Raw genomic sequence first — 72,089 nt, forward strand, 5'->3', positions numbered from 1 at the left:
GACCTCTTTTTCCATATTTCAAAATCACTGTGTAACATATAATTCAGCCCACAATTCAGAAGAAAATATCCCAGTTATCTGAGCTTTTATCATTAATTTAAGGAGTAAAAAAATCTAATAATAGAATGGCTTCCATTTCTTGAGAAAAGATGAAAGTTTCTGTTACTCAAATACTGAGAAAAAAAAAATCAAAGCTAAATTTAATTAGTAAAGAAATCTGTATGGCACTAGAGAAGTCCACAAAGTTTCAATGTTCAGAGGACTCAGTGAGAAGTGAGACAAGTTTTTCCTTGGTCTATCTGATGCTGAAGGAAATTTTGAATTTCTCTCTGCCACATCTCATCTGAGTCTCCCAACTACTAAAAAAAATGATGCCTCTGTAGGCACAGGGGCTTATGTCTCAGTTTGACTAAAGAGCTTGGATATGAATAGAAAATTTTGGTGTCAGAATTATACATTTTTTGAAAAATGGTCTCTTCAAAGCTTCTGAGAACTCTAGCTTCTAGCACAGCACTTTGTTTATTTTGTTTTATTTTGAAATGTCATACTGAAGTAGTGGACCTATTTAATAATGGCAATCACACAATTCAGTGTTGAATTAGAAATATGTTCCCATTTTGATGTGACTGTTCTTTTTCATGTTTTAATTCCCCTCTGCAAGGGAGGGTATTGTTGGTCATTTAGATGATATGGTTTTTGTCCTCTCTTGGATCAGTGACTTAGCCATAGGATTTCATTTTAAAAAGGACTCACAGGTCTACTACTGCCAACAATAAGATGACCTGGTAATATTCAGAGTTCAAAGTTTAATTGCAATAGATCAATCATTACAAAGTTCAAAGAGCATTATTAAGCAAGCTGCATATTTTAGGTCTTGAGGCAATATAGAATTAATTGTCAGGAAAACAGTGGAAAAGGAAAGCACTTTAATCTTCTTGTCCTCAGTGTGACATATGTCAAGTTTCCAAATATGCAACATGATATCATAGCTGCAGCAAGAGTGTCCAATTTAGCCAAGGAGAAGGTGCAAAGTGACCCCAGTCAAGTTTTTTTTTAATTATTAGTGTTTTGAAGTTACTAAACAAAGTAATATTTAAAGGTACAGTACCCAAGTTTTCTTACAATTTTTTCTCTGCAGACTCTGAAGGTATTTACTGTTAGTAATTATTTTATTTTTCCTCACAATCAAGTAATTGAGTATTTTATAATATAAGTTCTCTTTGAAGGCTCATAATAATAATTCATATTAAGGTAGTAAGGTTAAAAAAAGCTCAGTATTAGAAAAGAAACCGTAGTATTTCTTATAATGAATCACATCTCACACACCTGGAAATATTCTGATGCATATTTAAGCAAGCATTTTAGCTGATCATGCTATATACACACATGAAACAAAGGTAGTTAGCAAAACAGATGAAAGCTTAAACTCTGCAGTTTTGTAATACAGTGACTCCTCTTGAGAGTGGAAAAATCTGAGAAATAAATGTGATGACATTTTAATCAAATTTTCCCTTGTTTACTTTTACTTTGTTTTCTTCATTTTGTGTTAAACAAGCCGTATGGTTTTCTCAGGTAAAATCATGTTAATGATAGCCACACAAAATGAAAATGAGATGGAAATTTCAGATTCTTGGGTAAAGTAAAATAAAATAAGAATTATACATAGTTGTTCCTATGTCTTATGCCATCTCATACAGAAATAGGAATAATTTTCCAGTCTACTAACAAAGTGTCAGCAGCTCTAATATGTTGACTTTCAAAGAATGATGGAGACAGTCCAAAAGAAAGGAATATGAATGATCAGTGATACAGAACACTTCATACCTAAAGTATACCTGAAAAAACAAAGGTTTTATTATTTTAAGTGAAATATAACTAAATCTATGACTTAATCATACTTGGAATTCAGTTGAGAACCTGCATTAATATTCCAACATATTTTGAGGAAATATATTGTTCACCCTAGCATGTATGAAACCTGGAAGAGATGGAAGCTGGGGCATGCAAAATGCAAATCCAAACTTTACTGTGAATACACTGACCATGTTAATCCATGTTCACATGAACAAAATTCATGAACAAAATTCCAAAACTAGTTTTGGTTTCTTAATTGAAAATCCATGTAATCGTATTAACACTTTCAGTCATGGAGTAGAATGTCTCTAATATCTCCCAATAAAGTCAGAGCAGACTGGTATAAAACATCTCTGGATTAGGTTTAATCTAGCATATTTGCCTTTGATTAAAATGGGTTTTCATCATGGCTCAAGGAAAAAAAAAATGTCAATTTGTTGATGACTTCCTTTCAGATGGAATGGGATATCTGTCTTCATACATGCTTTTAGTCCCCTGAGAGCAGTTTAAATGAAATGGTCCAAAGCAATTTGTTTGACTTCATTTGGAGGCTAACTAGAAGCACATAGAAGAGAATATGTCTTCTCTGACTCTTAGGAGGTTATAGCAAATCATTAGCTTCTTAAACAATTCTAAAGAGAAAAGTACTTAGGTCCACTGGGTTATGAAGAGTGAACTCAAAGGAAATGTAGAAATTTATATACAGTGTGGAAAAGAAGAAATATTCCCAAGTGCTAGAGTAAAAATGGACAAACCATGAAAACCAATGGGAGAATGACAATGGTATTTTGGTTGCAGTGATTGACTTCAGGATTGAGTTTATCATGGCTGTTACATGGTTTGAAATCACACACAATCACAGAATCATAGAATAATTCAAGTTGGAAGGGACCTTTAAGACCACCTAGCTCAACCCCCCTGCCATGGGCAAGGATACCTCTTACTAGACCAAGTTGCTCAAAGCATCCTCCAACCTTTCCCTAGGGATGGGGCATCAACAGCTTCTCTGGGCAACCTGTTCCTGTGCCTCATTGTGCTCAAAGTGAATAATTTTTCCTATTATCTTTCTAAACTTGCCCTTCAGTTTAAAACCATTCCTCATTGTCCTATCATTATATGCCCTTCTAAATAGGCCATTCCCTTTCCACTTTTCTCATCGGTCAATGAAATTCCCCACACATGTCTAAGCTTCCTGCAATAAACAGGACAACAAATAACTGGCATTTCAGCAAGCAGAAAACATAATTCCTATTTTTTCAACTGGAAGATCTTTGTGAGGATTCCTATTCCTGCTGTATGCTTGAAAACTGTACAATATGAGAATTAGGAAATCTTTCAAAGGCTCTTTCTCTACAAAATCTGTAGGGTGCACTGCATGTTCCATAGTGATATTTAACCTGATCCTGAGAAGATCTCTCAGGTCACATGTAGTGTAATAAACACTGGAGGAAATTCCAGTGACTTGCAAGGGAGACATGGAAGACATACCCATTGTCAAGGCTGTCCTTGCTCAGCAGTGCATTGGAGGTACAACACATGCTATAGGAATGAAGCCAGTTTGCATCTAATCTAAACTAGTTTATGAAAGCTGTTCTCAAGAACAGCTTGTTATGTCACTGTAGATGTAGTTATTCTTCCCCAACATATTGTGTCAACCCTTAAGAAGCAGCCACTTATTAGAGAAACTTTAAACAGTAATGGATCATGAATGAGCCACTGGAGACATAAAAGGATGTAAAAGACATTTGCACAAGGTCTGTATTATCATTTAAACAGTAAATACACGTTTTTCACAGCACGTGGCCCTTAAATTAATAAAAATCTTGTATCATCATAATTGTCTAAACAGAAGTCAATAGTCAATATTTCTCTGGAAATGTGTCTTCAGTTATTTATACAATACCTTTCATCTGTATAGTGTGAAACTACAGTTTGATTTGACTTCTCACAACACCGTAAATCAAAACAAGCAAACACACAAACGGAGAGAAATAGACCTTCTTTACTCATACTCTATAGGACCAAATGAATTTAAGAATATAATAATTTTAATTAACTTTTAATATTATTTTAAGAGCCAAAACACACATTGGGGAAAATAGTCTTTTGACAGTATTTTTTTTAAACCTGAACTCTTCACTCATTTCTGAGAACTAACATACTTAAGTAAGGAATCTTTTCCAGTTGAGTACTCTCTTTAAGCTTCTTTAGGCAGAACATGTTTGCAATAAAGTTAGAACCCCTCTTCTCCTAAAATTTAGATTTACAATGGTAAAGTTAATGTAAAGCTAACTCTAAACTAATGATGTGTCTGTAGAAAGTTCTTTAAATTTCTTTATACACTGTATCTGTTGTTTGAAAGTGGTTATTTGAATTATGGCTCATTTCTGCAGTTTAGAAGCTTGTAAAAAAGCCCAAGAAGACCCAAACTCAAACCTGTTTTTGTTTTTGACTCTGATCTAATCATTAATTAGGGTAGTTTGAAGTTTCAGTAGGGCACACAGAGACCATTTTAGAGAGTGTTTTAAATGCTGTAATTAAATTGTAGGAGCAGTATTCTCAAAAATAAAAATCTTAATGGAAAAAAAAATCTTGCTATAACTATTTGGCCAAGTGCCTTCTTGTTTTACCTCCCATTTTCACAGCTCTGACATGTAGCAGTGCATATTTTAACATAAAATAGCAAGTCTGAAACTCTGACATGCTGTATATTTATTCTTGTGTGAAGTAAAACTTTTTTTTAATAGTACAGATGATTATATCTATTTTTTTCAAATGAAGTGTTTCTTTTAAAGTGTAAGGTTTATTTTCACACTTCTGATTACCAGAGATGCAGGAAAAAGAGTGCTGTACATCAGACATTTAAATCCAGACATTATGCAATCATGATAACAAGGATTAATAAAGATTAATTTAGCTCCCACTTAAAAGCCCTGGTGTTTCAGAAGTACAACTGTCTAGCTTGTAGGAGGGGAATAATTATAATTTCCTTTTCAAATGTGCCTCTTTGTTGCGCAGTCGACAGTGGTCCATGATTTGAAGAATACTTGTGTCAAACTATTCCTTAGCAACTTTAAGATATGGCTTTTCAAAACAAATGACTGTAAAAAAAAAAAAAAACAAACAAAAAAGAAACCCAACAGCAAATACTCTGAATGGCTGATTGCAATTTATTAGTTGCATGGAACAGGTTATATTTAGCTGAAGTGCAAAAGTCTTCATTTTCTTCATTGTTCAAAACTGTAAATGATAAAGACATAATTTCCGAGGACCTTAATTTTAAGAGTTCAGTCCTTTTGAAGATAGTAGTTATTGCTGAAGACAATAATTGTGTTCTATTAAAGGACCCTAAAAATTAGGATTTCTGTACAACTGGATGCTCTGTTAGAATGTAACAGGTGGCCACAAAAATAATATTTTGAGACCATGTATGCTTGCAAATGGGAACAAAATCTTTCAACTTAAATTCATCTCCATTTTATCTTCCAACATCATTTCCTTGGACTAAATGCTATTACCTATATTTTCTATTTTTACCTATTTTGCATTTAAAAACTATTATTGCAGTATGTATCTTTTCCCTACAAAGGCAATACTAATATTTATTTTTATTTAAAGCAATTTTGCAGAGATAGTCATGTTTCTTTTAGGAACAAGAATGAAGAAGTGATCACACCAGCTGCTGGGATGAGGTTGGCATTGTTAAAAAAAAAAAGAAGAAAGAAAATATCACGAATAACAAATAAACTATTAATGTCTCAACAAACAAATTTAAAATAAAACAACAAACAAACAAAAAAAATTATACAAAAGAAAAATGTGTATCAGTAGCAAGAGAGAGCGAGGAGGAGCATGAACTGCAGAAGACATGAAAACAGGATTATAATGCAAAAGAACAGAAGACAAGGCCAGGAATTCACATCCACATCAACAAGAGTCAAATCTGCATTAGTAAGACCTGCTTTTTTTAGTAAAAATTTGAAAACTGACCCTAGAGTTGATTCAGGAAATTGAAGCTTCTGTTGCCTGCCAGGAAGACATTGATGAATCTTGCTAAGCTACACCTGAGGCTGAAATGGACATAACAGCAGGGAAAATGCTATGGAGCTGAATTGTCAATGGAATAATCGGCACTATGAGGAAAAGTATGACTACACCCAGCTGCAGAAATGGAACCTCAGCAGACTTCCTAGGGGCACAGAAGAGATTTTAATGATTAGAAGCCAGACCATATGCAAGCTATGAGAGCAGTTTAGGGTTATTGGGATGCATGAGCTAAAAAAAGTAATGCTTTTTTTAAGAGTGGACTCAATCAGTGTTCCAGGGAAATAACTTCCTTGACTGAAGATTAAAATGAAGACCCTGACACTAAAGCATGGCAGAAATCAGGGGAGAAAGGTACCGAAGGATTTTGAGGATTCTTGTGTTGCTTACCACTGGGATAGATCTAATATTATTTGCTGGGATAGGGCTGTGTTTTGGATTTGTACTGAACACAGGGGTGATAACAGAGAGATGTTATCACCCCAAGCTGAGCAGGGCTTGCACAGAGCCAAGGTCTTTTCTGCTTTTCAGACATGCTGGTAAGGGGACTGGGGGTGCATGGGAGGCTGGGAGGAGTCACCCACTGACCAAAGGGATATTCCAAACCATGTGGCATCATGCTCAGTATATAAAGTGGGGGCAAGAAGGAGGAAGGGGGGTCATGTTTGGAGTCATGGTGTTTGTCTTCCCAAGTCACCATTATATGTCATGAGGCCCAGCTCTGCTGGAGATGGCTGAACCCCTGCCTGCCCATGGAAGCAGTGAAGTAAATTGTTGGTTTGCTTTGCTTGTGCGTGTGGCTGTTGCTTTCCCTATTAAATTGTCTTTATCTCAACTCATGAGTTCTCCACCTTTTACCCTTCAGCTTTTCTGCCTGATTCTACTGGTGGGGCAGTGATTACGTGTGGGGCTTGGCTGCTGGCTGGGGTCAAACCAGTCCTTAAGGCTTTGGTCGTGATAGTCCTTAAGGCTTTGGTCGTGCTAAAAATCTGGATAATCAAAATTAACAAAATGTGTTGAAATTTAACAGCTCGCAGGGAAAGGACAACTAATAATAATTTTTGTTATAAGCTTGGGAAAAAGAAATTGTATACTGTACTTATCACAGGATGACTATGACATAAAGCCGAAAATTAATTTGATTCTAAAATAAACTATCTGAGTGGGATCTTGTAACAATAAGAATTATTGGTGATAATAAGACCCTCTCTTCTGGATGAAACTAGTCCTAAACTGGTTAGAATATAATGCAACAAGCAGTGTCATCTCCTTCCTTTCACAAAACCGAGTGAATTAAATGGATGACATTCATCTGATCTTCTAGTCAGAAACTCTTATGCTTGGCTGGTGCTGGGTAGCAAAGGGTCAGAGAGACTCTAAATTAGTGCTGATTCTTTCTCTACTGTATTTTGTCTTAAGGAGAGGTATTCTGAACAGAAGTTGTACGTGGAGGAGTCACACACCAGCTGAGGCCAGTTACCTACAATCTGAGATGTGGCTAGATTCTGATGAGGAATAAAGAACCTAGACTTAATTCTGTATGTAGGTAATATTAGAGGGAATTCAGAGATATGATTAAGTTAATCAGCAGTCTTGTGATCCTACAGAAAAAACATCTGGAACTCATTTATTCTGTATTTTTTTGTAGTTTCTCTGCAGCTTTCTCTAAGCGCTGTATTGTTCACTTGCTAAGCATTAGATATTACTATTCCAGCTCTAGAGATAAATTAATTGTTTTCATAGTAAAAGACAAGTACTGTGAACATGTGATGTTGAAGACAGAAAAACGATGAAAAAATAGTCTGAGTCTATTCTAGTTTAAATACTTTTGTATTATTTCTGTTTCTGTTCTGTAAACAGGTCTTGTCTATCTGTGTAGTCTGAAAACCCGGTTCAAAGAATGTGAATATTTAATTTTTAAAAAAATTATATTAAAGTGAAATTACATAAACTCTGTGCGTGTGTGTGTGTGTGTGTGTGTGTGTGTGTGTGTGTATGTGTATAAAGCTACTATTTTGTAGAAGGGAAGCATGTTCTTTTTCTGACCATCAAATGACATAGTCTCTTGTAGTTCTTGTGTCCTATCTGACAGCCTCATGAGCACTCCAGAGGGACAGGTTAGAATGTAGATGTATATGGCTAGTCACATCAGTTCACTGTCACTGTCTTCAGTTAACCGAGCTTCTTTTTTTTTCTTTGATGACATCTCTGGCCTGACTTTTATTACCAGAAAGCAGCTTTTCAAAACTGGATGGATTTTTATTCTTGTTGCTTTTTGTCATTTTTTATTATTTTCCTGGATTAACATATCTTTAACTCCTGAGGAATAAGTATTTGTTACACTTAGTTTTGTATCTGGGGCTGTGTACAACTCTCTTTCTGTGAGCTAATGACAACTAATTCCAGTGTGAATGTTTATCCATTTCTGTATGCCTGTGATAGTCTGGAAGCACAGACCCTGCCTGATAATAGCTTATATAATTTCAAACTCTTTGTGGCATAAACAACTAAAAGCAACACAAGTTCTTGTCCTTTTATGAACCAGTAGCAGCTAGATAAAAGTCCTGGAGTGCTTTAATGCCAATGTTTTCACCACCAATACTTGCTCCTCTAGTTTTAAGTTTAATGTGAGATTATAAATAGACCACTTTTAAAAAATCCCTTTTATAATGGAAGATGGATGCTTAACTGCTCTTGCTTTTTATTAAAATTGTTAGCTTTGTACATGTCACCAGGAATCTGGGTATTATGTTTACATATTCACAGCATTTACTGCAACCACTGTAAAAAGCCCTACTGAACTCCTGGTGACCAAAATGGTATGGTCTTTCACGACATCTTGTGTCTCATAAATTTAGAGACATCTGTCTACAAAAGATACACTTATTAATCAAAGCTACCTGTCTACAATTCAGAATAGACCCCAACGAAATATTTTAGACATATGACTTGAAAATGCATATTTTTAAAAAGAAAAACAAACACAATTTTTCTCACTTTTGATAAATGTTTCAAGTAATGAGCAATCCACATTTTGGCAGGTCATAACATTGTCTACAAAGAAATCACCATTATCATCCATCTATGACTGGTTCCTGGACTTGATGCAAGAGTTTAGAGAGCTGTGACACTTTGGGAAGCTCAGCACAGGAAGAGTAGCCAGTTAGAAGGACCTTAGCTCCTGTATGTAGCAAGTATTTAGTTTGATTTATCTTACTTTCATCCAGTCTATCCTGAAATCCCACACTTTGGGAAGTAACTATGAATAGGTTTTTAGGACCAGGAAGGAGAAAGTATTTTCATTTCTGCTCATCTGTTGGAAAAAAAAATTACTCTAGATGAAGAGCTCTACATTACAGTTTTTAAGCTACACAAATTTTAACTTGACATTCATTGTAACTAAGAGTTGGTTATGATGATCATAATTAACTTTGCAATTACACAGAATGGAAAAAGCTCAGATAAGTGGGCTGTTTAATAGTCATTGTGTTAACTACAAGAAAAATCATCATGTCACATATTTAACCATGGAGGTACTTCTGATTATGAAGGTAGCTCAGCAATCACTATTTAGGAAGTGACTGCTGGATGACATAATATTTTCAGAATAATCACCTTTGAAGCATTATATTGCTCTTATTTTTATTTTTATAGCACTTTAAAGGTGGTCAGTCGTTAGCAATAACTATGAAAATAGGCTCACTGGGAGAAAATCTGGCAATTAAGTAGATAAAATGAAGATAAAGGTAGGAGAATTACATGTGACTGAAAACACTTAAGCATAAATATGCAATTAAAGATAATATCTGCATAGACACCTATTGCATCCTATCAAGATTACTTCCAGTATCTGACTCTGTATGCAGGGTGTCATTTCCTAAAATCTGTTCTTCTTTCAAGCTCCCAAGTTTTTTAAGAATTCAGTTTTCTCGGTCTTTTAAAAAATGAGGAAAAAAACCCCAAGGTCCCATTTTTATTGAAGAGGAAGAGCAGAGAAATTTCATCCTTTTATTATCAGCTAGTAAAAGAATTTGATGTCTTATAAATGTTAGCTTTACCATTCAAAGACATGCTTTACATGTAGCTAGAACAAACCTCTAGATATTTTAGAGGGAAAAATAATGAGGAAAAAATAATCAACCTTTATATGTATTTCCTACTGAGTGAGAAAAATGTGTTTTTATCTTTATAATATTAAGAACAAAAGGTTTTCAGTGAAAATGTTTTGGTTATCAAAGAGTATAGTAATTTTTTTTTTTCTTCAGTAAGCTTATACTTTCAGGTGTAAAAGGGTGTGAATCAAAACAGCAGATTTAATACATTAAACTCTGAGGTATAAAAAATCTGACTTTTGAAGCTTGAATGCACCTCTATAGCTAATGTAACAAAGTTACATGCAGAGTTTCTTAGGTTTTGGAATGCATTTTACTTTCCTTTTTCCCTTTCCATGTGATTTTCTGTAGGTCATTTCTCTCTCTTTTGATCTGTGATGTATTTGCTCAGGTGTTTCCCATTTTTATGGCAGTGTCAATTAACTCCCTTAAATTTGCCCCTGTTGCTCTCAAAATGTCTTGATGTTCCCTTTGAAGCTTTCCTCTCCATTAGCCACCATTTTCAGCATCAGAGACTGACCTCTGTGAGAGGAAATTTTGCTGCCAATAAGCCCTGCCCTGCTAGTAGATGTGTTTTTAGATGAAAGAAATGAACAATGATTTAGAATTATGAAATGAGCCTAGAAAGCAGCACTAGTGAAGTCTAAATACTCTAGACAAGAGTCAGAAATTACTCAGATCCACACTTGCCCTTCCACTATTCAGGAGTGTTTGCCTGTGGGGTTCGTATTTCAGCGTAGTAATTAAATTTACCGTTATGAACATTTAACATTACTTTCCTTGTACATTTTTGAATGAAGAAAGAGGGGTGGCAAAGTAAAAAAAAGAATGAACACTTTAGTTTTAAAGACTTTTAAAAACCTCTAGTTCAATCTTTTAAAAGAAAATAGTAGGGAGAAAAATGTGGAAACTAATCATCATTAACAAAAGTTTTCTGTAAACAAGTTAAGAGATATATGATTCATTTAGGATTGGCTTGATTATTTTTTTAAACCAACCCATAGAAGTTTGGAGTTAGAGAATTGGCATAAAGTTGAGTGCAGTTGTGTCTAATCTGGCTTTTTCCTCCTGAAGTGTCGAATGTCTTACTATCTAGTAAATTTTATAGATGCATCTTCTGTCTGAATCTCTCTAACATGACTCTTTTGTTTCTGAGGTACCCTGATGGTGAACTATTTACAAACTCTAGGTTATACCTGATTGATTGTGGAATATTTCTTATATAAAACATGTCATTTAAATGGCATCACCACATTTTTTACCTAAATAAGTATTCTTTTCCTGTCCTACTTTATACTATGAAGCCAAAACTGATACATAGATTGCATTGTCTACTCCTATACTTCTAAAGACATAAAAGGTATGATGTCACATTAGAACCCTCTATGGCACACAGCTGTACAGTAAAACATGGCACATATAAAGTGGCACACTTCAGATTTTATTACTGAGGGGAACAGAAGTCACATTGTTAAATAGGGAGTATCAGAACAAAGCTCTTCTGTTTTAGTTTTTATTGCTCTCTAACACACTTGTTGCATGATCTTAACTGTATCATTCATGGCAAAAATTAAGCAGCTTCTCACTACTAAAAGTTTTAATTCCTAACACCCTCCTCCTCCTTGCTCTTGACTACCATATATTGCCATATACCATGGACCAGCTTTTAGAGCCTTCCAACAGCTGATTTAACCTCTTGGCCTTGAAGAACACTTGTTGCAAATTCAGTCTGAGAGTTGGTACTACAGGCATGCAAAAAGCACCAATGCACATGGGAATGTGCATAACCATGGCACTCACAACTGATAGAAAATTTGTCTCAAGCTGTGTCTGTTGGGTCCTTCCAGATTTTTTTCCTTACTAGTTATCTTTCCAGAGGATACCCACTGGTTGCTGAAAGTTTGTAGAGGAATGTGACTTCTGAGAAAGAATCAGTGATTAATAAATATCTGAAATTACTTTCTTTACCCTGGAATAATCTTATTTAAGCTTCAATACTTAAAGTATTGAATCTTGAAAATTTTTTAACACCATTTATCTTAATGTATGGAAGCATCTTTTATTGAGGAAAATAAGTTTATACTCTTAAAAGTTGTATGCATCTCCTTCTGAATACTTAGTTTATCTTGCAGTGTAATTTAGGCATCAAAGAGTCTGTGCTATGTATTTAGAAGAATATGGATTAAAAAGCACAGACAAACACAAAGCCTTTAGACAAGGTATGCCTACTTGTCTGAAAAGAGGAGGAAAAAGGTTTGCATGCCTACCTGACTTTTATTGTAATTCTATTGTAAATTTAACATTTCCCTTTGGATTTTTTCCACAAACCAGGGCAACTGGGATGCAGTGTTGGCTTGATGCTCATCATCCTCCTCTCAGTCTCATCTGAGGATGTGGCTGCCATACCTTACTGTCAAAATGGAGAGATGTAAGGTCCCTTCTTCTCCTCCTTGTACTTTATTTAAAGTCCAATGTCTGACTTTGTGACTTTACCTAAATTTTGACATGTCATTGGAAAGAAGGTTTCTTTTCTGGGACTTCAACAGACTTTTATGTTTTGGAGTAAAACACTCAAAGTAAATTGGTCACCAGGCAGACATTACTTGTTTGACATTCAAGAGGGAGTAGTTTTAGATGTAACTCAAATTCTCAGGTACATATTTATCCCATCTCCTGGAATATATTGATAATTTACTGAAACAAAAATTAATATTTACAGAAAATAATAGAATAATTTGGGTTGGAAGGGGTCTCTAAAGGTTATCTAGTGCAAACCACTCCTATGCTCCCCCACTGCCCATTCTCCCTAACAAACAACTATTGGAACTGATATAAATAGGATATCAGAATAGCCTATTTCATAGGATAAAATGTGTAAGCAAAAAGATAGAAAATATCCTCTGTACAAAAAGAAATACATGAGAGAACAGATTGCCTTTTAAGTCAAGATAATGAGAAAACTATCTTGACACTGTTTATCAATTTTACCTTAAAATAGGTAATGCTATTATGTCATAATTTTTAATTGTAGTATTTCTTTATTTGAACTTCATTCTTCAAAAATAAATTATATTCATTAAATGGAGATATGTCATTCTACCCTAGTAACAGTGACAGAATTATAAAGAATGTATTTCATTTTGATGAATAGCTCTAACATATATCTCTTTCAGACAAGGATAAGGTCACCTGTCATAAAGGTGTATTTGCTGTCCAAAAATTGATACGTAAATATTGAAAACTGAGCATTACTTTAAAAGTTAAGATATGCAGTAGAGTGTTTGACCTTTACTTTGGTAGAGGTAATACAGATGCTATCATCAATGTATTTCTTATTTTCTTAGAATGTATGCAACATTTCTATTGGCAAATCAAAAATGTAAACTTTTGGCAAGTTGATCTCTTTTTTTTAAATTTAGACTTTATATTTAGTGTACATTTAGAATAAGCATACTCCACCATGGTGTTATTTTGCTGGTTTTTTTCACAAGTCAATTGGGGAAAAAAAAAGGGTTAATTTCCTCAAGAGACAGCGCCTAAGACCTCAGGTCAATATTGAAAATTCAGGAAGACTTCAGGTTTTTTTTAATTGTGTTGTGGTTTTTGAAGTTGAACTGAGCAAATCTGAGCCATACAACACAATGAATGTGTAGGTTGGAAAAAAATAAATAACACTTAATTTTTTTTCCTAAAATAAGAAGACTGAGTAAAAGTATTAAAAGACAAATTTAAATTTGACAAAAGGAGATAACTGTTTTAGTCTTTATTATTTTTTTACTCAAGTTAGCATTAAGCTTAGGATAAGATTGGTGGAAAATAGTGGAAACTCGTATAGAAAATAAGATTATCCATACTCTACTTTGGACTTAAAACTCTGGAAGGAATATGAACCCTTGTTTCAGGAATGGAGGTAACTCAGTTTTGTGGCTGGGAAGAAATTTCCTGAAAATATCATGTTTCCTATATTTGTTACCTGTGGGTTTTCTTTTATTTTTACTATTAATACACACTAGGAAATGAATGTCAGATTAAAAGGACTCTGTTTTAATCCTCTTTATGGTGAATAATCATAATGCCAATGGTTCTATTTTTTCTGTACAGCTAAAATAAGGAAATTTTACTATTGGTTTTATTGTAAGTAGGACAGAATTTCAAATAAGCATATAGAAAATTTAGAACTACCTTCCAGACTCAGAGACTTCCTATATTTAGGTATCCCCTTGGTATTATCACATTGTTCTACGTTTTAGTACTGACAATTTCAAATCAAATTTGATTCATTACGTACAACACAAAAAAAAAAAAATCCCAGAGTTCTTTCTCAAAAGTGCAAAGGGAAAAAACTTCAATCATCAATACAAAAAAGTTATTCTTATCAAAAAACTTTTTTTTCCATACATGGAGTGACTGTGGGATAAAGTGCTTAAGATTCGAGTACACAGTCATGAGGTTGATCATCTCACTAACATGCAGATGCAGGTAATGTCATTCCTCTTTACTCTTTCCTTTGAATTCACCTTGGAGATGGAGAATTATTGAAGAAACAGGTGGAGCAGTTCACTTTGTAAGACATTCATCACTGCTCAGAGACCATGCAGAAATTTACTATGAACAGGGCAAAAAAAGGGGGCATAGCTGAGGAGGAATTTATTGAGTATTTAGCATTAGGATCATGTTTGAATAAAGAATAAGGATAACATTAGGAAGAGGGACCAAAGCCCTATATCGCCTATGTACTGCATCAATGCATTAAATAAACCCCAGTATGGAATTAATCATTGCCCTAGAGGGTCACATTTTTTAAAACTTGCCTAGACATAAAAAAAAAATTGAGATGGTGAGTACATGAATGTCCATCAGATATCATACCTAACTGTCTATACTTAAATACATGCTTAAATTTAGATTCCTAAGAGAACATTTCAGGATATTTGAAGAAGAGAAGGATACTGATTCATACACATTTTTCAGGCTTTGCTGCAAGAGTAGACCTAGTGCTGAAAATGGTGATGGTATTAGAGAATCCTTGGAGAGGAAAGAAGATTGTGCAAGTGGGAGTGACTGACACTGGCAGCAGCAGTTAGTATAAGGGAACCTTGAAAAACTTAGAAACACGGGTCTGGACACTGTCTGGCATCACAAATATTTTAAAAGATATATTCTTGAAGTGATATCCTTTAATCCTGATAGATTTCTTCAAAAATATGCATGAGCTCATGCTTTCAAATGCCTTTATATGGGCAGTTTTTTGTACCTCTGGTGTTTCTATGTTGCTCTGGTTTCTGTCAGCTTATTAGGAGTCGTTGTCACCATGGAAAGAAGAATCCAGTCAAGTACACAAATATTGCAAACAGTTTTAAGATTGGTTCATATAAATTCTGAATATTCCTACATAGGATAGCAGCCTACACATAAGGATGCACACATTTTCTTCATATAACTTGTGCCTCTAAAGACCCATCATTGGATCTGATTGCTTCTAATTCTCTGCCTTTGATTTCTTCATAGTAGCAAATCTAAGAAGTCATTCCTTGGATATCTTTGCTATCCTTCATGCTTTAGAAGGGTTAAAGAGAATGTTCAGCAGGTGTGATCCTTCAGAAGGAGTTTTGGTATTTTTCTTGTTTGATTCTGTGCAACCACAAATACATTCTCAGTCTCCATTGCTACTTGTCTATAATTAGGCTAGAGGTATGGACCAAAATGAAGAGCTAAAAGCAGTAGCAATGCAAAGAGTAATTGAAAATATCTGATTAATGTCATGACGAATGTAACATAACAACTGAAGGAAAATAACTCAACTAAAAGCCAGTAAAAGTGCCACTATTTCTAGACGTTTGTAGGTATCCAATATACTTGTACATAAAAGTTTACAGTTGTATTAAACTCCAGCAGTGAATGAATTTAGCTACTTTATGTCACAGCAGCAGCCTTTATCTGAAACCAATGAATGTATTCTAGAATAGAAACTTGCATGGCTGAAGTTTTCCTTTTATTTTTATTGGTTACTTTAATCCTGTGTTTCATTTTTATTTATGGCCATAAGGTTTTGATTGTGGGTTTTTCTTATGTTTTTCCTTTTTTTTTTTTTTTTTTGTTTTTCCATCCCAAAATATTTATGTATCAAAAGAAAAATTAATTGGTTACTGAAAACCTGCTCTACCTAATTTGAAGTGTCATCAAGATGCATTTTTAACTGGCTACCGGTTATCAGAAATAGCTAATTGAGTATAGTTAAATATCCAGTTTTGTTAAATATTCCCTATTAGTCTATAACATAAAAGGAGGGGCAAAAGAGCATTTTTATTGACAATACTTTGAAGATAAAAATATTTACTAACCATTCAACCCACAAAAGAAAGGGATCCAAATGAAATATAAACCATGCAATGGTCTCCACTAATGAACATTAACAAATCCAGACGTCTTTATCTTTTTATGGAAACAGACTCTTTACTTCCAGCTGACCTAGCACATCAGCCAAAATTGTTCCAGTGATGTTTATTACTTCTTTTGCAGCATTTACTGGGTTAATTAAAAAAACCCTAAAAACAAACCAACAGAAGCCAAAGAGCTAGTTGCAATGAAAAACTTTAGGTCATGATTCCATCTGGTTTAAATGCATGTTGTTAGTTACACAAAGAATCAAAAGGCTGCCAAAACTCCAGCTATGACCCCTATTACAAGATCTGCAAAATAAATTATCCTGGCTTATTTGAACAAAGAATATGCTTGGGCTTTCTCCTTTATTAATTCAGAAGCTGCCACAATATGTACCATGATGACAGATTTTCTGATTCTAACCTCCAATAACAATCTTTTCACTAATTATGATGGCAGCAAATCTCATTTTGCCAGCTAAGAATACCATTCTATAAATTGTGAACTATATAGATGCTAAGAAGAAAGAACTCAAAATATACCAGAATGAATTCTTGAAAGAATCACTGCAGTAACACAATGGTAACTATAAAACACTTCAAGATTTTCTGGAATATGCGGATAGGGATTAGATTCTTAATTAAATCAAACATTAAGACAAGATGCAAGAATGTTGATAAAAACAGGCTTAAATGAGCAATACTTAAGGAGCTGGTGGAAGTGTTCACCCACCGCTTTCCATCATTTACGAACAGTCCTGGCTCACTGGGGAGGTCCTGATTGATTGGAGCTTTGCAAATGTGAGACCCACATACAGGAAGGAGGATCTGGTGAACTACAGGCCTGTCAACCTGATCTTGGTGCCCAAGAGGTCATGGAGCAGCTCGAGTGCCATCACAGGCAGGTGCATGACAACTAAGGGATCAGGCCCAGCCAACAGTGGTTTAGAGAAGGCAGGTCCTGTTTGACCAATCTGATCTCATAGTATGACCAGGTGACCTGTTTAGTGAATGAGACAAAAGTTTTGGATGTTATTTGCCTGGAATTTATCAAAGATTTTGACAGTGTCTCTCATAGCATTATCCTGGAGAAACTGGTTGCTTGTGGCTTGGATGGGAGAGCTATTCACTGGGTTGAAACTGGCTGGATGGATGAGCCCAGAGAGTTGGGGTGGCTGAAGTTACTTCCAGCTGGCAGCTGGTCACCAGTGGTACTCCCTGGGACTCAGTACGGGCATCAGCCCTGTTTCATATTTGTATTGATGATCTGGATGGGAGGATCAAGTGCACTTTCTGTCAGTTTGGAGACAACACCGAGTTAGACTAGAGTGTGGATCTGCTGGAAGGCAAAAGGCTCTGCAGAGGTGTAGAGGGATGGAATATAAGAAAATAAAGATAGTGTAGGAAGTAGTCTTACCCCTAAGGAGTTGTAGCTGGGCCCATTATCAAAGATTAGGAACAGGCCTGACTTTAAGAGGCCACAGCTGTAACCAATGAGAAGAAGAGTGCTATAAAAGAATGAGTTGGCACCTTGAGAAGGGAACTGGAGTCAGTTGGCTACTGTGTGAAGAAGAAGAAGGAGTCAGTTCTTGGAGGAGAAGCCCATGAGAAAACACCAAGAAGGTATGAAACTTTTGCAATAGGAGATGACAGTATGGAACCCCTGCAATAAGATGACAACAAGAGGGATCTGGACGGGCTGGATCAATGAGTAGAGGCTAGTGGTACCAGTATCAGATTCTGCCCTTGGGTCACAACAACCCAATAGAGTTCTATAGGCTGGGGGAAGGGTGGCTGGGAAGCTGCCTCTTGGAAAAGGACCTGAGTGTGCTGGTTGGCAGTCACTGAACATGAGCCAGTGTGTGCCCAGGTGGCCAAGAAGGCAAATGGTATCCTGATCGGTACCAGAAATAGTGCAGCAAGCAGGACTAGAGCATGATCATCCCCTTGTGCTCAGCACTGGTGAGGCCACACATTGAATCCTGTGCTCAGTTTTGGGCCTCTTGGTACAAACAAGACACCTTATTGCTCTCTACAATCACCTCAAAGGAAGTTTCAGGGAGGTGAGGTATTATGCTAAACAGCAGGTGATAGGACAAGAGTAAATTGCCTCAAGTTGTACTGTGAAAAACTTAGATTGGATATTATGAAATTTTTTTTTCCCGAGAAAGTTTTCAAATGTTGAAACAGATTGCCCAGGTGGCGTTAGCATTCTTGGTACCACATCTAAATTACATTTAGATGTGGTACCTGGGGGCATAGTTTATTGGTAAACATGATAGTGTTAGGTTAATGCTTGAACTTGATGGTCTGAAAGGTCTTTTCCAACCCTAACAATGTTATGATTCTATGAACTGCAGGACCTGTAGTTTGCCTCAATAGCATAAAAAGATCCAAAATCCTGAAGGCAATCCTGGCATGAAAATTATTTTGAAATATTGACAGTTGACTTTAATGAATATAAATGTTGTTTAGTGTTGAAGCTAAAATGCGTATTTCATAATGAGGAGATTGGCATCTAACAGTGACTTATGTACTTAATTCTAAAGATTCTTACTAAAAGTAGAAGAAAAAATCAGATCAGCTCTGCTGACAAACTGAACCCACTTTTTTTTCACCTAGGAAAAAGTCTGAGATACTTTGAGGTTAGAGTTAGCAGTTATAAAGTATCTAATATTATAACACTTATGTAAAGCTGTCTCATGTCCAGTTAACATAGAATAGCTGAGATTCACTTAATAGAATAGCTGAGATTTTATTGTGACTGCCTAAAAGTAACTTGAATATGCATGGGCTGAAAAGGCTGCGTCTGAACAAAAATTGAGTTTTGTATAAATATCTTTAATTTGGTAGTACTTAGTTATTATTAATTAGTACAGTGTTTTTTCAAGGCTCCTCCTCCCCCCGCCATGTCTGTTAGATAATTTAATTAGATATGCTACTCCTGTTTTTTATGTGTGTTTCAAAGAATTCCTTAGTATATCAATAGAAGGGGTGGATTTCCTGTTCACCACAAGAAAAATCCCAAACATCTTTTAATATATTCTGGAAGCTCCACATCTTACCATCTGAAATATTTTTAACACAAGTAATTTAACTATCTGTGCTCTCTTATCTAAGTACATATCAAGAAAAATATTTTGAATTTTTGACTGTAGCTTTAGTAGACACTACAGTGTGGCAGTGCTTGAGACCACAAAAATACCTACTGTGTTTTGTTAGTAGAATAAGGTCTCTACCATCTTTCTGTCTAATGCAAAGCCTCCACTCAGAGCTCTGTATGACATCCAGGATCCATATAAAACGTCTGTTAATAACATGGAATGTCCCCTGGCTGACCCATTCCTTCCCTTGAACTCAATATTCTTCCACAGACACTGTGCATGTACATTTTTTAATCAACAGAAAAACAATTGGAAAAGGGGAAGAAGAGAGGATTTTCACACAAAGGTACAAAGAGAAATGCTCTCTTCCATGTGTACTTTGCTAAGAAAAAATGGTGTTTCCATTATACAAGCAGTAGGACCAATTGAAAATTTCCAACTTAAATTTCAGTAAAAAATTGAAGTTTTTTTGCACAGTAAGGCTCATCTAAAATTAAAAATGTCATTTTCACAGAGCTTGCAAAAACTAACTTTAAACCCCTCAAACTCAAGTCTACAGAACCCTGCTGTGTCTATTTTAGATTTTAATTTAAAAATTACATTCTTGATAACAAATGAAAAATTTAGAGCAATGCAAAAAATAAAATCCTACTACCTGTAATAAATGTGTATATATCCAAAACAATTGCAAAACCAATAAGCTCTTGCACAGTCTTTCATTAAATGGAATATGACTTAAGGAAATTTGTACATGTACAAATAACTGATCTTATACTTTCCAATCAGGCACATGAGGTCCAAATATGACATGATACGAACATTTACTATCAGGAAGAGAAACAGTTGCAAGACCTGATATTTGCAGGTCACAAGCAGTATAATTCTTTATATAACTGTTGTTACATGTTGTGAATGGCCTGATGAATAAAGACCAAATTTAGGAATGGCTGGATGGGAGAATTTTTCTAATTAAATCTCTAATTTTCAGTTTTATAACAAGGTGATGACATCAAATTTTACTGGAATTAAATCCAAACCTAGAGATAAACCTATTTGAGGTGGGAGAGTTAGTTTTTCACACTTGATCCTCTCTATTTTCCTTTTTATCTTGAGGTAAGGAAGAAACCAATGTAGGAAGTTATATGAAGGCTAGTTTTATGTTACAATAATTATCACCATGACCATTCCCTTCACTGTTGTCATCGTGCATTTCAGAGTAAAAAACCTGTTTTGATTTTTTTTATCTTTTTATTTAAAAAAAACTTTGACTTATTGGTGACACATAAGTGCTGCAACAGAAATGAACAAAATATCTTTGAAGCACTGACATTTGGGTTTAATATGAACATATCATTACAGAATTTTCTGACCACTGAACTTAGTTCCTGTAGAGAATACATGTGGCAACACTTGGATTGGAAGACATTATTCAACATTATTTGTGTGTGACTGATTTTTAATTGCAGAATTAGCTAGAGTATGAAGATGACTGCTGTGCAATAAAAGCATTTGCTAGTCAATGTATATTGTGTAGCACAACTGTTTCTCAAAGTTTTATATGAGTTTGCTTCAGAGTGAAATTAGCATGCAAAAAGAGGATTTATATTTCCATTAGCACTATTTGTATAACACACTTATCCCTAAGAAGTACATAAACCATCTAAATGTGTCAGTTTAAATACTTTCATAGCTTTCACTAAATTTTCCTGACCTGCTGTTTTCATTACATTTGCCAGTGGCTTATTATGTGGTACTATATAACAGATTGCTGAATTCAAATGATCCACACCCTATTGAAATGTTTACACTATTTTCTTTATAAAGAGATGCATGCTACTCAAGATCATGGAGATTCTTCAGTTTTACCATTTTGGTACCACAGATCTAATGGTTCTTGCACTACTTTTCTTTATCAAAGAAATAAGTACATTATTCTTCTACTTGGCCACTTGTGACACCCAGAAATCATGACTGGAGACACACTGAGCTTATAAAAGTTCACTGTAACCACGCATTTCAAATTGGAGTTCTTCTTTAATAATCTAGATTTTTCACATCAACATCACTATCTATTCTCAAATGGAGACTGTGATAATTAATTGGACAAAGATAAAAACTCATTAGCAATTTGCCAGAAACAGTTTAAGTGACAAGATAGAATTTTTGCACATATTATAGTTGAACTATTTTGTGTGAGAGAAATCACAGGATCAGAGGAAGGAAGAATTAAATAAGGGTAATTTTTATTTACTGGCATTTGAGCAATCAGTGGAAATTACAGGAGTAGAGTGGATTTTATGGTACCTCTAATAATGTAAAGTTGCTTCTTGACTAGGTGGTATTATTTTATAAAAAGAGACAGTTTAGTTCATGGCAGAACTGTCAAAAAATAGATCCATGGATGAAAGTATTGGTGATGACCTACAGTCACCAACAAGTACTTGATTGACTTAGCCCTCTTCATTGCTCCTGTTAGCTCTCTCCAGCTGTCTGGCCTGTGAAATAGGCATGCTGGAAGACTAAGATTTAAAGGCATACAACCTGAAGGAAACAGCTTTTTTGTTGCCTTTTTTTTTTTTTTTTTTTGACAGTGAGAAGACAATATAGGCTTGCGTACAAGACTGCAGGGAGATGTTTTCATTCCACACTGCTCCTATCTGAGAGACTTTTTCCTGATAGTAGAAGTATATCTGAGTTTATAGTTTTATTGTTAAAAAGAATGTGAAGAGTTAAGGATCCTTCCTCTAGGCAAAGCACACCTTGAACTGAATTGCCTTATAAGGTTCTCCTATAAATGGGTTATTATTCTGTCACAGATGCAACATTTTTCCTTGTCTGAAATATACTGCAATGTTCTGGAAGCATCATGTTTATTTGTCTGTGAAGCATCCTTATAATAAAGACCTCCAAGATCCAACCTTTGACAAACTGCCACCTTGTCAGGTAAATTAAACATTGGCACCAAAATATCATATCCAATAATTTCTTGAATGCTTCCAGGGATGGTGACTCTACCTCTTTCCCAGTAGTCCATTGCAATGATTCACAACCCTTTCAGTGAAGAAATTCTTCCTGATATTTAACTGAACCTCCCCTAGCATAGTTTGAGGAAATTTCCTCTTATCCTATCACTGGTTGCCTGGGAAAAGAGACTTTTCCCACTTTGCTACGACCTCCTTTCAAGTGGTTGTAGAGAGCGATAAGGTTACCCCTGAGCCTCCTTTCCCCCAGGCTAAACACCCTCAGCTGCTCCTGTGCTCCAGACCCTTCACCAGCTCTGCTGCCCTTCTCTGGATTCGCTGCAGCATTTCAATGTCTTTCTTGTAATGAGGGGCCCAGAACTGCACACAGGATTTGAGGTGTGGCCTCACCAGTGCTGGGTACAGGGGGACAGTCACTGCCCTGGTCCTGCTGGCCATGTTATTGCTGATACAGGCCAGGATGCCACTGGTTTTCTTGTCCCCCTGGACGCACACTGGCTCATGTCCAGCCCCTGTTGCCAAGCATCCCCATGCCCTTTTTTACTGGGTCACTTTCCAGCCGCTCTGCCCCCAGCCTGCAGTGCTCCAGGGGGTTGTTGTGACCCCAGTGCCAGACCTATTTTTTCCCTAATTCTGCCTTTATTATTCAACACTTTTTTGATAATTGTCATTCCATATTGGTTACAATTTTAATATGGGCTGTACAAAAGACATTTTCATTGATAGTCATGTTTTTGTGTTTCGCCAGAGTGCAGCATAGTTTATTATTTCTGGATAAAAGCCTATATGATCCTCAAGATTTCTATGCTGCCTTTTGCAATTCCCATAGAGTGTATTATCTGATATTAGTCTCATTTCATATAATCCTTATTATGGGACATTCTTTCATCATGAAGATTATTTTAGTCAGTCATAACAGAAGTGGCTTACATTTAGCAGGACAAAATTAAAGACTTCAATGAAAAAAATGGGTCTAATTAGGTAAGCCTAGAAGTCAGAGTTTTTTGAAAATCAAACACTGTTCAACCAGACAATTCTATCCTCCCTTCTCAGAGAAAACTATAACAGTACTATCTTTTGATAATCAAGCTTGTTGAGAACAAAAGTTTTATCTGGAGACACAGAAGCAAAAAAGAAATATATACCTTCAGGTGTTTAATTATCAAAGTTCTGTGTAGGAAAAGAGTGGGATGTGTTAGAAATAACTACAATTTGGAAGGATAACATCCAAAGGGGGAGAAGACTGCAAGCTTTATACCTAAATAATTTCTAATAGAAAGGTATTTTCCAACCAGATAAATAAACAGAATACTGGAAAATGGGTACCTTTTTTTTTTTAACAGAAAAGAGATACTCTTGAGAATGGAAAAGTTTGTATATGAAAAATACTTTTATGATGTTTCCTGGGAGTTAAATTTTTTTGAAATATGCTTAGTCCACTTTAATTTATGCATGTTGGTTTCTGAACTATAAATCCTGTTGCATATTTGATTTATATATTGCTTTGCATTTTCTTTTTCTTCTGATGAACAGAAATAGGGGGGAGAACAGTAGTGAAAGATGGTGTTGTGTGAATTGAGAAGGAATATAGAAGTTTATAACTACAATTTAGGAAAAAGGTGATCCTTCAGAGTTCCAGTAATATGATCAGAGGTGAATAAAAGTCATATCCCTTTTGTAAAAATATATATAGGATTTTCAGTGGACAAAAAGGTTTTGGTAACTATCTGGTGCAAGATTTCTACATATCTATAATTCATAACTATGAATTATGTAACTCATGCTGGAGATATAGCGACAGGATTTTCAATGAACATGCAAATTCTTCAGCAACACTTTTTACCCAGAGCTTAATTGATTATTACAGAATGCCTCCAGGGAGACATATTCGTAATTCACAAAGGACAGGAGGTAATTAGTTTCTTCTGAATCAACTCTTTTCTGTCCCCATACTGTTTCAACTGTGTCGCTTATTTCCCATTTTGGGGAGGACCAAAAAAGAGGCAGAAACTCCTTTGGAAAGAACAGGGACCACCTTTCCCAGTGCAGAAGTGTTTGATGCTAGTGGAGTGATGCCAGCTTGAAGATAAGCTAGACAGCTCAAAAAAGTCTCCTCTTACATAATGTCTGAAGCCTATGTTTAATTCCACTATGTAATGATTTTTGGACACTTTTGTTAGCTTGCAGGATATTTGTTTTCTCCTTGAAATTGCCCTAAGCAGAGCCACTACACCAATTAATTTTCATGTTAAACTCTTTCTTCAACTTCCTTTCAATTTTTTTTTATAAATGTAAAGCCAAATAATGTTCTGAAATTATTTCAAAATATATATTTTTGTCAATTTTTTATATTTTTAAGAAAGATTTAGCATTTGTGCCTGTTTCAATGGCAATTTCTAAATAGGGACAGGTCATCAGTAAGAGATATATTGAGCTCCTGCTTTTGGATGTATGGCTAAAAATGAGCACCTGAAAATATTTACACTGCTGGCAAGTGAACCCTCTAAAATGTTTAAAAAGTAGATCAAATTCATATATGCAGAGCAGTGAGACAGAAACAAAGCTGAAACAAAAAATAAGATAGCAGTATACATATACAAAATATTATAACCAGACTATCTTTAGCATTTTTCAAGGTGAAAAGGCTTTTAACCACTTTGCCTGACTGCTTCCATAAGTAGGAGTTCAGCAAAACATTCCTATTATCACCTGCATGAGTTTGCAGAAGCATCAGTCAGCCTTAGTGGAGGTGCCCGGTCTTTAGTTTAAAACTTCTAATGAGGGAGACTGAACTGTTTTCAATTTGCTCTGGTGGCTAATTATTCGGCCTGGCTGAATTTTTTTGATTAAAACAGATTTGACAGACTCTTGGATTTTCCAGTCAATTAAATACTCTGAGAAACATTTACTTCAGCCAAATCTCTCCCCACTTCCCTTCCCCAATGTGGATTTAAATTTTTTCCTACAGAACTGTATAGAAGAAGTCATGCAACCTTCTTAATTTTGTTTCTAATCTAACATTTTTAGGGTCAGATTTCAACCTCCGGCTTCCTTGGTATGTTTTTCTATCATGAACCCTCTCTCACTTAAATGTATTTAAATTTTGTCTGCTCCTTTGATCTTTCAGTAAAACATCAGCATCCTTACAACTCAAAGCAGACAGGTCAATCTTAAAAGTGAAACAAGAATGCAGAGTCCAGATTCTGAAACAAAAATTATTCATAAAAAAATTATGAATAACCACTAGATGTTAAAGAGGGAAACAAAGGCAGCTTTTACCTAAAATCAGAGAACACCAGGAGAGGTCCAAATGAAAACGCAGTTGGAGCAAGAAAGATAAAGGACAGTAGCAGGAGGTTTAGGAATTAAAATGACAGGAGAGATTAAGGGGATGCAGAAAGGGTTTTAGGAGGTAATAGTCAATGTGTGAAATGTCAACAAATCTGTGAAAAGTCATAAGGAGGAGGACACAATGATAATGTGGTAAATAACAACAAATCAGGTAAAAACCCGCTCTAAGAGTTAATACAATGGTATTAAAATAATGTTTTCCCACATGCCAAGGCAATGATTACTGTTCCTGAGACCTTTAGCAGAGGGTATTATGGGCAGATATATATTGGCGTAAAACTGAAGGTAAAGTGTGGTGATCACATGGTTAATCAACTGGCCACTCACAGGAGTTGATATCCTGTTTTATTTACAGTCCCTTGGACAGAGGGGAAAAATAAGAATTAAAATAATTACTGATGCTTTAGTATGGACAATAAAGATATTTTAAGACTGAAAGGAAAAAAGGAGGCCCTGGGAAGTGTATTCTGAAACCTATTTTATACCCTAAACTATTAATAATCGAAGATTTAGAAGGTTTAGCAAGATAGTGCTGGTTGGGAGCCTGTGAATAGTTTTAGAATGTGAATTTGCTTCCTCAAAAACTTATTCCCATCACAACTATCTCATCAGGAGAAACAGAGTCAGAGTTCATAGTTGAGAAAAGTGACCATGTAAGGACCCTTGACTTCTTCCTGCAAATAATCATAGGGCATATTTTCATGGACAGGTGCAGATTGACCCAAGGTGTCTGGAAGAAATTCTGGTTTAGTAGCAAAGTATCTGTTTTACTCCATTTCTGTGCCTAGATTATTTTGTCCAGATCTTAATATTTCCTTATGTTCCAGCAAACTGAACTACTCACTAAAATAATAAAGTACTAGCTGTTTTTCTAGCCCATCTAAAAGAGAAACAGCAAACAAACTTATTGAATGGTAACATAACAAAATCAATATATAAGTGAAACAAATTCCCAAAAGACATATTAAAAAACAGTCTATGGATAATATATATGAAAATATGCATCTAACTTACTTATGTTATTCTATATAATTAATCATGTAAGAGGCATTAATGCATTAAAATCTTTTTTGCCATTTTAAATTCTAAGTGACCTACACTTTGAAGGTTACACATTTCTATTTACTCTTAATTTTAAGTTGTTAAAGGGACTTGCATAATATTATTGGATAGCAGAAATATTTTTTCATAAAGATTAACAATGACACCCTATAATGGACATATTTGTTGTCTGGGTGGAAGTTTCTGGATGTTTCCACTGCATTCAAACACTGAATCATCTCTGAAGGACACTGTAATTCAGTCATAATGAACTCATACCAATGTTTCTTTATTTTGAGCATTATATTCCTTTTCTACAGATGCAATAATTAGAACACAATTAATTAGCTTAAGTATGTGATTTTGTAAATATAACAGTTCAAGCATGTTGTTGAAGAATGAAGTTTTGAATCTTTTTCCTTCAACATATTTTGAAGTAGGATTGATATAGTGGAATTTATCTTACTAAATTATTACATCCTCACAGTCAATGATGCATATTTTGTAGCTACCTGATGCTGCTAGAGAGAATGTCAAAAATTATTAACACTTGTAGAAAACACAATTCACTCCAAGTAAATGCTTAGTATGTGTCAGATGAAGTAGTATATCTAACATAAAATATATAGTAAAGTTGTAAACTATATGTACTCTGTGGGGATTCTAGGGTGTCAGATGTAGAAAACCAGATTTAATCTCATGAATTCATTGAACAGATGTGCAAGTGATATGTTAATTTGACCATCAAATCTGATCATCCTCCCTGGCACTTAAGAAATATTATTTTAGAAGCAAATTAAAAATAAACAAACAAATGAAATGGCAGCATTGTCAAATAAACAATCAACCAGGGAATAAGCTCTCAGTTCTGTTTTCACCTCTCTTGAAGAAATAACCAGAGAGAAAATGCAGAAGTAATCCTGGGGATTACCAATAAAGAATTCTAGAAAACCTAGCTTAATTGAGCAAAATCAGTGAAGTGACTAGCTAGAAAACCTTAATGGATGTTCACTATTGTTTCTTACTTGACCACATTTACCTTCAGCAAGCATGTCCAAATATTGTGGTCCAAATTTAGTAAAATGAACCCAGAATCCATAATAACAATATATCCACCAATATGTATGCAATATAAAAAGTCTCCTTTGTCTTTTCACTTAAGTTATCCCAGTTCAAAAGATCACCGGATAACAAAATGCCACTCACCACAAATTCAAATAAAGTTGATTCTTAAAGAAAGCTCAGTCCTTAGGAATTTCCATCCCACATAGTGATAATGTACAAATTAAGTAAGTAACAAGTCCAAGCCATTTTACAGAGAAATAAATCTTGGAATCTAGGAGATGATAGCTATAAAAATGGCTAAAAGCTAAAACTATGCTACTGCCCATCAAAGAAACTATGAGCTTGATGTGAAAACTGACAATTCTCTAAACTTCACTTCTTTCAAATGGACCTCCAAAGTAAAATTAGCTGTTTAGCTTCATTTTCAAATTTGATTTATTAATATAGGGAAAGTCACAGAAGTCACCAAAAATGACATATGTGGTCAAACCCAGACATATTATAACTTGCCTTCCAGTAAAACCAACATTTTTAGCAGCTAAGCTTTCATCATTTCAGAGCAGAGTAGTACAGAAGACCCCAGAGTATGGCATACTTGGTAAAATGAACAAAAGGTAGTTTAGATCAGTGAACTTGGTAGAGAGACACCCGTATTTGTTCTGTACTCTGTCATTATATTTGAATGTGGCCCTGTTAAACCAGTGCCTCTCTCCCTCCTCCAGTTTTTATGTGCAAATAGGAAGAGTAATATTCTCTTGCTACCACATTCTGTCATCTCCTAAAATCCTGCTTTTTAGCTACTCTGACAGAGTTAAAACAGCAAAATCTCTCCTATATTTATGGTGTTTACTGTTAAATGAGTGTTTTATGCAGTTATAATCTGCATCCATTCAAGGAGGGTATCACAGTATACAGATGTAAAATACCTTCTTGCAATGGTAACTACATACATCCCTCAGCATGCATAAGGTGTTTATCAGAGGTATTCCACATCCTTTTGTCAAGTAGGGCCCCTAGGGTGCTGAAAATCCCAACAAGCTGCCAGTGTTTCATGCCAGCAAGTCGTCCTCAGGACTGGCTCTGGCTAATGATATGCCCAGAGAGAAATGGTGGGATAATAACGCAACAGTGCTCATCACTCTCCAGCGCTGGTGTCTTTTGAAATTTGTGAACCTGATGTTTTTAGCTCTTATCACCTTTCTGAGTGACGTGACTTCAGCACAAAATAGTACTTACATCTTTTCCTTCTTAGCATTTCTAGTTTTTTTCTATCTAAGCTTTGATATTTTCTACCTCAGAGGAGAAAGGAATTTGTATACAGCTTAAATCTAATATGGCAGTGACAGATACCACATCTCTGGAGACTGCAGTTCAGCACTTCCATAAAACCTCTAATAATCCAGCCTACTACAGGAATATGACCATTTTTGTAAAAAAGTGCTCCACATCTATCATATGAAAACAGTAAATATATTACACACCGATTTAAATGGCTTGGCTTTGGGATGTCAGGATTTCAGACTTTTAGACCTAAGGAAAGGTACAGCTCCTAGTGGTTCTCACAAACCAAATTTGAATTTTATCATTAGATTTCCCCTCTGCGTTTCTTTTTTTTTCCAAGAACCATTGTTTTGTTTTAGGTATAAATTATAGAATAATTTTCTTTTTTATAGAAATTAGCCAGCATATAATAAAAGAAGGCAAGTAACATTAAAAATTACTTCCTTTGATAAAAGTGGATGAAAAAAAAATAGGACTTAGTAAACTGTATTGTTGACAGAAATGAAGCATAATTTCCAGATCAGAACATTAGACTAAATGCAACTGCTAAAATGAACAATACCTTTATATCCATAGCAATATGTTATAGATGAGATGTTAAGATAATAAAAATAGAGAAAAAGAGAGCAGATAAATGGGTAGAATATACAAAGACTTGGTCTAAGAATATTTATTCTAATAATTGTCTTAATATTTTTCCTATGGCATTGGCTTAGTCAGCCAGACATGATCTAAATTCTAAGTTGGCTATTTAATTTTTTTTTTAATTTTCCCTGCAAGTGTATGCAAAAATATATAAAAGCAGGAATATAAGAAGGGAGACACTGACACAAATTTTACTGTTCACTATGGTCATTACTAATGAGTAAATTCATAGTCTGTGTGGAAACCTGATGAGGGTTTTTTAAGCATTTACCTTTTTTCTTTCTTTCTTCTTTTCATACACATCCTTCAAAGATCATTTATGTGTTTTTAAATACCTTTGGGATTCTTTCCAATACATTTTTAATGATTCTTACATAGGGTTCAGGCTAAGATTGTATCATCAATATTTTCTGCCAGCATCCTTTCAGTAAGTCATGTCTGGTTTGACATAATATACTACACCATTTCAGGGTGCACTTAACAATGGCATTTTAGGTTGGAACAGGAAGGAGCATTTGACATTCAGCCAAAATGGAGCTACTATGAAGCAGACACCGCTGAACTGCCTTTCAGTTTAGTCGTGAGGCCTTCAGCACTGTTTTGCTCTACAAAACCATTTTTGTTTTGCCATGCCACTTGCGGAGAGTTAAAATCTCCGTAACACAAGTCCCACATAAACACAATCCCTCTTCCATGTGTAAGAATGATTGCAACATTCTTTGGGGTTTTTTTCTCTGCAGACTGCAGTCAGGTTTTGGCTAGGTCCTGAATATCTTCCCTTCAAGAGGCCCCAGCTCTTTTACCTAGATTTGTCTGCTCAAAGGCAAGGGTCAGCCCTATAGAAACATTTGTCTTTGGGCTCTGTACTTCATCAGCCCTGTCTCCTTTCTCTTTGTTTCCTCTCCCTAGAAATGCCTAAAAGCCTTTATTCCTTATGGTCCATCAGTCTGGATCTGGTGGCAGTGCACCTCCTTCTCAGCTCTCAGCCAACTCTTTCCACCCAGCTCATGCCCCAGGTCCCTTCATGAATGTGCAGCTTAGTGCTCTGCAAAAAGGCCTCTGCTGGCATTTATTAGGGTGTTACAAAAGAAAAGCAAATTGCAATCAAAAACAGAATGCAAATTGAACTCAGAACAAAGGTTATTTTAAAAAGGTAGGAATACTTGACAGGGACATGAAGCCCTGAATTTATTTACATATACTTTTGCTACAATTCTCCAAGTACTATGTATTAACATTCTAAAGGGGAAAAATTCTAAGTGATTACAGCATCATATACAAGTTTTTCTTCTCATATTAATTTTCCCACATTGGCTGCTACCTACAGAATTAACATGACTGTTTTATAGGTCAATACTACTCTTAAGAAGAGAAGTATTTTTAGATTTGAGTTCATGTAAAAACCTGCAAGTATTTTCACCAGGTTCTTTTGTGCATTGCCTTTGCAAAAATGTATACTTTCAACAGATGCTATATGTTCAGAAGTTAATTATTTATTTATCATTGCATTCAAATTTTTGACGAAGCATGAAAAGGTAAATTTAAATATTTCAGGCTCTTTCTCAAGAAGGAGGTAGCAGTAAATACTTGCAATCATGTCTCTAATACTAATCCACACTGTTACAAGATTTACACAGAATATCCCAAATATGACCTACTTTCATGAGAATTTTCACTTAAATAACCTAGGCAGGATAATGGGTTAGGGTTAGATATAATAGAATGGCTTGTATTTTAAGGGACCTTAAATGTCATCTAGTTCAAACTCTCCTACCATCAGCAGGAACAACTTCCACCAGACCAAGTCACTCAAAGTCCCATCTAACCTAGCCTTGAACACTTCCAGAGACACGATATTTGAAAATTCTTAACTTGTCCCAGTGCGTCACCGCCCTCACAGTAAAGAATTTCTTCCTAATATCTGATCCAAACCTACTCTCTTCCAGTTTGAAGCCGTTCTCTCTTCTCTTATCACTATATGACCTCGTAAAACACCTTTCTACATCTTTCTTGTAGGTTCTTTTTAGATCCTGGATGCTGCAATTATGTTGCCCTGAAGCCTTCTCTTTTTCAGGCTGAACAATCCTCCGTCTCTCTGAATTTCATCATAGAAGAAGTATTCCATCCTTCTAATCATCATGGTGCCTTTCCTCTGGATTTTCTCCAGCAGGTCTCTGTCATTCCTGTGCTGAAGACCCCAGAGCTGATGCAGCACTGCAGTCAGGGCATGAGCAGAGGGGCAGAATCCCCTCCCTGGCCCTGATGCGCATGATGCTTTGGATGCAGCCCAGGACACCTTTGGCTTTCTGGGCTATGAGTGCACATGGCTGGGTCATGTCCAGCCTCTCATCCATCCAGACCCCCAAGTCCTTCTGGGCAGGGCTGCTCTTGATCTGCTCATCCCCAGCAGCTCAACCCCTGTGTTAATACCAGGGGTTGCCCCAGCCCAGGCACAGCATCTTGTTCTTGGACTTGCTAATCCACATGAGATTCCTATGGACCCACTTCTCAGGCCAGTTCGGGTCCCTCTGGACAGCATCACATCCTCCAGGTGTATCATCCATGCCACTTATCTGCAAATTGTCTGAGAGTGCACACAATCCCTTTGTCTATGCTGTTAATGAAGATATTGACTAACACTGGTTCATAACACTGATGTCCATTGGGACTTTTATCTGTCTACTCTGGTGCTATTATAAATCTAAGGCTGATGATGTTTTTCAAGTGTACCATCTACAGATTGGAAGTATTCCATTAAAAACATCTTGGGTTCAGTTTGATTTTGTTAAAAACAGGACACAAATTTACAGAGACTCTTCCTGGGTTCCTCTTGTGTTTGTCCTCCTATAACATCAGGAAGCAGAGGAAGTGGCCCAGGAGGCTCAGTCATCCCCTGGATAACTGTGCAGCTCTGCAGGGTGTAGAGTCCTCATGTCAGATCTTCTTCTAGTCTTAGTGTTGACACCTCAGCTCCAAGGCCACCTCTCTGTGACCAGTTTTAGATTCAATTCTCCTAAATTCCCCAATGCCATCTTAATCATGCATCAACTTCATCCCCATTCAATCACTGTGACTTTTCCATAGAAAAAAGTCAGGTGCGCACACTGGATACCACCTGTAGCATAGATACAGTGAAAGTTCTGTGACCTGAGTATTTAGATTCTTGACCCAGTCACTCTTGTGACTCTAGATAAACAAAATGTTTTTAAGGTGTTTTATGAAAACCTGGTAGGATTGACAGACACCTGGAAAAATTGAATAGCATATTCTAATGTAGTAGAATGGAGCAAACCTTTCTAAGTGCTGCCCTGCATGGTGTGCAGGAAAACAGTGACACATTGTCATGGTTTATCTCCAGATGACAATAAGCACCATTCAGCCTCTTGAACCCTCTGCCCTCTGTGAAATATGGGAGAGAATCAAAAGGGTAAATGTGAGAAAATTAATGATTTCAGATAAAGTGATTTAAATTGGTGAAGTAAAAGTCATGTATACAAGCAAAGCAAAACAAGGAATTAATTCAACACTTCCCATCAGGTGCTCAGCCATGTCCATGAAAACAGGGCACCATCATGCAGTAGTGATTATTTCAGAAGACAAATGCCATCACTCCAAATGTCTCCTTTCCTTCTTCCCCTAGCTTTATATACTGAGCATGGTGTTACATGATATGGGATCATCAGTTGGGGTCAGCTGTCCCAGCCTCTCCTCCCCACTCCTTATGCACCTGCTCACCACAAAGGTGGGGTGAGAGGCAGAAAAGGCCTTGACTTTGGGCAAGTGCTGGTCAGTAATAATGAAAACATCACTGCCTTATCAACACTTTTTCAGCAGAAATCTGAAACACTTACTGATCCAAAACATAGACTATGAAGCTATCCAGCTACTGTGAAAAAAGTTTACTCTGTCCTAGATAAAAACAACACTTGAATATGCTTGACTATTTGCCCTGGTCATTACTCAATCATTTGGGTACACAGCTGCAATAACAAAGAAGTGACCAAAACTTGGGTCACTTGTTCATTTCTCCCTTTGATGATGTAGCAAAGAACTATAATTATGTCAATCTAGTGTTAGTTACTGATAGGGTAATAACTGCACTAAACATTTACAGGTAAGAGAATCAGAAGAATGAAAAGCCAGCAACAGTACTGCAAGCTGAATTAATGAAAGATCATCAAATATTTAAAATCAACTCTTAACTACAAACTGAAAGTGTTGCAAATATCCAGATAGCTCACGTATTCAGTAACCAGTTATTAATGTCATCAGTCTATTCTGTTGTGCAACGGTGCAGTTCTAGAAAGGCCAACAGTTGGAAACTATGGCATCAAACAGCTTTCATGTCTGCAGACAATTTTGCAAAAATTATTTGGATGACTACACAATCATTTACTAATTAATAGAATAGCCTCTCAGTTATCAGGCATCATTTAGAGACACTACAACATTTAAAAATAAGTTTGTACACTTAGACACCTTAAATTCTGTGATAGAGGCAAATTAAAAGAATGACTAGAAAAATTACCGACTTCATAGTTATTAGTTTAGCATTCCATTCTTTGAGCAATTTTCTAATGAAAACTCTTTTTCTTGTAATCCTGAATATTATGTAAAAACCCCAAAGAAAACACTTAACTTTAAGAACTGGAGTAGATCATCCAAAAAAACTGCCTTAAGAGAGCTTTTGCCACATGAGTAAGGTATACAGGACCATCTTCCCTACCTTATTCAAATCACATGCACAGGGAGAAATAAATTCATAACTTTGCATAATATTGTGGCAAAAATGTCCTGTAAATGCACCCGCAAGTACAACTCTGATTATGATTAAAGTTTATCTTATTATAGTCTAACTAAGAGGATCATTATATTATATACTGTGCCATGATTAAACTGCTTTTTCTTAAAGTAGCTTGAATTTATGTTCAGACTGCTTTTATATTCATAAGCTCACAATACTACTCCACACATCCCCAGAGAGCAACCCAGGAAAGACTATTCAAAGTACTAGCACTTATTCTACTGTAATGAGCATTACTCTCGGTACTGTAGTAACTCTAAGTCAAATACACATAAACCCCTTTATATAACATGCTCGGTTTCAGATGTGATCTGGATTAACCTTTAAATAGAAAGAAAAGGCCTGCTGCAGATCTGTGTAAGGCTTTTGGCAATTTGAGTCATAAATTGGTCTCAGTCCTGTCATCTGAAAGCAACAGAGATTTCGGCTGATCCGTGACTGTAATGCTGCCTATAAGTGGTGACCAAAAGGAAAAAAAAAAAAAAAAAAGGAAAGATAGCTTTAGATTCTGCTTTTCTCATTCTTTAATCAGATGGGTTGTGCTTTTTTGTGCAAAGGACAAAATTTTGTCTGTAGTCAGTGTCTTGGTTTCAGATATAATAATATTCTGTTAGGTGTTACAAATAGCAGGAATAGACCTGTATTATTTGTGGACTTGCATATATTCAAACATTCAGTATTTTTGACTAGCTGGAACTAATGGAACAGATTTTTCAGAGCAAACTTTCATCCCCACAATTTAAATAAATTGCTAACAGGAAAGGTTTTTTATGACATCAGGTAAAACCTTGAAAGGTTCAGTAGTGACTTGAGGCATGTTTAGACTCTGTAATGGAGAGCTGACCTGAACTGGTACTTCCACTTGATGCAGAACTAATTGGCCTAAAAAGTAGTTGTTTGGTCCCAAAAGGAATATAGTTGCATAAGAATAGTTCCACCTCTGCACTAATAAACCTTGCCTCACAGATGTTTTCTTAACAGAGCTTTTACAGATGTAGATATTATGCCACATATAATATCATGTCATAGAAAGTACAAAGAATTTTTTTCTAGTACTAAAATGCATTTAGCAGCTCTTGTACATTTAGGTGAAGTTTGAAACACTCCAACAAAAGCAATCATGTTATTTTCAGCCTTGATTATTTCCTTTTTCTCCTTCAGCCACTTTCTGTATTTCTAATGAGGCTTAATCTTTATGGTAGAAATTCCAATGCTCAGCACATTATGTAGGTAAACAAGACCTTTGATATTTTGCTATTTTTGTCCTTTGAACATAAACAGAAAAAAAATTAACATTCCAGATTGTCACTTCTGATACATTCACACTTCTTAGTTGGGAAATTTGTCCTATATGTTAACACACATTTATTGTTGATATAAAAAGGCTTGCCAGCATACTGTGAGAGTAAAACATACTGTGGCTAGAAATGGACCCAGGAGAGGTATGTATTTCCCTCTTTCTTGGGACCTAATAGGGCTTCTGATATGTTTAATTTGACAGGTCCATTTTTTTTCCCTTTGCATTATTTATCAAACAGCACAAGTGTCTGAACCTTAAGGCAATCAGACCATGTTCTGCCAAACACAAAATCTTTTAGGAAAGTGTTGAACTGTATATTCCTCTTACTATAGATTTACATGTGACATCCTACAGGGGTCATTTTTACATTCATCTTATTTCTCATAATATAGGGTAATCAGATATCCTGATGCTATATCCTAATATTATTCATAAGCTGCTTGTAATTTTTCTCTGTTGTATTTGTTAAAGTCAGTATTTTCTTTCTTAAGTTTCACTGCCTGTCAGTCTAGGGCAGCAATTTAACCAGAAAAATCAAATCTAGCATTAGTTCTCCCATAAGTTATCAAGCAGTTCTAAGGATTTTGATAAATCCAAAATCTGTTTTCTAGGTTTAAATAATAGCAGAAACATCTTTCACTAAATCAAGATGCTCAAAGCCCTGTTTGGCCTGGATCTGACCTTTTTCAGTGATGGGGCATCCACACCTTCTCTGGCTCACCTCTTCCTGTGTCTTGCCACTCTTGTTGTAAAAGGTGTCCAATCCATATGTCCAACATAAATAGACCCTCTTTCAGCTTAAAACCATGGCCCCATGTACTGCCACTACCCACTTGGCAAAAAGTCTCTCTCCAGTTTTCTTCAAGCCCTTCTTCAAGTATTGAAGAGCTAAATGCTGGCAGATGCAGAGCTTAACATGATCCAGCAATGCATGCTAACAGCCCAGAAATCAAGCCATATGTCAGGCTGCATCCAAGGCAGCATGGCCAGCTGGGCAAGCAAAGTGATTCTGCCCCTCTACTCTGCTCTCATAAGACCCCACCTGGAGTGCTGCACCACCTCTGGGGTCCCCATCACAGCAAGGACATGGGCCTGCTGGAGTCAGTCTAGAGAAGGGCCACCAAGATCATTAGAGGGATAGAGCATGTCTACTATGGAGACATGGTGAGACAGTTGGTTGCTCAGCCTGGAGGAGGAAAGGCTCCAGGGAAACTTTAGATTAACGTTCAAGTACCTAAGGAGGGAGCTACAAGAGAGCTGGAGAGACTTTTAACAAAGATCTGTAGTGAAAGGACAAGGTGAAAAGGTTTTCAACTAAAGAGGACAGATTAGACATTAAGAAGAAATTCTTTACTGTTAGGGTGGTGAGTCACTAGAACAGGTTGTCCAGAAAAATTGTGAATGCCTTGTTACCTGAAGAATTCAAAGCCAGGTTGGATGGGACTTGGTGCAATTTGATCTGGTGAAAGGTACTCCTGACCATGACAGCGGGTTTGAACTAGATGGTCTTCAAAGTCCTTTCCAACTCATGTCATTATGGGATTCTGTGATTATATAATTCTACTATTCTGTGATACAATGAGGTCTCCTCAGAGCCTTGTCTTCTCCAGACCAAACAACCTCAATTCTCTCATACCGTGTTCATAGGAGAGGTGCTGCAGCTCTCTGATCATTTCCACGGCACTCCCCTGGATCTGCTTTAACATGTTTGTGTCTCATTCTGTAGACCCCTGAGCTGTTCACAGTATTCCAGGTGGGTTCTTAGAAAGAGGGAAAAGTTACTTTCCTCCACTTGCTGGCCATGCCACCTTTTATGTAGCCCAGGATCTAGCTGGCTTTCTAGACTGCAACTGGCGTTGCTGGCTTATGTCCAAATTTTCATCCACCAGTACCTTGATCCCTTCTCCACCAAACTAATTCAATCTGTTAAAAGCTCAGGGTTTCATTTGCTCTGGGTCTCTCCTTGGAGGCATCAGCTAAAGCTGTTATTTTGGTATTTAGTTCTTGCACCAAAATGAAATAATTTTAAGAATTGAGATATCTTAGACTCTACAATGGGAAACCTGGGGTTGAGCCAGTAAGCAAACTCTCTCTGATGGTGTGGGTGTGGTGTGTGTAAGGAGACATGTCTAGCCCTGGTCAGCTCCCAAAAGCTTCCAGAATGGCTTCTATATGGTTGGACAAGAAAGTTTCCTTTGCATACAGGACCTTGCTGGTCTGGGACTGTCCGTCCTGAATGTTCTGGTTTGAAAGCAAAACCAGAGAGAGACCAATTCAGAAATACAATTTATTAGGGAAAGGGAAATTAAAACCAAAACACATGCAATAATACAAAAGAAAAACCACTGACAAAGACAGAATACAGCCTGACACCCTGTTGGTCAGGGGGTTGGTAGCAGTCCTGCTGGAGTGGCAGATGTGGTTCTGTTGGAGCAGTGATCCTGTAGAAAGGGTGTAGTCTTCCTTTACAGATCCAGTGAAAAAGACAGCCATTCCTCTCTCTGGGAATCCAGTGGAAAGACTGACTGTTCTTTCCCAAATCCCAGATTATATCCAGGTGGGCATGCTTAGCTCCTCCCCCCCGGGCGGAGCATCTCACAATGGACTGTAATCATTCTGTGAGTCATGTGGTGGGTCATAAAACAGAAATGGCTCCTGAAGGGAGTTATCTCTGAGTCATGTGGAAATGCATTGATGGGCTCATTAACAGGAGATAAGGAAGAAATAATGCCCCTCCTAGTTAGTTCTTGAGGATGGGAATAGAATATATCTTAATATTGTAACCTAGGTCACTGAAGAAGAATCAGAAGTGTGTATAATACGTGATGGTAGAGAATGTGGAGCCAAGCTCCTGTGAGTAGTACCCACACAAAGCAAAAGAAGCAATCAATGGGCACAAACTGAAAATAGAGGAAATTATATTTATAAAAAGACAGAAAATAAGACTTTAATTTTAAATAGCTGTGAAACACTAAAAGAAGATTGCTAAAGAGGGTACAAAATCTTAATCATTGAAAACATTTTAGAGATGACTGAAAGTGATCCTGGGTAAAGTGCTCTAGGTGTCCGTGCTTGAGCAAGGGTGTTGGACTAGCTATTCTCCTGAGGTTCCTTGCAACATAAACTGATTTTTGATTATGTGATTACTCTTAATCACCTTTGCCATAACACATCTGCTCAATAGACACAGAGTCACATATGTGCGCACAAGCACACTCCAAAAACTGTTTTTTGCTTCTAACAGTTTTTACTAGTGTAAATAGGATTATTTCACTGATGATTTAGATTATTTAAGTAAGCAAACAGTGATAGAACTGTTAGCAAGTCGGTGGCAACATCTGATATGGAAATTTAATTTTTTTTAAAATGACAATATTTACTTTTTAGTTGTAAAAAAACCCACCAGTTAGTTTTACTAAGTTTTGCAGTAGATTTCATTCCTGTTCTTGGCATATGTGTTTGCATACATAAATGTTGAATGTGTTTTTGTTTACTAGAAAAAGTAGTACTCGAATAACCAAAGTTTTGAAAGAGAAATTAGGAGGTCTTCCAGCTTGTCTTGACCAAAAATATATGCCATGAAGAATTCTTACACGAGATTATTGCTTTTGCTAGTTCACCTCAGAAATAATATAACTTTTTTCATTTCAGACAACAACATGTAATGAAAATTTTAGTGACTTACATGAAAAATGGATGCCTTTGGGAAGGAAGCAAATGCTAAAAAATGCTGTATCTCTTTGCTTACATATCCCCCATGAGGAGTATGTTGTCTACAAACACAGTTGCAATTGATATCAGAGGAAGTTCATTTACTTGGTATGAGGTTTTACTAATAGATGATTCCTGTAATCAGAGTACCACTGAAATGGTTTGAGTATACAGCTCGTGTAGTTTAAAATACTAATTAAATTGCACATTCCATTATTTATTACTATGTGGAAGAAACAGTTCAGTGAAACTACAAATGTTACAGACTGAAAATACAGAAGAAGTTGAAATTGTCTTTCTTGCCTGGCTTTTCTAAAATGCACTAGTTTAGTCTTCTTTTAAAATAAAAAGATGTGAACAGCTGTCGTAAGGCATAGTTACATTACAGTTTTTTTTGTCAAAAGGTTTAATTTCAGTAATGGTAACAGACACTTGTAATGAGTATGTTCAGAATTCTAGTATTTATAGAACTTCAGCATCAAAATTATGCCATAAAATTTTTGAACCTGAAACTACCGAAGACCCTTCCATGATGAACCTTCCATTCATCACAATATGGACATTATATGTGCCTGTGACACGTGTGATTAGAAGCAAATTGATTTACCTATGACACCACAAAGACAGTTATGCATTTGAAGATAAAATAACAGAGCAGTTAACCTTCAGGTGTTGAATGTTTTGAAGAGCTGACAATCTTGGCAGACATTTTAAAGAAATGGCAGAAAGTATCTCTTCAAGATATAAGTGAACCAGCTGATTTTTGCTGCAGTGAATGATTTAATATTGCTGAAGAACTACTATGTCCATTATTAATCAATTTCCAAAATTAGTAGTGGTAGGGAAGTTTCATTTTGCATCCCAATCTAAAGAAATTTTTTGTGGAATATGCTTATTACACAGAATTAGCTCTAAAACCTGCTTCCTCCCTGCAGCTCAGGTTAAATATGTGAAGAGAAGATTTCCTACTCTGTTACATTCCTTGGATGGAGATCCATGCCACAGCAAAAATACAAGGGTTATTCAAATCTTAGAATTGTCTGAGAGTGGCCACACAGAAATTAGGGCTTGTCTTTCCAGAAAGGTGGTGGCATCTGTAGCCCAGCTGAAGCACATCTACACCAATGTGCACAGCTCAGGCAGCAAACAGGAGGAGCTGGAAGCCAATGTGCTGTGGGAAAACTGTGACACAGTTACCATCATGGAAATTTGGTGCAAAGGTGCACACAACTAGACCACAGCAATAGATGGCTGTGAAATCTGCAGAAGGGATAGGAAAGGAAGGAGAGGCAGTGGGGTAGTCCTGTGTGGTATGACTGTCTGGAGCTTCATGGCTGTTATGATAGGACTGAGTGTTTATGGTTAAGAATCAGGGGGTAGACAACAAAACAGACATTCTGGTGGGAGTCTATTATAGACCACCCAACCATGATGAAGAGGCAGACAAAAATATTCTATAAACAGTTGGAAGAAGTCTAGTGATCATTGGCCCTTTTTCTTATGGGTGACTTCAACTCACCAGATGTCTGTTGGAAATACAAGGCAGCAGAGAGAAAACAGTCGTGAAGGCTCCTGGAATGTGTGGAACACATACAACTGGTGAGTCAGCTAGGAAATGGGCTCCACTCAACCTGTTTGTGAACAGAGAAGGAATGGTGGATGACGTGGTGCTTGGAGGTTGTCTTGATCATGGCAATCACTGAATAGTGTTCCATCCGCAGAGGAGGAGTAACAAGGTGGGGTCAGCAAAACTGACACCTTGGACTTTGGAAGGGCAGACTTAGCCTGTTCAGGAGGCTGATGGACCTGAGTGTCCCTTGAGTGGCAGTTCTGAAGGGCAAAGGAGTCCAGGAAGGCTTGGCATTCTTCAGGGAAATGTTAAATGCATGGGAACAGGACATTCCCATGTGTCAATAGATGCACTGGCAGAGAAGAAGACCAGACTGTCTGAACAGAGAGCTTTTACTGGAACTCAGGCAGAAAAAAGAGAGTTTATGGCCTTTGTAAGAAGCAGAAGGAAACCCCAGAGGGCTACAAGGATGTGTGAAGAAATAAATTTGAAGGGTCAAAGTCCACATGGATCTTGGGCTGACTATTGGTAATCTGACTATTGCCATAGAAAACAAAAAGCAGGTTTCTGTAAATACATCAGCAAAAAAAGGAGGGCCAAGAAAAAACTCCATCCTTAGTTGGACTCTGGGGGTACATAGTAACAAATCACTGGGCCCAGGTTTGTATAATATTTTTATTTACGTGTGGGCCAGGGATATTGTATAAGGTTCAGGAAAGTGATTTGCCTGGTTCCTGCACTTCAGTCACAACAACTCCGTGCTATGCTATGGGCTTGGGGAAGAGTGACTGGAAACGTGCCCAGAAAGAGTGTGGACAGCAGGACTAGGGCAGTTATTGCCCCTGTGTACTTGGGACAGTGAGGCTGCATCTTGAATGCTGTGTTCAGTTTTGGGTCACTCACTGCAAGAAAGATATCAAGGTGCTGGAGCAAGTCCAGAGAAGGACAACAAAGTTGGCACAGAGCCTGGAGCACAAGTCTTATGACAATAGCTGATGGAACTGGAGTTGTTTAGCCTGGAGGAAAGGAGGCTCAGAGGGGAATTTATCAGTCTCAACAACAACAACTTGGAAGGAGGTCTTATTCAGGTAAGTGTCTGTCTCTTCTCCAAAATAACAAAATTAAATGCCCTCAGGTTGCACCAGGGGAGATTTAGACTGGATATAAGAATGACTTCTTATGTAGTAGAAAGGTTTGTCTGACACTGTAATTGGGTGCCCAGGGAAGTAGTTGAGTTACCACCCCTGCAGGTATTTTAAATGTGTGGATGTGGGACTTGGGGACACGGTTTAGTGGTGACTTGACTGTGAGAGTTTAATGGTTAACAAAGTACTGTTAGAGATTTTTTTCAACCTAAACAATTCTATGATTATGCTATTATCATCTCAAAATATCTTTTTGTCTGTTCTTCATCAATGCTTCAATATTTTAAATATGTGCTAGACATATATTAAAAATCTAACTGAAGTCAGTTGAATCTGAGTTTCTTACCCAGGGATGTACTAGGGAGGAAAGTTTCCTAGATGATAATTTACAACACATGCCTTCTTCAGAATAATGAGAGTAAAATATGACTGCATGCACATATTTCACTTACCATCACAAGGTAGATGTAATATTAGGTAAATTCACAGTAAATGCAATACAAATTAACAGCCTTGTGACAACTGCACATATCTTCTTAGATTCCTGCTTTTTCATAGGTCTTGTGTCTGAAATATTAGCTTTAAGTTATCCTTAGACTGTGTTTGGACTATTAGTCACGTGTCAACAGCATTGCAAATGTAGCTACAACATCTAATTCATTTTGAAGTTGGATTGAAAGTACCAAATACTATGTTCTGAGTTCTTTTGAAATCGAAAAATGATTGTCATTTATAATAGTGCCTGCTCTTTTAATGACAACATTCATATACCAAACTAAAAATATTGCAGTAGAACATCAAAATTGCCACCACCTTGCTCATATATATGACAAGAAAAGAGAAACAGCAGATATCAACAAATTAAAGACACCAGTAATCCTAGTATCTTGAGTTTATTAAGAGTTCTGTTTCTTGTTAGATAGAGTCCCTCCAATTATTAGTAGAGTTCTAGGATTCCAGGGTGAATACTTCCTTAAAACAACATAAGTTAGTATTACTAGATGGACTTCAGCATGGCTATTTTATGACTATAGAGTCAATATTAATAAAAACATTTACAAGATGAAACTGAAAAAAATATATATTTAATAGGATTTATTTATCCATAGAGACAAGGAAAATAAATCTAAAATTTCTGGGAACCTGAACTAGATACTGCATTTAATTACTTCATGATTTCATATATGTAAATTAAAAAATCTATTAATAGCAGAGTATCAATTTTCAAAATAAAGCATAGGGATTTAACCATGTGAATTCTAGTAGTGTCAAACTGTGTCACAAACCTGCAAATCTGCATTTGGAAATGTAATGTTTTCTGTTAGAAGGAAAATTCAATGTGAAATGCAAAATGATCTAGAAGCTAAAGTAAACACATGTAAAAGTAAAATTTTAACTGAATATTTTCACTGACACATACAATTTCATGAAAGTGGCCTGGAACAGTTTCTTAGAGTATATGTTATAAAAATGACTTTTGGACAGTTTCAAATGTTATTTTAAATTATTTGCAAATATGAAATGTATTATGCATTCAGTTCTTCATTTCTTGAATATTATTTTTATATTTTTTTTCCAAAGAAATAAAAAGGAAAGAGCAGGTATACTTTGCACAGCTTTTATTTTTGCAGATAGTATGTCATCTTTATAAAATAAAAGTAGAAGACATTTAAATGTTCTGGACTACAAATGTAATGCATTAATGAGGAAGTAATAGAATTTCATTCTGTATGTCTGCTTATTAGAGATCAATATAGCTCCTGTTGGTATCTATGACTATTAAAATTTTAAACTCAGTAAAACATGCATCAATCAACTCTTCTTTAAACAATAAATTACTTCTTAATCTAAGGTAGGCTAAGGGGCCATTATTTATATCTGGATATATAAATGAAAAATTTAAGCTGTTTATAAAGTATAAATACCATTTAAATAAGCTTCTTCTTTCCTATTTTTTATATTACAAGTTGGTTCAGAATAAAGTATAGAAGTTTGGATGTCAGAAGGTAAAAACATCACTCTCATGTGTTTGATTGTATCTAGGATTTAAAAAATAAATTTGTTAGACTAGAATTAAGATTTTTGAAATCATGTTGTGTTGTATTCCAAACCACATGAAGCTGATCTTAGGGATGAAAGTAGTAATAAAGTGGATAAGTAAATTTTTTCTCTGTTTAAGTGATTTGTGCACTGCTAGGAAAGGAATTTTAAATACTTTCAAAAGTTGAAAAAAGGCTATATAGGTTCTGTTCCTGTAGAAATAAAAATTAAACAGCTAGCATGGCATTCCAAAACAAAACATTCTCATAACTGGATTTGAAAGCTAAAGGTCCTTGTCATAAATCCATATCCAGATGAAATTATCCTCTGATGGCACACAACTAAATTCCAAGTAACTTTATATTTGCATTATGAAAGAGGAGATATTGATTTAATCTCTATCTCTAATTATCTAATTATTAATTATGTCTAATGAAATGATTATCAGCCTTTCTTCTGGGATCCAGGTCTTGAGAAAGGAATAGGAAGCATAGATGGGACACCAGCTAAGTTTCCAGAGTCATGTGAAGGACATTTCCAGTAGCAGGATTTAACTTAACATTGAGGCAATCCTGCTCTCTATTGACAGACCTCGGTGACTGTGACTAGACATGGTGAAAACTCAGCTGAAGCTGAAATGAGTCCAATACTAAAGATGAGTAGAAGGAATCTGCACATTGCAACTAGCCTTATGTCTTTAGTATATCTAATCCATGCTTGTGTATAGGCCAATTCACAGATGCCCAACACAGACCATCTCCAGTGGTGTTTTTGAGGCTGTATACATCGAGGAATTTATAGACTGGTCTGCCTTGTTTTCTGCCTTCAGACATGTTTATAACTAAAAATGCAACTTATGGGTGTACTGAATCTCTACACTAAATTTTCAGTTCCCAGTGATATTAATAGAAACTACATATCCACAGACCAAAGTATGATTTGAGCTTCAGGAATTAAAAGCATGGAAACCTGGGGCATGACAAAAAAAATGTAGTATTCTTGTGGTTGCTCTACAAAGTCTTATTTCCATTACTTTTTTTTTAAATAGAACTTGGGAAGCCATTCTTCCCATTAACTGAAAAATACACCAGGTTTCTTCTGTAGCAGAAACCTAATAATTTTTTTCCTGATGTGTTTAACCATGCCACAGGCAATGCATATAACTATGGACAAAACAAATATCATCACTGTTACGATCCGATTATAAGAGGTGCCTCTGCCTGAATTAAGGTTCAAATGAGACCACATGCAGACATCAATATCATGTATTTTATTTAACAGTAAAAGTGATGTAGGGATAAAGAAACAGGGGAAGGGAAGGGAAGACAGTGAGTGAGTGAAAAAGAGAGCTTGAGCAAAGATAGCATACCACATGGATACCTGCAGCATCCCATTGTTCCTTTTTCACCCTGATCTTCTCAGTGGTCGGGTCCCAGAGTCCTTCCTCTGGAGGCGACACTTTTATACAGTCCAAGTCACAGGTGTCCACAGGGTGCAGATGCAATTCCTGTAACTTGAGGGTGGCATGTGTATATGACTACTGCTGAGAAAACAGACATAAAATGATCTATGTGATGTATGATTTCCTAGTCACAGAGACAAGACATGTCGTGTTGAAGGTGTTCAACTTAAGGAACCAGGAAAGAGGCGAAATGAGGTAGAGAGTGCTGTTGAGACATGCAGTGCAATCATCTTCAGTAGGCAAACCTCCACTTAAAAAACTAAGAAGATCAAAGCTAGCTGGTTATATCTTTTTAAGTAATGATCATGAATTTTCAGAATAATTAAGTTCCCCATCAAAAAAAACATGGAATTTGCCATGTGCCACCATGAGTCAGCAATATATCCTTGTGGCAAAGAAGATCAATGGTGTCCAAGGCTGCATTAGGAGGATTATTGCCAACAGGGACTGAAGCATCTCTTTTATGAGTAAAGACTGAGAGCTGTGAATTTTCAGTCTGGATAAGACAAGGATAAGGGGAAGTCTTATAAACAGACATAAGTACCTGAAGGGAGGGTGTATGGATGTTGGACTCAGGTTCTTTTCAGTGATGCCAAGTGACAGAGGCAATAGGCACAAAGTGAAACACAAAAGGTTTCATCTGAGCCTATTTTCCACTGTGTGCTGAAAGATTTACTGGTACCACGAGGATATTTTAAGGAACAAAATTGCTAAACACTGAAAGGCAGAAAAAAAATCTGAACTGGAAAATAACTAGTCTGATAAACTCTCAGTCTTTTATCATAGAAAGAAAAATAGTCTGACATGTTCTTTCTGTGATAGACAAGGTTATGACATATCCAGAAAAATGATGAAAAATACATAGTATATGCTAAACAGATTGCAAAATACATTGAAATCATGTAATACAGTGAAATAGATAGAATCTCTGGAAAGACACCCAAACACCATGTTTTTTTCAGACAAAAAAGAAACAAGGTGCTGGTAACTCTCAATTTTTTTACTCACTTTAATAGAAACTGTACCTCCATAATGTTCCTTAAAAAGCTATTCAATATCATACAAAGATTGGACCTAATTCATAATTTGGGTGCATTTTAATTCGCTAGATAAGGGAATTAGAGAGACCCTGAATTCAGCTTCCTTAAGAGGTTCAAGTAACTTCATCCTATGTAATCTATGTTTTGGGTTTGTTTTTTATAACAATTCCAATTAAGACTTTCTTTAATAAGAGTGAAATTTTGGTATTCCTTGTTAGGAATGTTTACTTGGGAATTTGACCATTAATTTCAGTGGAGCTGGATTTTTTACTGCTCATTGACAGATTTTATATAAAAAAACTGCTACCTTTACATTGTTATTTTGTATTGTTTTTGTTTTGTAGTTCTTTGTAGAAAAAACCCCCAAAAACTCCCAAACAAGCAAACAAAACAAACAAAAACCAACAAACAAACAAAACAACAAAAAAACCCCTCCTTGCTTCTAGTAGTGTATTCTGTTCATTTTTCTTTAATAATAATACTAGTCTTCTTGAAATTAGAATCCTGAATAAAGTTTTGAATTTTACTCAAGGCCAAACATTGTTTCTTGAAGTTCATCTGACTTTCATCTCCAGAAGACTTGGGATTCTTTTATGTTAAAAAAATAATTTTAAATATATATTTACTTTTATCTGAAATCATAAAGGAACATAGGGAGTTGTGTACAGTTCCCTAAGCTTTATTTTTTATATCCTATTATATTTCCTCATATCCAACATATGCATTAAATATATGAGAGCATTTTTTTCTTCCTATTTTGAAGAAAATAGGCAAAGTTGCATTAAACCACTTACGAAATCTAAATCATTTATGAGAGAAAATTGTTGCAGTCTATCCAAATGTAGAAAAAGAGTTTCTGAAGAGTACAGACCACTTATAAGATTTTTTCCTGTTTACATTCAAGAAGAGAAGCTGTTATTGTCTAGAGTGTTTCATCTGCTCAGTGTAGCATTAAATAAATATCTCTCTGCAGGTTATCACTATGCCAGCAGGGAGCTTAGATGCATGTGTGCACAATTGCTCTCAGCATTTAAAAAAACAAGAAAACTGTATGTTCGAATGTAGAGTTAAACAGGTAATGCAAAAAAGTATTGGAGAAACTTATTTCTGCTGTATGTAATACACTTCTGCATGCCATATACTTTACACCCCAAACTATGTGGTAGACTGAGATTCATGTTCATACAAAATCTGGTTAAAGACACAGAGAAAGCATTCATGCTGGGGTGTCTTAGCATGTCAAGTTTCCATCCAAACCAGTCAACACATGCATCTGGTGTGTCTGAAGAATCTGTTTTAATTCAGAAATATATTGATTTGTCAGCCAAAACTTCTTTTAATTTAAGACAATTTCTTTCTAGAAACTTCATTGATTTTTTAGTACCGCATAACTAAATAAAGTGAGAAATTTTGTATGGAAGATTGTCTTGTAACTCCTTCCTGTGTGAATTAGGAATTTATGGCTCTTGTGTTTCCTGACTGAACTCTTCTAGTGTCCAGATTTAGGGTGAGGAAGCAAGACAATGTTTGAATAATTGAAAACATGCGGAAGGTTACCGGTTAAGCAAAGGACAGAGATACATATGTGTAACTTAAAATGTTTATGAGAAAAATTCTAAAAAAGTAGGTTGGGAAAAATTTCTTGGGAATTTGCCTCTACACCTCCAATTTCATCCTGTTTCCAATAGAAACAGAGTTTTGATTCACCTAAAATACGGGGCTAGATCCAAATCAAGAACTTACAGTAAATATGCGTTGACCTACGTGGCTTGAAAACCTCACTGCTCATGGTTTAGTTCCTTAAAGATTTGAATTTTCCCAATCAAGTTTCTTCAAAGCCTTCAGCCCTCTACACATAAATGGCAGCATCTCAGGGAAGATAGTGTTTCCATTTCTGTGTCATACCTAGAACTGTCTTTGAGTCTGGTGACCCTGAAAAAAACTCTCCAAATCTGAAATCATAGGAGGAAACTGGTCCCTTGTGCATCTACTGAGAATACTTAGCTTAGAAGAAATCATAAAAGACACTACTTCCAATTAAAATGTGATGAAAAAGGAAACACATCCACTTATAATTTAATAGCTTTGTGAGATGAAGTGATAATTTATATTTCTATGTTTCAAAAGGAATTTCAGGCTTGAGTATATCATAAGGATATTTCACAACCAGTTGTCTCTCCTTTTCCAGCTTTTAAGAATGTAAGAAAACTGAGGCTCTTAATATTATGGTGGATAAATTCTGGTTTTGGATCCATGCACATTTTCACCATACATTACTTTTTAGATTAATTCTTTCTGTAAAACAAAAGCTTACTGCAATTTGTAATATTTACTTCTACAATGTAAAGATAAGGTCTAGAACCTGTTTCAGAGGATAAATATTTGGTAAATAACTTCAGATGCCTACAGATGCTAATAAATCCTTTTAATTAAAAAGGGGAAGAAGGAACAGATCTAAAGTTGGAAGAAAACATCAAATAATAAAAAAAATAGCTGTATGAAATACATTTCAAATGACAACATCTACAATGAGGAGGGAAAAAAAGCTAGATTCTGAAACAAGAGGACAAGATAAAAGATAGAGAGGCTGAGTTGTTCTGTGGATTATTTTTTTCTTTCAAGAAAATTTCATTAAAAGAATATATTTAATAATGACAGAGACAAAGCTATTACTGTGGTCCCATAATTAATCTTTTATAAAGCACATTTTATCAACCTGCAGTAAAAGCTATTCCATACAAATAACTATTGAGGCAGTTATATAGCATATTATATTTTTACTTTTTGCATCAAATTTACAGTAAATATTTTGAGTTTGGCTCAGTAGGATTAGGGCTCTTAAGTGCCCATATTTCCAGATTGGAGGGGACCAGTGGGCATTAGTATATCCTCAGCCTTGCAAGTGTTTGGTAGCATGTATTCAGTTACAACAGGCTTTTGAAACTATTCAGTCCTGAACTGAGAATGCCAGGAGCCAAAGAACCCCTCTTAGCTTCTGAAACATTGTTGCACAACTCGAAAAATCCGTTAGCCTTAAAATTTCTATCATTTATATTTTCAGCTGATAAATGTAAATTAAATGTGTTCTGTTTATTAAGGTTTTGACTGAAAGGCATTTTTTTTTCCTTGCTGGAATAATTAATGTGACATTTTGGATTTGTTTTACTTTTTCATTCATGTAAGCCTTTTCAATATCACTTTTAAAATATGCTTACAAGAAGGACTTCCATATTCTGATATCTATTTCAGCAGTATTTCCTTGTTCTTCTTACTTACAGAGCAAAAGATCAAAATAAGCCTTTTTCATCACAAGTTTATCATAGGAGCTCAGGTTGTTACTTTGTGTTTTGGATAGCTCTCAGAATTATTCTTTTTCAGAAGTTGTTGCTCATTCCTTAAAAACATAGCTTATGCATTTAGCTGCACTAAAGCCATTTCTTTGAATTGGTCAGAGTTACTAAGTACTTTCAATAACTCGGTGTGATTGCTGTCTTGCTCATCAATTTACCATGTTATCAATATTTTTGTCATCTGAAAATTTTATCAAGAGTGTGTTTTTCAAATTTACTTCCAGAGAACTGGAAGGGAATTGTGATTATCATTGGTTAGCACCAGTCCTTAGGGAATCCTACTAGAAATAACAGTGGTGCTGCTTGGGATGCTCTATTTTTTTCATTCATAATGGACTGGAAAGGACGTTATCATTGAACATTGCAGCCATTTTTCTGCAGGTGTGATTTAAACATAACGCTTAGCTTTCTTCCTTAAATATTCCCATGCTTTCCATTTTCCTGTTGCAGTATCATCAGTGTCAGTGTTGTAGATTCTTTCTGATTTCTTGACTTTACATACTCAAGGTAGGATGCTGGAGAGACAATACTCTGCAGCAGGTGGAAAATTTATGTCCCCACAAGAAAGCATCCCCCTACTCATTGGGGAAAAGCATGAAATTCTTTCATCATGACATTCATTACCTTTTCTTCATGTAGCTGAATTCAGATATGCATATGTAGTCCCTCTCCAACTCTCTTGTCTCTGAGACAGGGGTACTTGTCTCAGTACCCTTTAGGTACCGGGAAGTTGCTGGAAGGTCTCCTCCGAGCCCTTCCTTTTCCAGGCTGAACAATCTCAACCCTTTCAGCCTCTTCACAGCAGAGGTACTTCAGCCCTCTGATCATCTTCATGGCCTTCCTCTGGACTTACTCTAACAGGTTCATATCCTCCTTATGTTGGAGATCCCAAACTTGAAGGCTGTACTTCTGGTGGGGTTTCACCAGAGCAGAGCTCAGGCTGGGAGAATCACTTCCCTTAACCTGCTGGACCCACTTCTGCAGCCTGGGATAGGTTTGGCTTTCTGGGCTGCAAGCACACAGTGCTGGGTCTTGTTGAATTTCTTGTCCACCAACACTCCAAGTCCTTCTCCCCAACACTGTTCTCAATCCATTCTCTACTCAGCTTGTATCTCTCGCTGGGACTGCCCTGACCCACAAATAGGACCTTACACCTGGCCTTGGTAAAACTCATGAGGTTCACACAGGCCACCTCTCAAGCTTGTCAAGGGCTCTCCAGATGGTGTCCTGTCCCTCCAGTGTGTATCTTCAGAGAGCCTGGAGTCATCAGCAAACTTGCTGGGGGGCACTTCTTCCCAACACCAACACCATCCATGCCACCAACAAAGTTAAATGGTGCCAGGAATAGTATTTTCTACTACAATGAGTGCAAATACTCTTGTGATTTTAAAGACTGAATCATAAATATCAGATCAGATCTTCAGATTATAAATCATCTTAGGTACATAAACTTTAAAAAGATGTGCATTTGAATTAACTAACAATTTAACACAAATGAGATGTGCACACATTAATGTTGTTGTTCTATTATTTCTAGAGTCTCATATTGTTGCTATCAGAGTTCTAAAGTCCATACCTTTTCTGTGTGTTCTTATGGCTGGAGATCTTCACAGCACAGATTCCTTCTTCTGCCTGTTGTTCTCTCTCAGCTCAGGGCTCCTCCAAGGCTCTCCCTGACTGGTTGACCTGCCCCCTTTTTATCCCAGTTATCTTCATTGGTTACAGCTGCAGCCCAATTAAGGACATCGCAGCTGTAGCCCATTGAGGGCAACTGGGACCTCCCGGGGCAAAGCCTCTATACAGATATTCAAGTACAATACTTTTCCTGTACTATACATTAATGTATGTATTCATGATTCTGTAACTGTTAGTCAACCCATGAAAACATACTAATGGAGAATATGAAGTGATTGAAGGGAAAGAATATGAATATGAAGAATATGGGAGATATTCAATGGCATTCAAGAAACAGTGCTTGATCAGGTTTTACCCTCAAGACTGGGATTTTTCTTCATATGTATTTGGAGCAGTTTTTCAAAGTGTTATCACCTGCAGTGTGAAGACTTTCCTTCTGTTTTCATTATTGTACTATGAATCAAACCTTGCTCTTTCCTCCTGAAACACACACACACACACATTTAAAAAAAAAGGAGGATTCAATTTCTTCTATATGTTCTTCATATCCCACTTTTCTTCAAACTTTTTTTAAAAGATACCATAAGAAAATCTCTGTTGCTATTCATTGGTAAGCTCTTCTCATGACAGGTTGCTAGTATATTTTCTTCATAATGCTACATCAGTGTGTTGGTAAGTGATTAAAAAATGAATGGTTTAGTTTCTCCCTAAGGATTTTCTAAAGAAATTACTTCCTGAATGATCATTAGAATTCTGTATCAACAAATCAGTCACTATATCAGTCAATATATGTATTTAACCAATACCAATATCCATGTATCAAATTGAAAAAAAATTATTAATCATTAAAATTAATTATTTTTTTAGTATAAAGATTTAAACATGAGAGAAAGTAAGGAAAGATCTACTCATATTTCTAGAGGAAGGAACTGGAGGGAGGTAGAGATCAGTAGAATGGGAAAATTAAATTGTAGACAGACAACTGTGACTCTATTTTTGACTTCTGGTGAGATTCCATTTTCTAAAAGATACTTCTGTTTTAATAAAGATAATTGATGAAAACTGAATCTTCACAAAATATAAACACTTGTAAGAGTGAAAATTTGAACATAGTACCCATGAAAAATGAAAGTACAGTACAATGAAACAGAAAAAAATATGAAAAAAAAAAGACATCTATGCTGATTTTGAAGAAGAAAAGTGTTTGCACTGGCCTAAAGCTGACAGTTTCCATATAGTTTACTATACCCTAAAGTATGTTGAAATTGAAGTGATTGTGTCAGTTCAAAAAAATTTTTTCATAACTAAAAGAAAAGGGAAATTTTTTTCTTAAAAAATATGCCTTGTTCTAGCTATAATTTTTTTCACTAATTAACATTTATCATAGTATATTCTTCTTCTTTTTTCAGATATTATTTATTTGAATAATAAGGGCTAAAATTATTTGAAGTAGTACTGAATATCCTAAGACAAAAGAAAAAAATAATTGTATAGATTTGATTTTTTTTTCATTTAATAACTGTATAAGTATAGAACATTGTGCCATTTCTCCCGTGCTAATTTTGTTTCTCTGTTGGCAGTAAAACTAAAAGAGAGATACATAAAATACAAATACAATATCTTGAATTTTAGAAATAGAAGCCTTGAAGTTCACAGAGATATCATAAAGAAGCACATGGGAAGCAGAGTAGAAAAGAAGTTGAAGAAGGGGGTTGCTCCCAAAGCTGATGATGTGAAATAAGAAAATGCTAAGACTGTTTTTCATAAGAAAGAAAAAATATAATACCTAGAGTAGTGAATAGATATGAGTTGACATAGATAAGGAGAGACTACTCTTTTATGTTGTTGATTTCTTAAATAATGAGAAATCAAAAAAGTAAGCTGACCCACTGAAAGTGTGAAAAGCAGGAAACAGAAGTCCCAAATGTTCTTGTTACAATTAAAATTTTTTTTGCCTGTTCCTTTAATAATAAATTTGTTATGAAAAGATACTGAAATAATTTCAATAAATGTCTGCAAGGAAAATTTTAAAAAAGGAACAACATTAAAAAAGTGGAGAAAAAGGTATTCGATTCACAAATTAGACTCCAGCAATGATTGCCTCATCCAATAGTGAAGCCACTGAAGTACGCATCAAACCCAATGACATCCTAGGAAACATCCTTTAATGTCTAGTATCACCCCCAACATATTTGTATGGACAAATATAGATTGCATTCTATGCCTTGTACCACACTTTACTCTGATCTAAAATTATATGGATAAATTTCACAAGTAAAGAAGAGTTATTTTTCTCTATTGGTGTTTTATTGTTGGTAGTCTCTGTCTCTATATTAGTAATTAAGTAAATTAATGCTAGAGCACAAATGTTGCATCACCTCTCTTCAGCCGCAGATTACAGATTCATTTGTTTTCTCTGCTTTAGTTAATAGCTTTATGACTATACTGTGACAATGCAGAGTGATGCAGAGTCCCCAGGCAGTGCAAAGGAGAGCCCCTTTATTGCAAAAACCAGGCCTTTTTAAGCAGTTAGCCATTTACCAGTTTTCGTGGTTTTAAGGCACAACAAGCCCAAGTCAACCAACCCCTACACACCACGATGTGGACATGCAGCAGTCATGTAGCATGTGTCTCACATCTCATGTCTCTCACATCTCTCTATCCCCCCTATCCCAGCTGAGTCACCCTCCCATAGCTCCCTTCTACTTAGCCTAAGCAGCAGGCTTAAGCCATGATTTTACAAGGGTAACAAGGCCCTTATTTTATGAGGCTTTACTTATATGCAACACTATACTCTTAAAAAGTAGTTCCAAGAGGAAAAAAATGAATTTCAGCCAGAACACATTAGAAATTGCTAGCCACAGTGTTATCTATGAAAATGCCAAATATGAATTAGAATGAGTTATTAGTAACTGGGGAAAAAAACCACAACGATATTTCTAAATAAAGGTATTCCAGAATCTAAAGCAAATCCACAGACTTTCTAAATATAGGGTTTCATATACTTTGGTTTAGTTTCTCTCTAAGAATAATAGAATTTTTTTGTTGTTGTTGTTTTTAACTAAGGAAAATATTTATATTTTTTAAATGACAACAATAATATAAACAACTTTATAGTTCAAGCAGAAGTATTTAAAAATGTGGTTTTTTCATTAGCCAAACCAGTGAGTCACACAGTGAAATCTTAACAGGAAGCAACAAGAGACAAACAGCTCAACAGAGATGTATTTCACTGAATATCACTAAAGTAAAACTGAGAAACTGTCACAGTGTTCAATTAGAAAATTTTTAAAAATTTCAGAAATCTCAATGAAGTTCAGATCCTGGTAAAATTCTGTCATTTGGGTGTAACTGATATATCTATGAATCATCAAACCAGATTCAGGACTTGACTTGGAACAAATTCTTTGCTCTTGCTCAAATGTTAAGATGTGCCTGATTAGCTCAGCTGTGCTTATTGATGCTTTTCTGACCAGGGACAACCAACTGTCTTAGTTCTGCAGAGTGAGCTTTGTTGCTGAAGGTCTGCTGTGGTAATAAGCACAATTGTGAAAAGGACATGGGGAGTAATGGTTTTTCTAACTGTTTTCAAAGTCAATGAAAGTCCAAGTTCTTTATGTTGCTTGACTTTTCCCCACAATTCATTCCAACTGAGATGGCTTTTAATTTTTCCTTCTGTTGCAGGACCTGGGTTTGACCCAGGGAAAGCAGAACTACATCTGAAGTTCTGTTTCTCTGATATATACCCTTTTTTCAAATCAAGCTTTACATTTGACACCCTCCAGAGTAAAGCTGAAGGCCTCTTTATTTGTATGTTTTTCATGGTAGGATTGTGTTTTTCCTATCTTGCTTGGTTCCACCTCTGGACCCCCGGCCCCTCCTTATAATCCACATATTTTGTAGTGCTTATTTATTTGAAAATAATGAGCTAAACACATACCTCCATATTTCAGCTGATTTTCACTTCTATAATATTACAAAAGCAAAAAAAACAACCTTTATCTTTGTGTGTTTACAATTATTCATCTCATTGAAGTGACCTTAAATTCCCAGAGCAAACTAGAAAATTGAACTCACTTTCCAGATGTTGGGGCAAAAACAATTAAACAGTGGAATATGATACATTCATATTTTAATATTTCTTTTCCCTTACTTTTATTCCTATTCTGATTCCTATACCTCTTCTTAATCACATTTCTGTAACAGCTGATAATGTCTGAATCTTGTAGACGCTCTAAATACTTATGAAACTAAATACAATTAATTGAGACCTTAAAGAAGAAACAAATATGAAGTGATTCTGAAACCAAAAAGAGGAGATTGAAAGATAGAAAATGTATGCTTTAGCTCTAAAAATTTCTGAGAATTATATTTTTGGATGTGAAGAAAACATGAACTTTATTTCCAATAGCTTAAAGAATTTACAGAAAAGGAACTACATTAATAGGAACTATGGTGTAGTTGTTTTTCAAACTGAAACTTTCAACCCCAGTAGTTTTCATAGAATTATATAACTTTGGGGGTTGGAAAGGACCTTTCAAAAATCATCTAGTCTAACTTTTAGTCATGGACAAGAACATCTTCCACTGGAGACTCCATCCACCCTGGCCTAGAACACTTCCAGGGATGGGACATCCACAAATTCTCGGGGCAACCACTTCTACTTTATTTTCACCCTTATTGTAAAAAAATGTCTTTTTTTAATGTCAAATCTGTTCTCCTTCAGTTTAAATCCATTGCCCATTGTCCCCAAATTGCTTGGTAAAAAGTCTCCAGCTTTCTTACAAGCCCCCTTATACACTGAAGGCTTCCATGAAGCCTTCTTTTCTTTCCTGTCAGACCAACCTCTGACTCTCTTAGTCTTTCTGCATAAGAAAGCCCTCATGATTTTCAAGGCCCTTCTTTGTTTCAACTCAATCAGATCCATGAAAAAAAGAAAAAGTATTGTTTTCCATTATCTTGTACTGATGACCCCAGAGCTGGACACAGTACTCCTCTCATCAAACCAGAATAAAAGGGAATAAATCATCTCACTTAGCCTACTGGCCACCCTTCTTTTTATGCAGCCCAGAATATGTTTGGCTTTCTGGGTAACAAGTGCACCTTGATGGCTCACATTCAATTTTTCTTCCACCACTATCCCCAGGTTTTGCTCCACAGGGCAAAACCCCTCTCAAATTCCCCTGATTGTATTGATGTCGCCATTACCCAGATGTAGCACCTTACTTGTCAAACGCCATGAGGTTTCCATGGACCCAGTTCCCAAAGCTGTCAAGATCCCTCTGGATGGTCTTCATTCCCTCTAGCAGACTGACTGCCCCACACAGCTTGGTGTCATGCACAAATTAGCAGAGGGTGAATTCAGTCTCGCCGTCTATGTCACTGGTGAAAATGTTAATCAGTACTGGTCCCAGTCTATACTTGATCCATGAATATATTCCTGAGAGACACAACTCATTACTGGTTTTCATTTTGTCCTAGAGTCATTAACTGCATCTTTTTGGACATGACCATCCAGCAAATACCTTATTCATTTTAACAGTCTATAACTCAAATAAGTGCCTCTCCTGTTTAGAGGTAAGAATGTAATGTGGGACCAAATCAGAGGCTTTACAGCTCTCTAGGGAGATGAAGTTAATAGCTCTTCCTTTGTCCACTGATACAGTCATTCTTTCAGAGAAAGCCACTAGCTTAGTTGGGCATGATTTGCCCTTGAAGCCACGTTTGTTATCTTTCTCTCATCACCTCCCTGTCTTCCACATGTTTCAGCATAAATTCCTGGAAGATCTTGACAGATACTGAGGTGAACCTGAATGGTAGTTAGTAACCAGGGTCCCCCTTTTTAAAAATGAATGTGATGTTCCCTTTTCTCTGGTAACTGAGGAGATCACTTGGCTTCCATGACTCTTTAAATATGATGGAGAGTACTGTGACAACTAAATCTCTCAATTTCCTCAGGGTTCTGGGATGCATCTCATCAGGTTTTAGGTATGTCATCGAAGCCTGCAAATTTTAGGAAATTTGGGAATTTTTTTAAAAATGTAACCATTTTTCCATTATTTTTCACATTTTCCTCTATTTTTCCTTTTTTTTTAATAGCACCCTGACAAAAATGGGATCATAGGTTTGCTTTATTTGCAGTTCTTGTAAAAGCATCTGTCTTCCATTATCTGATACAATTTCTAGTTGTTTCTTCTTTTACTGCATGTGCTTCTGTGAAGACTGCTTTGATTGCTTCTTTTCCGTGTCAGATTGTTGATATATTTTGGTGACTCAGAGAGACGTCTCTGTGACCATCTCTGCTTTGATGGATATTGCCTTCCTTTGAATTGGTCTAGTACTGCCTTTCTATTTTGCTGTCTTTCCTTTTCATCTGCTTGAATTGTCTTTATGGATTGAGGCAACTCATTCTTTGTGACCAGAAGGTGAATGTCAAGGGCAGGATTTCTCTTATCAAACCCAGAAGTTAGAATGCAGATATCCATGCCTTAGCAAGTCACCTGCGCTCCTGACAGTTATGCGTCAAAAGAACAAGACTTATACTGTAAGATTACTCATGTCCTAAAGTAAATATTGAAAGTGGCCCTAAAGTATTATACTCTTCATTAGGCCTTTTATCTTCATTTAATACAGAGGGAGGTGGTCATTAAAGGCTCAGATACAGACAGCTACATTTGAGAAATCTGAAGTGAGCTAAACATGCAAACATCTCCAAGTTGTTTGCTGATTTAATCCACGTAAATGAAAAAGAAAGTGAAGAAAAAGTGTGTGGAATTAACACTGATATAACTATGTACCATTAATACTAACCAAGTAATTAGCCTTTTTTAGACAAAAAGCTTTTTTTTCTCCTGCTTTTTATTTTTTCTGTAAATATTCTGTCTTGCTCTCTTTTATGTTTTAATACTACATTTTACAGAAAAAAAGCCTGTCTAAAATTCCCATTAGGAAAGGCCCTTCTCATTCTAGCATCTTCAACATCTGTGGGAAACAAAAATAAAACACAAAAATTAGACCCTGCTAAACCTGGCTCTGCAGGGAGGATTTTACTAGTGTGTGAGTAAGTAAAACCATTTGTCCTCATGGACTCGTGCTGATGTGCACAGAGGAGGTTGGAGTTGCTTCCCACCCCCACTCAAGATGTTGGTGTTAGAATATGGTTATCTGTTTACTAGGTTGTTTATATTACTTTTAAAAAGAATAAACACACACAGCCTTAAAAAAAAAAAAGTCAGTGGAAGTGAATAAGAAAGCAGTATATAAAAAGGACACATATTTATAATGTTCTCATAAATAAACCATTAGCTGTTCTGACCATATATTTTCTCTGGAAATATCTTAATTCTCATGGAAAAGCCATTAGTGCCCCTTTTTTTTATATCTATAACACATTTTTCATCCTACACATGACTTTTTGCATTATTTGTTACTAAATTTGTCTGAAAATTTCTTCTAAAAACATTTTTATAAGTTACATGTAACTTCATATGAATATAACTGTGAATGCTCAGTTTACTTTGGTTTTTTTAATTGAGGAATGTTGAGAGTCTATTTTTCATTAAACAAATCCTTTTACTCACTGCTCCTAAACCCATTCTGGTCAGTCTCATCTTACTTTCTTAATGATGTGGTTTCAGAGGAAAGCCTTGCCTAAATATGTTATGTAAGATTTTCAGGCTGCCTTTGATCTAACATTTTTACTTTGCATAGGAAAACAAGAAGAACACTAAAATGAAACCAAGTCATATGAGAAAATTTTATTTACCCATTTAAAAATATTACTTGAAGAGTTTCTCCTGTGTTTCACTTTTTTGGAATACAAGGCATAGACTTGTGGAAAGCTGCCCAATTTGGATAGGACATTGGAAAACCTTCTGATTGTACATACACTGAACATTGAATCTAATTTTTAGCAGCTAAATATTCTTGGAGCCTATCTCCACTGAGTGTGTATCTATTCCTGCATCTTTTAGCACTGATCTAATAATGTAAACAAGATCTCTACTAGCATTCAAAATATGTAAATGGGTATTATACAAAATTTCTGGAAGAGTAAAGTTTCTAAGAGCTGGCCAAAACATAGAATACAGTTAAGCAGTAAAAAAAAGTTCATTAACAAGAGGCACAAAATCCCCCAAACTATCCTGAATCTAACTTTTTCCCCTCCTCATTTTCTGCCCTTGAAATGAAAGCACAAAATAAGGTAGGAAACACAATAAAACAAAACTAAAGCAATTTCCCTGGCAGCAAGCCATGGTAGTTTCTCCTTTGCCATCTATAGTGTTTGATCCTCTCAGAGTTTGATTCTCAGGGAATTCAGGGTTTTTTCCCTTCTATTTTAGTCTCTTTAGGCTGTTGTACTGTTCTCATCAATGCAGCAAGTTTTCCATTTACTGATTGAACTGAATTTACCTGTACCATTGTCTGTGTTCTGCCATTCATCAGCTTCAGCATGCATTCTATATAGTCTATATCAGTCTTTTTTTTTTTTTTCGCTTTATTTACTATTAGAGATATAATTTCTTTGCTGTCACCACATTTCTCCATACAGGCTACAGGCTTTTGCAAGTGCAAAGGTAGTTGTTTGCTTTTCCTAAAGTGCTTCCAGGAAGCTAAGGCATTTCAAAATCTGATTCTTTTTGTAGGAAACTTTCTTACTCTTTTTCATCTGTAGAGAGAAAACATAATGATTTACATAATTTAGAAAGAAAATGCTTGCTATGTAAAGGACAGTTCTTTCATATGTTAAGCAAGATCAGTCCATTTTTATCGTATTTTTCGTTCCATAAAATCACAACACTGTCTTTGAGGAATTCTTTGCAAGTGGAGATACAGGAATAACAAGAGCCCCCTCCACAGCTGCTGCTTGTCAATAGCATTGCTGTATCAGCAACATGCTTAAACAATCTGGGATGACAGGAATGCTATTTCCTTTCTCTCTCCAGGTGGGAGCCACTCCCCACTCTTTCCATGATTAAAGAGAGTTACCCCAGTGTCAGCTGCCTGGGCTTCAGGAAATATACCACCTTTTTGTAATTTTAGGATTCCAGGTTTTGGTATGTGAAAGTGGATTGTTTGTTTTGGTTGTGGTTGGGGTTTTTTTTGGTGAGGTGTGAGAGGGGAGGGTGGAGATAGAGGAAGGGGGAGCTGGTTTGTGTAATCACTGTGTTCACTGGGATAACACCTTGTTTTTAACCAAGAAGAAGTACACAGAAATGTGCTAGCTCAGTTATAAACTGCACTGGCAAAGGACCTTTCAAGTGCTTTTCGCAAGTAATGCCTTCATGCACATCCCACATAACACACGAGTCTTCTCAGTAGCATTCTTTCAAACACAGTTTTATACCTCTGAAATTTTAAGTTACAACAGGTAAAGGATAATCTTAAAAAGAAAGCAAGCAAAAGACCCACAATTGAGTGAAATCATGCTAATTTCATTCTTCTGACTTACTGATGACAAGGAAGTCCCATGGGGGGTTACACAATTCACAGACTGACACACATTTTACTATAAGCATATTGTCTCTGATCATTGAAAACTTTCTTCTCAGACCTTGATACATTGTGAATTAGACACAATAAGTTTCTTCTCCATGCATTGCATCATTTGTATTGAGTCTTCCCAGAGAAACTTGTATTTTACAAAGTACTACGACTTGGATTTTTTAGATACACTTGAAATAAGTGGGGGAGAAAGCTGCATTATGTTTATAGTACAAAATAATGCAACTTGCTAGGAGTAAATAAGCAAAGCAAAGGAAAGCAGCCTGTCTGAGGACTAATTACCCATCCTACACATGTTTCTGGAAGGATTACTTCAGAATCATCTAGTTTGGTTGTGTAGCTTTAAGGTTCATTAACTACTAAGGACTATGGAGAGATGGCAGGCATCTGACTTAGATGCCTGAAATAGGCACGTTATGAGTGCACAAGGTTCCTCTGAAAACCATCAAAGCATCCATCCCTTGCTAATTCTAGGATCAAATGCAAGATTATACAAAATGCAGAAGCTTTATTCAGAAGAATTTGTTCACTAGGCTTTTCAAAATAGTTGGAATTCACATGCAAAAATAGATTTTGTGGCAAAAGTGGTGTGAAAATATTTTGCAATGAAGTCAGAAATGTAGCCTAAAAAACCTTAGTCTAATTTTTGATTTATAAATTTCATTTCCTAGTAACCACTTGGAAAAAACACCAAAAATTGACATTGCAAAATACAGAGCACTAAACTATAGATAGATGCAAAATATATGTCAAATATTTGGAAAAGTCATGTAGAATTTAGGAAGTGAATAGAAAGCAACTCAAAGGATCAGCAAAATAAAATGTCTCCTTAATGAAGAAAAGAGATTTTCTGCTTGAGAAATGGATGTGAATTCTTGATGTTATCCCTCCTCAGTTGTCAAGCTAATTACCTCTATACTCATAGAAAGAAGGAAAAAATCCAACATTGATTAGATTTCTAATCTTGTGAACACCTACCTACTAAGATCTCAGAATTTTTTCTTCTGTTTGAGAATAAATCTTTTGAAGATTAGAAAGAATAAAGCAGGCCACTGGATTTGATAAATGTTTTCAAATTAGTGTCCTGTACTCGACCATTATTCTATCATTGAGTGTTTTCCAATAACTGTAGTGTTATGAAACAGAAAGTGTATTTACAGCACAATCTAAAAGGACCAAAATGAAATACAACTATTCTTTTACAGATTATCTTTGCACACTAATTGCAAACGTAGTACCTCCAAGATCAAACAAAAAAAGCAAACTCACTTTCTCAACTGTTACCCTTTCATTTCAGTATCACTGGACTAGACTCAAGCTTTACTAATTGGTACATGCCTGTTACAAAGTTGGACTAGCAGCCTCACTCTTGCAGCAGCAGGAGAAAGGGTTGCTATGTAACTAATTACAGCTATCAGCAGTGGTTCTGTTTTAAACGGTGTATGAATTAGGCAGTCTCCTAGAAGCACACACAAGTGAATTTGCCATTAACAATGAACAGCTCTGTGAAAAGAGCGCAGTATAAATTTACTTAGTCCATCCTGGGATTAGGCAGACAGCTCTACACTTATTTGGCCTCTGAAGTAAATTTCAGTGGAAAACTTAAGAGGCTTTTCTCCAGCAAAATGAATTTTGCCACATACTTGGTGCCTTATTGCAATACAGACTGTATTCCAATTCCAATTACACTAATGCAAGCTGTGAGTAAGTTCATTGTGCTCACTGGAATTACTCTAGATTTACAACAGTGTTATCTGAGATTTACACCTCTATAAATTAATCTGAAATGTGCCCACATGGTCTAGGTGGTTGTTAGCTTAATAGGAAAAATATAGTTGCATAAATAGTTGATATCCTTCATACTAATTTGGGACCTCCTCATAGCTGCTAACTTACCCATTTGTATTAATTTACTACACCAGAAACATGTCCAATTAATAAGAAAGGTAATTCGCCGCTCATGGTTAGCAAAACTTTTTTTTCTGCCATTACACCTATCCCTACATGATATTTATCTCCCTGAAATGTTTAGTACTGTTCTTAAAATCTTAAGGATGGTGGAGGTTTGTTGTGTCATGGCATCTTGTTTCTAATGCTGTTGAAGTAGACAGTTTTTTTTATAGTGATAACTAAACAAATCTGAGCTATGGATTAGAACTGATCTGGCAGGAAAATCATCACAAATTGTACATTTTCAAGAAACATGAGTTGTGGAAAAAGACTGTTATATTAATTAAAAGTGTCACATAGGTCTCTCAGTCATTCTAGATTTCATTTAAAATCTTATTTCTGATTGGGTTCTAGAATTTTTGCAGCTATAGGAACAACTAAGAAAAACACATTTTCTTTTACATAAAATTGATTGCTCCTAAAACTTCAAGAAAATTAGATATGCCCTCTATCTCTCTTCCTGCACTGTCCAGTGGGTGTTTTGCTGGCTATTTCACAGGAGAATTTTACATAATAGAAGTTGCAGAAGAAAAATCATGCAAATTATGATTGCACTAAATTAAGCTGTTCTCAGCTCTGTTAGTGAGCTAAGGCCAGGTTGAGTTGGTTCCCAGAGGCCTCATTGTTCACTCTTCTAGGCAATAAAATAGCTGCTCCAGAGTCATTACTGTAGATGAGACAAGTCGCTGCAGCTCCCCTCAATGAGGAACCTGACCCAAGGACTTCACAGCAACAAATCATCCAGTTTCTACACAGATAATTTAACTCTTGCTCTTCTCAGTCCAACAGAGTAAAACAACAGTTATGTTACTGTAAACCAGTGCTTTCCTAATCTTTCTGTGGTGAAAGTGCCCCTTCTAAGAGATGACATTCATGCCACCATATGGCAGCATTAGTGTGTCAGACTATGCATTCTGTTTTATGATACTTTAAACTATATACTCCAAAATAAAGAAGCGATGTGCACCAAACTCCAAATCTACCTTGGAAAAAAAAGGATAATTAAAGAAAAAATAATAGGAAAAAAAAAAAAGAAAAAAAGTCAGTTCCAAAGGAAATATTTAACAGGAAATGCAGAATACTTGTCATCACCTTGAACACTGTATAACTACTTGTGCTTGTACAAAGTTGAGGTTTAATGTTATAACTTAGATTTCCAGGGATGAAGCAGAAAAATAAAATATTCAGTAGTGATAAATTCCTGAAATTTTGAATTTTGAACTTCTTTATTATTTCTTTCTTAAATTGAATGAATTCTAGAAGTACAATGGAGTAAAGAAAGATCTTTTGATCTGATGCTTTGAATGGTATCATGAAACAAATTTCATTTTCTGATCCCTAGAGACAGCAAAGCATGATAAGATGCCAGTGAACCTCTATTTTGCTTTTCTGTCAGTGGAAACAAAAAAATACTTTTATTTGTCTCAAATATACATGTACAAACCCAGAAATATATTCTATTCAAGTAAGTTAAATTTTAGTCTTTCCTTTTTTACCATGAGGTAAGATATCCAGAAGCTATAATGGAGGAGTATTGATTCTTTCCCCTTTTATATTTGCTGAAGAAAAAGATTTAGAGAGAGTTCAAGGATTGAAAACTACTTTTGAGTTATACTGTATTTCTGCACATTATTCTAATCTGGATATCATTAGACTGTTCTCATTACTATTTTTTTCACCATTATTTTTGTTACTATTATTATTAATAATAATTTTAAAAATTATTTTTATCCTGTTACTTAGTGTCCAAGGTAAGCTCTATATATCTATATACATACAGATATACAGTGTTGGGGGTTTTTTCCTGCTTTTTTGTACTATTCACAGAAATGCTAAGATGGCTACATTCAAACCATTCCAGAAAACAAGAATTAGCAAGCACCTAGCCAATGTACTGTAACCAAATGCTTAGTCTGCTTGCATATTGTAAAGCTTCCACTAATTTCCAAAACACAGACGAAGTAAAACCTTAGTCTTGGCTATTCATTGGAAAAGTGACAACTCCTGGAGGAAAAATTGCAATTGAAGTTAAACAAATGGGGCAAACAAAAGCAATTGCAAAAATTACCAAGGGCCATATAGACACTCTCAAGATAGCTTTGGGATGTTGCAATTGAACAAATCACTACTATGCCACCTCATGAAAATAAACAAAACACACTGTGGCTCTTGTACCTTAATCAGGTGGGAAAGAGTTGGTACTAGACAATTAAAAAAACCACATTTGCTAGTTAAATTATAATGGTACTTACTCCAGCTTAGATGTCGTCCCTTGGGTAGCAAGGATTTAATTTGACTGCATAGCTTATGTTGGTTAACCTGATAGAATAAACTGTGCCAGAAAAAAAGAGGTGTTCTCTTTATTTAGTGAGTGTAAATATACACATTTTTGAAAAAAAAAAAAGTCATGTATATGATATCAGAAAGGGTTTGTGATATAGATGTGATGCAAGCACTTGCAAAGAACTTAAAAATATTTAGAAAAAATAAAGTTTAAACATAATTTTAATATAGTTATTTAAATTGCAATGTCCAACATCCTTTATGACTCTGGCTTTCTACTAGAGTTATTAATTTACTTGTACAATTGCTTTTTCCCCATCTCCACAAGAATATTAACTGAATTCTAAACAGGTCCACAGACAACACAAAACTGGAAGGTGCTGATGACTCCCTTGAAGGCAGGGAAACCTGCAGAGAGACCTTGATAAATTAGAGGGTCAGGCAATCACAGCCCATAGGAAATTCAGGAAGGGAAAGTTCTGGATTCTGCACCTGGGCTGGGCCAACCCTGGATGTACAGTACAGACCGGGGAATGAGAGGCTGGAAAGCAGTGCCATGGAAAGGGACCTGGGCATCCTGGTTGATGGGAAATTGAATGTGAGTCAGCAGTGCCCTGGCAGCCAGGAGGGCCAAAGCGTGTCCTGGGGGACACCACGCACAGCAGCACCAGTGGGACTGTCCTGCTCTGCTCTGCACTGGGGTGGTCTCAACTTGAATATTCTGTGAAATTTTAGGTGCCACAATGTAAAATTTTAAGCTATCAGAGAGTGGCTAAGAGATGACAAGAAAGGTGGTGAAGAGGAGGAGCCATATGGGAAGAAGCCATATAAGGAGTGGTTGAGGGCATTTGGTCTGTTCAGCCTGGAAAAGACGCAGGGGAGACCTCATTGCAGTCTGCAACCTCCTCATGAGGGGAAAAGGAGAGGCAGGCACTGATCTCTTCTTTCTCATGACCAGTGACAGTACCCATGGAAATGGCCTGAAGTTGTGTCAAGGGCAGATTAGGTTGAATATTAGCAAAGGGTTTTTCACTGAGAGGGTTTTGAGCACTGGAACAGCTCCCCAGGGTAGTGGTCACAGCACCAGCCTGACAGAGCTCAAGATGCATTTGGACAATGCTCTCAGGCACACGGTGTGATTCTCTGGGATGGTGCTGTGCAGGGCCAGGAGTTGGGGGTCCATGATCCTTTTGGGCTCCTTCTGACTCAGCTTTTTCTGTGATTTTGTGAATTCTTAAAAAATTCGTATTTATTTATTTCTCTATTTAAGTTCACATTCCTCAGAAAAGAAAAACATCATTAACAAACAATGTTTAATTTTCAAATGTAATTCTTTTAAAGCAGTGGTACTTTTCTTTGTTTACTTGTTTTTTTTAAATCTGTGTTGTTTTAAATATTGAAAACGTAAATAGCATAGCTAGAGCTTTATTCCCGCAGGTGAATAAGATTCAAGCTATGCTTTCAAAGACAGATGGAAAACCACTCCTAGTAATACTGGAACAGGTTCCCCAGGGAAGTGGTCACAGCACCAGCCTGACAGTTCAAGAAGAATTTGGACAAAGTTCTTTGCCACATGGTGTGACTCTTGGGGTGTCCTGTGCAGGGCCAGGAGTTAGACTTGATGATCCTTTTGGGTCCCTTTCAACTCAGTGCATTCTCCAATTCTGTGATTCTATGAATATTCCACAGATAATGTGTTGTTATTATACCTACTTTCTGGGCAAGGAGCTGATACTTAGAGGATGTGAGAGGTGGATTTATCATACATCACAGCTATCTAGTTATGAAACACAGTGCAAACTTCAGATGCAACATGTACTTGATTGCTATTTGTTGCATACATAAGGGCTTTAAGTCCTTGGTATTAAAATTTTCCAAGCATCCAAAAAGTATATTTCATGGAATGTCCAGAAGTCTTGCCAGTGCTTGAAAAATTGATGGATTACCTTATGCTCAAGGTCCCTAAGGAACTACAAACTAAATATTTATCTTCCTATCTTGTCCATGTACTTGCTATAGTAGATATTCCCAGAACAAGCTTGCTAAATCACTCTGTGTGCAAGAAACAGATGCCAGCTCTGGTGCCATCACTATCTCCTAAGAAGGCAATAAGGGCAAAACTGTCATTCATACATGAGAAATTATATTTAATGTCCTCTTCTCACTAGGGGAATTTGAATGACTGCCTCTGAAACACTGGACTATGCAGTATCATGTAGCTTAAAATATACAGTAGATTCAGATGGGATATTTCATCCTTTCAAATTTCATTCAATTTATATAAAATAATTAGAAAGGGTAAAAGTAGGAAGTTACTTAGCATGAATAAAGGAGTGGGTGCAAAGAGGCTTAAATGCAGAGTGGCTTGACAGCACGAGTTTGCTGCTGTTGTGCTTTGTCCCCATAATCCCTATACTCACACTGGCTCAACACAGCTGCCACAGGGCAATAGTAGAGCTACCTTGACAGCAATTGGTTTTGTTCTTATAAATTGGTGGTTATGATAGTTGCTAGAGGGCCTACCTCACTGTCTAGTATTTCCTTAAATCAGAATATATTTTTGAGAATTAAGGAATAGATCTGAGTCTCATGGTTGCAGACCATTAAATTATTGTCTATAACTGCCAAAAAGGAAGTTCTTTGCTTTTTAATTTGTATTTGGGGCAGAAAAAAACTGCAAATTGTGAGGAGATGGACTATGTTTTCTTTAGAGTTATGAAAATGTCAAATCTGATATGTTTAGCCACCAACTAAACAAGAGCAAGTGTCAAAAGGAAAAAATATACATCACAAGTTCAGGAGTCACTGTAAAAATCAAGTTCACAGGGAGGATTGCTTTCATTAAGAAAGACATTGCCAAGCATGTTACAGAATAAGAATTCACTGCAGACCATGTGAACTTCCTGAGATTTCTCAGGTCCCAGCATGTGCCAACTGCTTTCCTAGCGCACACACTAAGACTCCGGTTCTAGTGCACTTCTATCAAGAGGGGGGGAAAAATCACCTTCTTTTGGAAACATGGAAAAATAGTCACTTAGAACTTGAGTAAACTGATCCAGCTGACCGTCTCTACATATAATTGTCCTTCAGCACTGATAACTAAAGCTCTAATTCCAGTGGGGAAAGAACTCACTTGAAAATCTAGACATGGGCTTTTAAAATGTCAAAATGTAAAGCTAAAAAAACCAAAGCCAAACAAAAAGAAGTGAGCTTGCAAATGCTATTTTTGCTGACAACTTTAAAGAAGAATAACAGTCCTTTTGACCTTGACAATTATCAGTTCCCTATCTGACTTTTCTTTTTTTGTGTGTGTGTGTTTTGCCAGGTTTTACAAAGTTTCGACACTAAGGAAGATAAACGACAGTGAATGGTATCAGGTGTCCTGCAGTGCCCAGGGGTTCCACTTGGTTTTAGTATACTCAGCACAGAGATGGGCTGTGCTAAGCATTTTATTGAGTTTGTAGAGAAGGTGCTGGTAACATTATCATCTGTGTAATTTGCCTTCTAGGACAAAATTTGTTAGCCAAATACCCCCTCTTAATTATTTTTCAGTAAAGCTGAATCGCTTTGACAGAAAGCTCCTCATAAGCAAATAAGTAAAGCTCCTCATGAAGCAAATAAGTAAAGCAAATCCACTGAGGATCTAAAAGGCCTTTAATGTTACAGGAACAAAGCATTCCATGGTGGTTGGGTCTCCCTATTCCATAGTATATGTGCTTTTATAGGTAATTTCTAGTGCTGTGCTTTCTCAAGTAACTTCTAGTTCTATGCCAAAAAGTTTTGACCTCCTTTTTAACCCAGAGATCATCTCCTGCCATACTTCAGCATATGCAATATAAAGGCAGAATTTTATAGTATACAAATATACGTGTCGAGTTGCATTACAGGTTTGGAAGTGTTACAAACAACTTGAACTGGAAAAAATGAACACAAGAAGACTACTTGTGATTATGAAATTATTTGAGTGACCCACTTAAAAACAAGAGAAGAGTCAAATCCAAGGGCTGTATTGTATGCACATAGCTGATAATTCTTAGAGGGATCTAGCAGAGTGGATACAAACCAGTCTAAATATCACTGGTTTCATGATCCCTGTCCCAAACCAATAAATTTGATAGTGTTGATGCAAATACTTTTCTCTTAAGCTGATTTCTCTAGTATATAGCATTTCATCTGGTGTTTACCTCAGTTTATCTGAGGTAAAAACTCAGAATCCTTTCCTACAGGCAAGAATTGTATCCATTATTTTAAAAAACCCCAAACAAACCTTGAATCTTTTCTGTAAAAAGATAAACTGTGCTTATGTTTTATAAAAGTCTATTTAATTCAGAAATGAATGGTCAGGATTAACTACTGTCCTTAAACTGCTGGAAATCTCCCACAGAACTGCTTTATCAACCCAAATGCTTGATAGGTCTGGAGGTAGAAGAACTTCCATTCTTTCCTATATTGTGGACCAAAGAAATTGTAGAACTGCTTAGTCAGGAAACCAGTACGAGGACTATCTGAAGGAACAGAGAATAGGAAAAAACTTTTATTTTTCAGCCAAAGTGTGGAAATAAGTAAACAAGTATGTGCTGACCTCTTGAGGGGAGGGGAAATACATTGCTCCCCTCATCATGCTCTAAGAAGGTTGCCATGCACACCCCTTATGAGACATCAAAACTTGACAAAATGAGTCCCAGGCCAGCCAGGGCTTTGGAAGAAAGCTGGGGTTTTTTTTTTACTTTTTATTTACTTATTTTAGGTAGGAACTAATGAATAGATTTCTCAAATAAGAGAAACTCTAACAGATATAAAAAGAGAAGGTAGTGAGGAAATTCTGAAGGTAACATGGGAATGGTTGCAGTTGTGAATGTCTTAATTCTGTATTAATTTCACTAAATCTTTTACTGTTTTCTGGAACAGCGATGCTTTATGTGTTAATATGTGATATTTATTTGATTGGAAGAAGCTAAAACCACAGTCAGTTTCAGCATCTACAGTACAAAATTCTCATTCTGTGTTTCACAGGCGTGAGCTAGGCTCACGCCTCACTTGAAGTCATGACTATGTGAGCTCTGAGTCACATTATGCGGCAAAACTACTATTCAAGTCAGTAGAGCTGGGATTCATCTCACCTAACTTCTGGAATGTGATTAATCTGCCCTGGTTTGGATGCCAGCTTCATCACGAGATGAATCACCTTTAGTAATGCCTGTTTTTCTCCACTGACTGCAAAAGAAGTCTGGCTAACTTTTGCAGGTGCAGATTTCTACTCCATGGATGACTAAAGTTAGGTGAGATACACTGATAAATCTCTGTTGAGTTTCAGCAAAAGCTATGGTCAAATGAAGTACAGGCAGCAGAGGGTACAAAGTACTAACCTTTTGCTTGCTTAATCCTTGACAAAATTAGAAGTTTTATCAACATATCTTCTAGCTAGATTTTTGAAAGAGGTACGGAAAAGTTTCTTAAAAAAAAAAAGCAACAAAAAGACAAGATATAAAAATAATAGAATAAAATCCCTGTGTGCAATAATGCTTGGGATTTTTTTTCCAGGATGCTGTCAGCCTTAAGTAACTGTCATCAAGGGCTTAGAGTTCTGAAGGAGGATCAAAGAGAGTTGGCATATTGCTATTGCTTAAATGTGTGTGTTTCTAATACATCACAAGCATTCAAACTGGGCAGACTACAACATATTCAGTGCCTTACCAAGACATGTAATAGGTGTTAATTTAGACCATTTGGTTTCATTTTGGGGTTTTGATTTAGAACATTCCAGTTTGGGCATTGCCATGATGAACACTGGTTTCTAATCTAGCTGAATTGCTTTATTCATCACACTGTAATTCTGTTTTTCCTACTGTACTTTGACCTACAGTGAGACCTTACTGAAAGAATAAAAGTTGAAGGGATTGAAAGATTCTCAATCAATTGACAGATTGCCATCACCTTCACAGTAATTTTCAATTCTTATGCATGAATCTCATGTCAGAGCATAAATATATTATCACAAAAAATGTAATATAAATTCATTGCTAGCAGAACGCATGCATAATGATTTCAAAATTTTGTAACATATAGAAGTTGTTGCCTAGAGAAAAATGGTTTGTATATAGTGCATGTAGCTATGCATATGTACACATATATACACATGCATACATATGTTTATATATGACTGAAGGATGGAGGGAAACAGAGACATTTGTTATGAATTACAAATGAATGTTTAATCTTGACAAGGCTTTACTTGTTTGAGAATCAAATTCTGGTTCCTCAAAAAGCAAATTATCAGAAAGATTCTCTTTCACTCTTGTCATTAACAGATAGACACTGAGGACAGTTTAGCTTGGTTTCAGCATCGCTCTTGGGCCACAGCTGCTTACCAGGCAATCTAAGTGCCACTTGAACGCTCAGTTGCAGATTGACCTTGTGGTAATTGAGGTTATGAAAAG

Source organism: Agelaius tricolor, unplaced genomic scaffold (genome assembly GCF_023055355.1).
Source record: "Agelaius tricolor isolate 1412-34295 unplaced genomic scaffold, bAgeTri1.0.p SCAF_45, whole genome shotgun sequence".
NCBI lineage: Eukaryota > Metazoa > Chordata > Aves > Passeriformes > Icteridae > Agelaius > Agelaius tricolor.